Source organism: Spermophilus citellus, assembly GCF_964194105.1.
Source record: "Spermophilus citellus genome assembly, chromosome: 3".
Classification (NCBI taxonomy): Eukaryota; Metazoa; Chordata; class Mammalia; order Rodentia; family Sciuridae; genus Spermophilus; species Spermophilus citellus.
Genome location: NC_138184.1, coordinates 141711617 through 141783705, shown reverse-complemented (window position 1 = coordinate 141783705; position 72089 = coordinate 141711617). Strand labels below are relative to the sequence as shown.

The 72089-nt window shown below is 39.4% G+C and overlaps 1 protein-coding gene across 1 annotated transcript; it reads left to right on the top strand.

Annotated features, from left to right (window-relative positions):
- The first annotated feature begins 14988 nt into the window (after positions 1 to 14988).
- On the top strand, positions 14989 to 63680 carry GARS1 (glycyl-tRNA synthetase 1). Its single transcript, XM_081287247.1, has 17 exons — positions 14989 to 15347; positions 24917 to 25018; positions 25744 to 25846; positions 27238 to 27379; positions 28792 to 28880; positions 29249 to 29325; positions 41841 to 41986; positions 44288 to 44437; positions 48237 to 48399; positions 49550 to 49714; positions 51673 to 51781; positions 53201 to 53345; positions 56020 to 56105; positions 58051 to 58160; positions 60804 to 60897; positions 61562 to 61752; positions 63422 to 63680. The coding sequence occupies exons 1-17, from the start codon at positions 15114 to 15116 to the stop codon at positions 63545 to 63547; spliced, it is 2232 nt and encodes a 743-aa protein (XP_081143373.1). The 5' UTR covers positions 14989 to 15113; the 3' UTR covers positions 63548 to 63680.
- The last annotated feature ends 8409 nt before the right edge of the window (positions 63681 to 72089 follow it).

Here is a 72089-nt window from a genome sequence, read left to right as displayed (position 1 = left end):
AATCACGTGAATAAAAAAATTGGGATCCATTTTTTCATGAGCGCTCCTCATATATGAAATATGGACATACACACATACAGACATACAACACAAAACAGAAGTGTGCACACATAACATACAACACATAAGACAATAAAGGCCTTGTAGCTTTACCTAGGTGAAATCTCCATTGCAATGTTTAAAAACTCCACAGTCAAAAAATAAAACTGATCAGAAAAACATTAACCTAGGTTTGTATGAGCTCAAAAATAAAATAGAACTTTATGATGTGGGAAAAAATGCAATAATAAAATAGATATTGAAAAAAGCACCCTGGTTAATCACTGTTGCAGATGTAAGAATAGCCAAGCTGGAGCTCTGGATATCAGCTGTTATGGATTTGAATCAAATCATTTTCTTTTTCTGTAGAAATTGCTTTAGTTAATCTCTCTGGAATCCAAATCGGCTGCTGTTCCCCCTGTGGAAAAACACAAACGGAACCCCGACTCCAGACAATAACTGGGTCAGGACCTTTCCATTGTCCTGTTAGAATATCTTTCCAAAGTACCTTAGGCTTATGTACATTTTTTGGATACATATGTCTTTCCGCAGCACTAAGCCCTGATGAATCCAAATTTAGAAAGTTTAGAGTAAAAAGGGTTATTTTAAGTTTATCTTTGGGGGATATATACCCCTTTCCAATTCCCTCTTTTTGCTTTAATAAGTACGTTTTAATAGTTTGATGAGCTCTTTCAACTATGCCTTGTCCCTGTGGATTGTATGGGATTCCTGTTATATGAGTAATACCAAATGATAGCAAAATTGTTTAAAAGAGGTAGAAGTATAACCAGGACCATTATCTGTTTTTAACTGTTTAGGAACGCCCACAGTGGCAAAATTTTGTAAGCAATGAGCTATAACATCTTTAGTTTTTTCTCCGGCATGAAGGGAGCCCATCAAAAATCCGGAAGAAGTATCAACTGTAACATGCAAATATTTTAATTTTCCAAATTCTGGCAAGTGTGTGATGTCCATCTGCCAAATATGGTTAGGTATCAGTCCTCTAGGATTGACTCCAAGATTAACTTGTGGTAAAAATGTCACACAATTTTGACATTGTTTTATTATATGTCTGGCTTATTCCTTAGTTATTTTAAAACGCTTTTGTAAAGTATTAGCATTAACATGAAACCTTTTATGAAAATTTGTAGCTTCTTCTAGTGTAGAGAAAATATGTACGTCATGTGTAGTTTTATCTGCTAAATCATTGCCCAAACTAAGGGCTCCAGGCAATCCTGTATGTGCCCTAATATGTCCTATAATGAATGGATCTTTTCTGTCCCAGATTAGACTTTGTATAGTGGAAAACAAAGAGAAAACAGTAGAGGAAGGGGAAATCCTACCAGCATCTTCAAGGGATATTATAGCATTGACTATATACTGACTATCAGAAAATAAATTAAATACAGAATCTTTGAACATCACAAAAGCTTGTAAAACTGCATTTCGCTCTACCTTTTGAGCTGATTGTTTGGGTACTAAAAATGTAAAAGTTTGATCAGGGGTAACTAATGCTGCTGTACCATTATTAGACCCATCAGTGAATATATTTGGAGCATTCATGATAGGTGTTTTTCTTGTCATTTTAGGAAAAACTACAGGATGCTTAGACCAAAAAGACAACAAAGGATTCGATGGTAAATGATTATCAAATGAAACATTAGATTTACACATGATTATTGCCCAAGTATTTAACTCATTAGCTAACTCATCAATTTGATCCATAGTATATGGAGTAATAATTTTATTGGGAGAAATTCCAAACACTCCCTTTGCTGCTCTTATTCCTTTGAGTATTAATTGTCCTACAGCCTCAGGATACCTAGTAAGAATAGTGTTAGGAGAATAAGATAAATGTATCCACAATAATGGACCTTCTTGCCAAAATACTCCTGTAGGCATATTTTTTGTTGGTAGTACAATAAATAATAAAGGCAAACATATATCAATTCTATCTAGATGCATATTTTCCACATATGTTTCAATGATTTTTAATGCCTTTCTAGCTTTAGGAGTTAACATTCGGGGTGAATTTGGATCTGATGGACCTTTTAGAATATCAAATAAAGGTCCCAACTCTCCTGTTGGTATGCCTAGATAAGGCCTTATCCAATTTATATCTCCCAATAACTTTTGAAAGTCGTTAAGTGATTTGAGTTGATCTACTCGTATTTGAATTTTAGGTGGACGGACCATGGTTGAGGATAATAGAACTCCTAAATAATTAATTGGAAAATTTAATTGTACTTTATCTATTCCTATCTCTAGATTATAATTTTTTAACAAGTTCGTAAGTGTGACATAACATTCCAGCAATGTGTTTTTATCTTTATGTGCTAATAATACATCATTCATATAGTGAAATATTTGTAGTTCAGGATTTTGATTTCTAAGTGGCTGGATTGCTTTATTAACATAGATTTGACACATAGTTGGACTGTTAGCCATCCCTTGAGGGAGTACTTTCCATTCATATCTTTGATCAGGACCTTCATGATTTAATGCAGGGATAGTAAATGCAAAACGTGGACTATCCTCGGGATGAATTGGAATAAAAAAAAAAACAATCTTTAATATCTATAGCTAAAACATGCCAGGTTTTTGGTAAAGCAGACAATTGAGGACTCCCTGATTGAGCAGGTCCCATAATAACCATCTCATTATTAATGGCTCTTAAATCTTGCAATAATCTCCATTTACCAGATTTCTTTTTGATGTCAAAAATGGGAGTATTATGGGGAGATACGGAAGGTTGTATATGTCCTTCCGCTAATTGTTGTTTGACCAGATCATGGGCTACTTGTATCTTTTCTTTAGTTAGGGGCCACTGAGGAACCCACACTGGTCTTTCTGATTTCCAAGTAATTTTGATTGTCTCAGTGGCCCTTTCTGAAAATCTGACCCATGTCTGTCTGTTCCTTGATCTATTTGAATTGGTGCTGCTGTACCTTGTTCTTGTTTTCCTAATCTTTTTTCTTTCCTAACACTTTGTCTAGTCCTAGTAGTGTGCGTATTAGGATTGATGTTATTTGTTAACGTCAAACCTAGTTGATCTAGGACATCTCATCCCCATAAATTTATGGGAAGATGATCTAATACATATGGCTGTATAGTTCCTTCACATCCTTCAGGATCCTTCCAATCTAATATCATTGCACTTCTATGGGGATTAGTCGCCACTCCTAGGCCTCCAAGCGTTTGAGTGGCTTGTTGTAATGACCAATGTTTTGGCCATTCTTGTCGAGATATGATGCTAAGGTCAGCACCTGTGTCCAGTAGCCCATTAAACTTGTGACCTTGAATATTTAGTTTTAGCATTGGGCGAGAATCTAAATTTAAAGACAGCATAGCCCAATCTACACCTGTGGAGCCTAATCCCCTGGAACCTCTTTCTACATTACGACTAGAGAACTTATTATGTAGGCTGGGTATTATTAACAACTGTGCTATTCTATCTCCAGGTATACTGATATACCTCTTGGAGAACTAGCTATAATTTTTATTTCACCTACATAATCGGGATCAATTACCCCAGGACTTATCATAAGTCCTTTTAATGTAGATGAACTATGTCCCAATAATAAGCCTACTGTTCCTTGGGGAAGAGGTCCTTTTACTCCTGTAGGAATGATTTGAACTCCCATCTCTGGAGTTAGTACTGCTCTGGCAGAGGCGCAGATGTCCAACTCTGTGCTCCCTCGGGTTTGTCTGATGAGGGATTTAATGGACAATGTGTCCTGGGCACCAGCCTGATGGTGTTGCTGGGTTTCTCCACTGCCCTGTATATTTGTGGTTGTGGGCCCCGGAGCATTGGGCCCCCCAGCCCGTTTTTTGGCAATGAAGCCTGATGCCTTTCTCCACGATATCCTGGGTAAATACCTGATCCTTGTCCGTTTTTTGATAAGGGAGTACCCTCTATGGTGGTTTGAGAACAGCATTCATTAGCCCAATGTCTCCCTCTACGGCATCATGGGCAAATACCCGGTATTCTATTCCTTTGAATTCTAGTTTTGTTAAACCCTCCTCCTATGGGGCAACTCCTTTTAAAAAGTCCTGTTTGTTCACAATTATAGCATGTTTTTGGCCTGGCATCTAAAGCTTGTTGTACTGCAGCTGCCAAGACTTGCCCTTGTTCATTAATATCTCTACATAATTTAATATATGTGTTTAAGTCTTCATGTCTCCATGGTCTAATAACCTCTCTGCAGCAACGATTTGCTTGGTCATAAGCCAGTTGTTTTATTAATGGCATTTCTTGTTCTGTATCCCCCAAAATTTTAGCAGCTGTTTGAATAAGCCTATCTACAAAGTCAGCGTAAGGTTCATTAGCTCTCTGTATTACCTTAGATAGCTGACCTTGTGAATCTCCATGTCCTTGTAAAGTCTTCCATGCCCTAACTGCGTTTGCAGCAATTTGTGCATATATAGCAGGATCATATTCAATTTGTTGCCGTTGACCCTCATAAGGTCCTTTTCCTAACAACATATCTAGATTTCTTTGAGGGTAACCGGCTGCTGCATTTCGCCTAGCTGTCTCTGTGCAAAATTCCTCATTGGCAACCTTCCATAACAAATATTGTCCTCCATTTAGCACAGATTTACACATGCTAGCCCAATCTTCTGGCGTCATGTCCAAGTTAGTAATGGACTTGACCATGCTTACCGTGAAGGGAGCTTGAGGACCATAGGTTGTTACAGCCTCCTTTAACTGCTTCACTGTTTTAAAATCTAAAGCACGGTGAATTCGCTGCCCTCCTACCTGTTCAAGTACAGGGCATGCTAATCTTTGAGGTCCTGTCTCAGGATCCCACTTATCAACTACGGGGTTTGAGGGCCACTCAGCTGTCTCCATCGGTGGGGCTGTTGGTTGAATTACGCCCTCTGGTAATAAAACGGAGTTAGTAACAGCCTCCTGTTGTGGCCTTTTTCCTAATAACCCCTTTTCCTTTAAATTTTCTTCCTCTGTCTGACTAGCTCGAGAGACCTTCTCTTTTGCTTGATCTAAAATGTCTTTCTCCATGGTCTGAACCTCTAACAATTTACTTAACACCTTTTCGGTTTCTTTTTTTTTTTAGAGAGAGAGAGAGAGAGAGAGAGAGAGAGAGAGAGAGAGAATTTTCAATATTTATTTTTTAGTTCTCGGCGGACACAACATCTTTGTTGGTATGTGGTGCTGAGGATCGAACCCAGGCCGCACACATGCCAGGCGAGCACGCTACCACTTGAGCCACATCCCCAGCCCCTTTTCGGTTTCTTTTTTACTAATTTCTAATCTACTATAAAGATAACGCAACCCAATAAGATAACACAAAACAAAACTGAAACTGAATGAAACATAAACTGAATAAAAAGTCGTTGTATCAAATTTCTCTTCCTCAGGGCGGAAAAACTTCAAACCTTGAGCCAACCATTTTTCCCAGTTTGCCTGAGAAATTTCTAGGGATATGCAGCTTGAAACAAAAATGAAATAAATCAAAACAAGAACACATTGTTTTTTGAAATGGTCACCCATTCTCTCGCCTTCCCTCAGGAGCGAGCAATTTCACTTACCTCCAAGCTTTAGACGTTCCCCGTACGGGCCACCAAATGCCGCAGTCTTGGCTGGGCACAGAATCACGAGCCACCACACACCTTGTAGATTCAAACAGCAATTCTTTATTCCCGAACTCACACCGGCCTCTACACACACGTTCTGGGGAAATCCAAGTTCTGCCGCACAATTCACGTCCCAAAATACTTTCTCAATTCCACGAGAACTCAATGGGAACTCAGGCAGCAGGATACGCCCTATTCCCAGCAGCAATAACCTTAAACCTGGAACTGCCTTAAACCCAGATTGTCTTAAACCGGGAACGCCCTAAACCCAAATTGTCTTAAACCTGGATACTTCCTAAAACCTGCAGGATCACCTTTCTCAAACACACATGCAATGTCACAGCGAATTTCCAAGGCAAGTCCATTTAACCTGGGGTACGCTGGCAAGGAAATTTCAATGTGTCATTCCTATTTGGCAATGGCCCTCAGCATTATACCCCACATGTCTAAAAGCTCAAAAGCAATAAAGGTTAGGTCAACAGTTCAAAGAGCTTATCTCAAAGGGGAGGGGCAGCATGTTCTGTTCCCCATGGGCATCTAGGCACCTGGGTTCTGACATCTTTACCATATATATAGCTTGCAGGTTGCCTTGTCCTCAGGCATCCAACTAGCAGAAAAGCAAAGAGCATGGAGGATGGCAGCTGGGCATTCTTATAAGCCAGGCTGGGAAGTGCTGGAGGAATCAAATATAATCATGTTCCATTGGCCAGAGCTCAAAGGGTCAAGAAAGAACAAGAGCCTGGTGCTGTAATTTCAACTACTCGTGATCTGAGGCAGGAGGATTTCAAGTTTGAGGCCAGCTTCAGCAATGTGTTGAGACCCTGTCTCAAAAAAAAAAAAAAAGTAAAATCAGGGCTGGAGATGTCGCTCAGTGGTAGAACTCTTGCCAAGCATGCACTAGCCTCTGGGTTCAATCCTCAGTACTGCAAAACAACAATAAACAATTAAAGCCAACCCTGGTTAGGTGTTGATCGGATGGAAGATGTGGGTCCTCATACTACAGGGATACCTGTCAATCCAGGGCTCCCTGATGCTGCTCCAGCAGACCGGAGATAAAACTTTTGCCCAATTGTACCTCCTCCTACAGGATGTTCCAGCTTATTTCTGAGTGCAACAGAGATTTGGGGGCCCTGGAATGGTCATGCTTGCCAATTTGGGTTCAAGAACTCCCTGGTGTCTTTATAGAACCTTCCTTATACCATGTGTTAGGCTGGTGGGTGTCCAGCCCAATATCTCTCCCTCTCCTTCATTCAGGGTCACACTTATTGTGTGATCTGGTGGTTTTCCTATTTTTTTTTCCACGTTCTTTCCCTAATATAATATTGGCCACTCATTTGCCTTGGTGTCAGCGTCATAGAGGAGCCAGTCGAACACAGGAGGCTACCTCCTGGTGTAAAGGGTCCACTTCATGCTTTAAATATAAACCTTACTGCTTGACAACTGGTGGCTTATTATTAAACTGATATATTTTTTCTCTTCCTCTTTTTCTTCCCCTCCCTAACTGCAGAGAAGCCAACAATTCCCTGACCATAAGCATAAAGAAACTCTGGACCTAGAAACTGAAGCAATGGCTCTCTCAAGAGTACAAGTTGAGGGACTGGGGTTGTGGCTCAGTGGTAGAGCACTTGCTTAGCACATGCGAGACTCTGGGTTCAATCCTCAGCACCACATAAAAATAAATAAATAAAGGTACTGTGTCCAATTACAACTAAAAATTTAAAAAAATTTTAAAGAAAAAGAATACAAGTTGAGGGACTGGGGTTGTGGCTCAGTGGTGGAGCGCTTGCCTCACACGTATGAGGCACTGGGTTCAATCCTCAGCACCACATAAAAATATATATAAAATAAAACAAAGGTATTGTGTCCATCTACAACTAAAAAGTATATTTTAAAAGAATGCAAGTTAAAATTAATTATACATAATGATATTGGAAAACAGTTATTTTATCTTCTTTTAAAAGTCCTGTATTCCCCTTAGCAGTTAGAAATGCAGGCTTTGAGGGCTTACTTCACTATATTATTTCTCTTTTGCTAGCAAATCAATAAAACTTTCCTTTTCTCAAAACCTTGTCCTCATTATTGGATCAGACAAGGACTGAGATTTCAGTATCACTATAATTTTGGCACCCTCCAACTGGTTAGGGTCATCTAGTGCAGATGGTGAATAGGACAACAATTTTAAAGACAAAAGATGCTCAGCGAAAATGCAGAGCTCCCTAATTCATGTCTCTACCAATGGGAGACTCCAAAGGATAAAATCTAGAAGAGGATATAAGAAAAAAATAATGTATGGGCCAAAAAGCAAAGGGAAAAATATAAGGAAAAGATCCACTCCGCATTAGCAAATATGTGCTAGAGAAGGAAAATGACCAAGTTAAGGTGTGGGTTAAACTGGTTAGAAGCTTCTGGAAAGGAGAGAGAACAGCAGAGGGAAATAGAGCCCTGGAGGTCCACCCCTCCTGAGGAAGGAGCCTAGGAGAGAGGGATGCCTCCGGGATCTGCTGGGGGATGAGCACCTGAAGGAGAAACTTCCCTTAAAACTAGTTTGACAGGCCTGAGCAATTCAAAGTCAGAGGCCCCCAAAGGAGGCATCATGGTAAGGACCCAAGAGGCCACACTACCAGGCAGAGCCCACCCTCAAGGAAGCATGAAGGCTCCAGAAACTTAGGGCTTGAAGAGGAAATGGGAATGAAGATATTTTTTTCTTTTTTGTTCTTTTTTTTAATATGGTGGAAGGGAGAGATAACTCAAATGAAACTTGGCCCCTGGGCTGCTATTATCACAGTGGCCCCATGTGGTAAGGAGCTGACATAGTCTCAGCACAGCTTTCTGAGACAAGAGATAGCCTGGTCACTCCCTCACCCATTCCCCATTATACTGGGTGACATCAACATATTCCAGTCAAATGGACAGTACCCCAGTTAACCTCAGGATGGGCTTCCTGCCAGTGGAGCTACCTGTCATAGGTCTGGAGGCTGAAATGAGATTGCCTCCAGCAATCTTTACTGGGTCTCTGTCAGATGTTGTGCTGATCCTCCCTGGTGGGTTCTTGAGGTCTGGGGCTGAAGATTGATTTGTTTTTAAATGTGATGGACATGATATCAGTATTGTGATGCTTTTGGTGCCTTTTGAATTCTGGACTTTTTAAAGAGATAGAATGTGAATGCTGAGTTCAGTTTCTCTGCCCTGAGAATATTATAGATGCCCATTGGAGAAAGCCTGCAATGAAGGTGCTAAAAGAACCTCTCCATTGTCTAAATACTAAGATGGCCTGTGGCTCAGAATAAGAAATTGAGGCAGGAAGAAATTTTCGACTGAATTTTTCTTTTTATCTTGAAATGGAAAGTGAATTTTATCTTCATTTCCTACTGGAAGTTTCATAATGGTTCATTATTTCTATGAAATGTTGGGGTATCTTGCGGCTGTTTTGCATCTGGAATATCCCCCCACGCCTCTAAGGTTTGACCTAGAATGCAGTAATGTGGAGATGGGGATCTTGAAGTGACTAGATCATGAAGGCTATAAACTCTTCAGTGTATTAATCCATTGGTATATTCATAGCTGAATGGACTATTGGGATGTGGTGGAAATAGTATGGGATGGGATCTAGTTGAAGGGAGTAGGCTTTGGGGTTGTGCCCTTGGGCCCTATATCTTGTCCCTCTCTCGGCTTCCTGGCCACCATGAGATGAATGGGTCTAGTCTACCATATTCTTCTGCCATCACATACTGCCTTGTGGGAGGCCAACCTTACGGGTGACTGAGTTACACTCCCCAGCTGGATGCTGAGGCACTCAGTCACAGAAATGGGTGTGTCTTGCTATAGCCCCATGGGTGAAGTTATGCTCACCTGTTCCTTTGTAATATAACCCCTTGCCCTGTTTAGGATAGAATCTTCCATGGAAGTGCCTTGTGTGTGTCCCCTCCTCTTACTGTGCCCTTGGGTGTGGCCTACCCAGGTGTCAGTCAACCTGCTGACAGTGGACATCATGAAGATAGACTCAGCCCCCTGAAACCTGACCCCTTGCCTCATTTGAATAGCTTCTCCTCAATGCGCGTGCTCTCTCTCTCTCTCTCTCTCTCTCTCTCTCTCTCTCTGTGGACCCTTAAGGTCAGAGGAGCCGTCACAGCAACCCCAAAGAAAAAGGTATTTGTGTCTCTTGTGTGGTTATTTCATGCAGCCCAGTTAGCCCAGTTTAACTAGAGTAACCCCTGAGCCTTTTAGTCTCGAGAACAGAAACCTGGCACTGCCTCACTACAGTTTCAGAAAAAAGGAAGCCAGTTAACCACAACTGAACCCTCTGAAATGGGGAAAACAATAACTTTTGCCTCCTTAACTTTTTTCAGGTGTATTGTCACAGCAATGAAAAGCTGACCAACACATTGGTTTTGTATTACTGGGGCACCCTGATGTCATTTCATCTCATTGTGGAACTCATTCTCAGTTCCATCAGACCATTTGGAAGGGTATAATTTGGGGTGGAAACAAACTAGAGAGAGCATTTGTAGCCAAGAGTACAGTGTCCCTGCAAGTGATTTAATGTATATATGATTTTATGCTACATGATTTTAACCATTTGGCCTTAATTAAAGATGGCTCTTCCCAGAGGAACCCGTTTCCCCACTAACTCCTGTTAGTCTGAGTGCCCTTCCATTCCTGGGCTGCTCCTGAATGCTGTTGCTTGGGCTTGGGTAAACCCAGCTTCACCGAGGCTCTTGGCTCTTCCAGCTCACGTCAACACCCACTATCTACCAACCTCCTGCTCCCTGCCTGGGTGCTCAGCTTTCTGTCCACTCCCTCACCCATTCCCCATTATGTTGGGTGACATCAACATATTCCAGTTAAGGGCCCTACAAAGCCCAAGCACCTCTAACTTCAATCTCTTCATCCACATTGACCTCTACTTTTATTTGGGGATCTCAACTCCTTATCTCTGAGAAGATCCTGACACTCTTCCTCTCACATTACAAACCTATGAGCCCATGTGCAAAACTTTGTAAACAGGTGAAGTTGAAGTGCATTGGGGATTTAGAAGGATGGTTGCTTGTGTTTAAAGAGTTGGGTTTTTAAGGTAATATTTCAGAAATGAGGCAGTTCTGAATAATGACATAGTCCAAGATATGGCCCTGAGAATTATCATTAGAGTAGAGTTGGGAAGTCCACCTTTGGGCTATCAATCTTCTCCTTTACCTTCTCCATTGCCCTAAATAACCCTTAATCCTAAATTTACACATCCAAAGGTATGACTCCTAAGTAAAAAAGGTCTACACAAGGAGCTGGGATGGGGGCTGTGAGAGCAAGAGGAGGACTGTTTTAAAGACTGTTTTTACTTTACCAGAAAATTTATGAGAGAAAAGAGTACCAATTAATAAGAAGACAGTTGAGTTCAGATTATGCTTATTGATAAAATGAAACAAGTCATGTAAGTTAATTTCAGCTTTCAGTCTTCCTCCTGTCCTTGTCATATGACCAGCCTCTAAGGTTTTTATTGAGAATTTTATATAGGCTGTGGGCCAAACTTTTTCATGTGAAGCAGATCCCACAACTGCTTGGTTTAAAAAAATTTTTCCCCTCTTACCTAAGTCTCAAAAGGTCAAAATTTCATCACTATGATCAAAATAACTGCCAAGAACAACTTAGAGGAGAAAAGGTTTATTTGGCTCATGGTTTCAGATCAACAAACTCCATTGCAGAACATCATGGACGACGGGCATGGAGGAGGAAAACTGCTCAGCTCATGACAGGTGGGAAGAAAGAGAGAAAGAAAGGGGGAGGCAAGAGAAAAAGATTGAGAGACAGAGCAAAAGAGAGAAGAAGAAGAGGAGGAGGAGGAGAATGAAGAGAGAAAGAGGAGGAGGAGAGAGGGGGAACAGGGGAGACAGGGGGAATGAGGGAGAGAGGGAGCAGTGGAGGAGCCAGAGACTAAAAATAACCCCCAAGGATGTCTCCAGTGAACTATTTCTACCTGCCTACAGTTACCACCCAGTGGTCCATTAACATTATTAACCCATCAAATGGATTAAGTCACTGATGATGTTATAACCCCATAATCTAACCATTGCCTAAAAGCCCCATCTCTGAACCTTGATGTATTGGGAAACATGCTTTCAAAACATGAGCTTTTGGGGGGATATTTTTAGATCAAAGCCATCACAGGAATTAGCTCTTACATGTTTACATTTTAACTGGCTGAAATAACAAACTAATAAAAGAAAAGAAGGACCTTAATATAAACCAAAAAAGTCACCAGATTCAAAATAGGCAAACAAAAGAAAATAGGGAGCTAAAAGCCTTTGCATGTTAATCATATTAACTGCAGTTAAAAAATTACCTTAAAGATATTCATAAGAAATGTTCATCAAATAAAAATATTATACTAAGCACTCAGAACCAAAAGCAAGTTCACCAGAAAAAAAGGCCAGAATATGTTACCATGAGCTCAGTTATGTTAAAAAGTATGGAAGAAGGGCTGGGGTTGTGGCTCAGTGGTAGAGCGCTCACCTAGCATGGGTGAGGCCCTGGGTTCGATCCTGAGCACCACATAAAAATAAATAAATAAAATAAAGGTACTGTGTCCAACTACAACTAAAAAATAAAAAAAAATGTTTTAAAAAAAGTGTGGAAGAAATCTCTGTTCAAAATATCAGAGAGGTTATGAAAACCCCTGCCGAATTATTCCTAGGAATTCCAGGGGAAGTTTACCTTGATGGTTTGAATTAAACCTTCCCAATACTGTCTCATTCTCTCCTGAGTCCAAAGAATACTAAGGCCAGGAAATGCTAAAAAGAAAATTATCGTTTTTTTCTTTCCATGCATTTATAGCTGAAAATTGCCCAGCTTTGGAGAACACAGTCCAATGGGCTATATGTGGGAATCAAATTAACATTTTCTTTTGCTTCAGAAATTACACGTGGCTAGAAGTATAACTGCTGCTTATGTTGCAGCTAGAACTACATCTCAGAAACCAGCCAAACCTAAGAGAATTTCTGTCAGTGGAGATCCCTTACCCTTTCCTAACATCAGGGACCAAAACCCTCATAATGAGGACAAAACCAAGGCTGCCTTTCAGATATCAAATATTGGGGTCCCCAAAACAAGACCCTCACAATGAAGGCCAAATCACAGGGAATCCAGTCACCTGTGTCAAAGTTAATCATGGAGTAAGATGGCTTCCAAACCCAGAAACAGGACTCTTGCAAAGTGAAATTGTGCCCTGAAGGTCAGTAGCACTGTGCTGGACTCAGAGGTGGTCCATGGGACAAGTGGTAAACTGCTTAGACTTGTCCATAGTTCTCAATAGTGAGGGCAATGGGCTCATGAACCCATCTGGATGTGCCCCCGAGGCTCTCCAAATTGTTACCAAAGCAGGCCTGTTTCTACTTGTCCCACAGTATGTCAATCACTGAAATGAATTTTGTGAAAGAGAAAAAGGTTATATATGGGGAAGCCAAGGGTGTGGATATGAAAAAGCAAGTCTCAAGCCTTATCTTCCCAGGGTAAGCTTTAAGGGAACTTTTTATGGGACAAAGAAGCAAGGTGATCTGAGGGTATGGAGAAAAGTGATTGAAAGTAAAGAAAATTGAAATAATCGGTGATCTGCACATGTATAACCAAACTTCATGGTTCTTCATAGGACACCATATTCAGAAAATGGCACTATTAGCTGCTCCAAGGGTGGAATTTTTGCCCTCTGATACCAAAAGGTCTGTGGTCTTGTGCAGTCCTGTAATGTTTTAGATATGAAGTGTCCCCCAAGCCTTATGTGTGAGACAGTGCAAGAAAGTTTAGAGATAAAATGGTGGGGTTATGAGAGTATTAACCTAATCAGTGCATTAAATCCCGCATAGGGATTAACTGGGTGGTTACTATAGGCAGGTAGGGTACTGTGGGAGGAGGTGGGTCATTGGGGTATACATTTGTAATTGGTAAGTGGAGAATTCATTTCTGATGTCATGTCCAGAGCTGCTTTCCTCCACTACACTCTCCTACCATGAATTCTGTCTCACCTTGATTCCCAAAGAATGGAGTCAGCCCTCTATGGATTAAACCTCTGAAACCATGAACCCCCAAATAAACTTTTCCTCCTCTAATTGTTCTTGTCAGGCCTTTTGTTCACAGCAGAGAAAAAGCTGACTAAAACAAGGCCGGAGTGAATATAAACGGATTTAGGCTGCTTTTGTGAAAAGCAGACTCTTTACTTGGGCCTGCAGCTGCCCAATGGGCAACTAAATGCAGAGTAAGGCTTGGTATCTCTGCCTCTACTTTGTATCTTTTTTTTTTTTTTTTTTTTTTTTTAACATGATGCCAGGGATTGAACCCTGGGCCTTGTACATGGAAGGCAAGCACTCTACCAACGGAGCTATATCCCCAGCCCTTATCTTCTTCTTTATTACATTCAGCTCTGCATGTAGGTATATAGGCATATTACTCCTAAATTTACCTATCTTGTCCCCAAGATAAGAGTATTTTCAAAATTTGCATGGAAATCCATTGCCAGTTTTCTCAGTGTCCTGTTCCTGACCCCTGGAGTGGCACCTAGAAATTTCCATTGTTTTACATCTTTCAGGACAATGGAACCTAGCAGGTAGATCCACCCAGGATAAGATCGGGCCCCCTAAGGGAATTGCACCCCCTTTCCAGGAACACAGGTTTGATCAACATCCTAAACAGCAAATAGAGATAGAGATAATGATCAACCAGACCATAGTTTGATCAAAACTGCTTAATTATGCCTACCTCTCTTAAACCCTCCCCTGATTCTTCCACTATTTAAAAAGTAAAGCTTATGTTAGTAGCCCAAAGGTAGGGATGATATACTTGGTCTCACTTGCCTTCTCAATTTGGTCACATCTATTAAAGTTCCCTTCCTGATTTTCATCATTACTTTTTCCATTCACTTTTTTGGGGTGAGTGGTGGGATCTGATTGGTTGGGACCCTAACATTCGGGTCTCTAGCCTGAGACTCCCATAATATGAAGTGTTGGCGGACCTTAATTCCAGTAAAAATCGAGAAGCACCCGAGCTTGGGCAACATTAAGTATAAATCCCTATTCGACATGTTTGCAAATCAGTTTAAGGGTCAGGGGACGAAAGAACAGAAAGAGAAGCCTATATCCAAATAGGTCTGCCTCAGCGTTGGAGTGCGCTGGACTAGCTCTTGCTTTGAAGGTTCTTGTGCGTCTGGGTCTGCAAGTCTCGGGAAGAACTGCTCCAATGATCCACCTTACTGGTGTGGCTTCACCCTTTTCTCGGCCCGCTCCCAGCCCTCTCAGTGCTGCGCGGTGAAGAAATCACCTCGCCGGCTCTTCCGGGTTCTGTGTCGAATCTGCTGGGGTGGACCGACGCTGCGGCGCGGGATAGGAAATGTGCGGCTGCGCGCGCGCCACGGCGTTTACGCGGCGATTTCATCATGCTCCAGGTCGGACCGCGCGCGCCGCTTCCGCCGCCGCCCCCTCGGGACCGCCCAGCGCCGCGGGCTCATGCCCTCTCTGCGCCCGGCGCTGTTTAGACCCCTCCGCGCTGCTCTTCTGCTGTCGCTGCCGCCGCTAGCGCTGCGGCCCCGCGTTCGGCCCTCGCCGGCGCCCCGCCGGTCCTTCAGCACGCCCGCCAGCGTCCAGACCTCGGTCCCCGCCGCCGCCGCCTCTCGGAGCAGCATGGACGGCACCGGGACAGAGGAGGTGCTGGCACCTCTCCGGCTAGCCGTGCGCCAGCAGGTACCGGCGTTTTACTCCCCCTACTAGCCCCCGGCTTTCCTCCGCGGCTCCTCTCCAGCTCATCCTTCCCTCCTCCGCGGCCACCCGCACCGCGCCGGGGACTCTGTTCCTTCATCCTCGGGCGTCTTCCTCGCCTCCCCCACTTAGGACCCAAGTCCCGGTGTGTCAGCCACCTTCCTTTCGCGGACCCGCGTCTGCGCTCCTTGGATAACCCCCTCTTCTCCCGACCTGTTCTCCTTTCCCTGCCTGCGTTTAGTGTCTGGGATCTGTGACCCTTCGGTTCTCCTCGTGTCCTCCGCGTGTAATCTTAATTTCAATTTGCCAGGCGCTCTGTGCTCTTTGTGCACCCCGGGTGGTCAGCTTCCTAATTCTTTCCCAGGTCAGTGATGAGCCATGAGCCGAAGGTGCGGGTTCTTGGGGTCAGACTCCCTGATCTTCAGGATGCTTTGGATATTGTTTCCTTCTTTTCAACTCTGAAGGAAGCTTCAGTGCTTAGCTAGCCGAATGACCGGCTGAGAAAAGAACCAGAGTGCAGAGACGTGGGTGTAGGGAGGTGTCAAACTTGCTTTTCTAATAATCATGTGAATTCCTTACCCTTTGCTCTTGTCATCTTTTCCGGCCTTTGAAAAGGCCACCTTGGAGGCAGGGAGGTTTTAAGATTGGAAACCTGGGAGTCTGTGAATGTGTTTAGTTACTCGATGAAGTCAGCCATCCTTAGTATGGAACATGTTCAGTTTCATGTTGCGGAAGGGAGGGGAGGTTTCATGGGCTGGAGGACTTGGGATTTGATACAGGCCTTCTTCTTTTAGAGCACTAGCATGGAGATCAAAATTTCGAGAGGATAAGGAAAAGATGATTCCAGATGATTCTCACATCCAGCTAGGTAAAACCAGAAGCTATGACCTACTAGTAGTAAACACCAAAACGAGTTTCTCCTGCACTGGCGCCTGATGCAATAATTTGCCTTAGCTTCGGAGGGTGGAACCCCATCTCAGAAATAATTCTTTGGGGTACAACCGCCACAAATTCATTAAGTTCTACAACCTTGCAGTTTCTACTTATTTCTAGTCTGAACCTGACTTGTTTTTATTGTCTTTTATTTTGAAATTTCACTATGGGCTTAATTTTCCCCCCCTTTTAAAAATAGATATCAGAACATTATAAACTTATTCTACCTTCATCCATCCTCTCCTCCCTAAATGAAATTAGGTGTGGTTCCTTTGTCTTTATTATAACTCTTCAATTTTTTAATATCCTTTCTTAGAAGAGAGAATACATCTAATTTAGAAAAAAGCACAACCCAAACCCCTCCCTCTGCCACGTTTGCCTGGAACTGCAGTGCAAATTATCCATCTGTGCTTAGACTGGGTCTAGTTAACTGAAGTAAACTTGATCATGGAACAGCCTTCCAAGGCTACTCTTATCTTGTGTATTGATTTATGAATTTTGTGTATTGTTTTATGTTGGCTTGATTTTTTTTTTCTGAATGAGTTAATTTGTGTAAGTTGGTTTGGGTTCTTTTTCTAATTTTCTAGGACCACACAAAATCAATTAATTGCCTGTAACTTTGAATCATATTGAGACAAGTGCTAGCTGGAAGGAATTTAAAAGTCATCTAATTAACCCCTTCTCCCTTTTTTGCTTTTGGGGAAATGAGACACTGTCACCTCTGTTTGTGTTACATATTTCCATTGTGAAGTTTGTACAGTTAAAGATGAGTGGGCTTTTTAATTTTTAAGGTGCTTAAAAACTGTTTTGGTTAGTGGCATATGTTTCATATAAATCTGCTACTGTGGAAGATGAATGAAGTGAGCCTGTCACTTCAGGAAAACAACAGTAATTGTGCCCAATAATAAAATTTAAAAGTTTGGGAAAATTTTAGAATTTTGGGAAATTTGACTTCAAGCTTGGCAGCTTCCCATTATTAGAATCTGACTTTTTTTCCTGTTTTGTTTTTTCAGTACTGGGGATTGAATCTACTACTGAGCTGCATCCTCAGTACTCTTTTTTTTTTTTTTTTTTTTTTTGAGACAGGATCTAAAATAATTTGTCAACTTCCCCAGGCTGGCTTTGAACTTGCCACCTTCCTGCTTCAGCCTCCCAAATTGCTAGGTTTACAGGCATGAGTTGCAGGACCTGGCTTAAATTTTGATGAGGTCTGGGGTTGTAGCTTAGTGATAGAGTGCTTGCCTGGCACATGTGAGGCACTAGGTTCAATCCCCAGCACCATATAAAATAAATAAGTAAAAATAAGTGATATTAACAAATGGGTATTTTTTTAATATTGTAAAATTGGATTAATATTTGGAAGATCTGCATAAGTCATTCAATCAATATTTTTAAAATGACCAGTGAATGCATGATGTTATGAAATCAGGTATCTACCCAAAGGATGCATTTAACGATAACATTCATGAACTTAATGTAACAGTATGAAAAGTTTAGTTCTGTTATTTGGGGGTTAGAAATAACTTAAGCTACTACTTGTCAGAATTTTGATGTACTATCAAAGAAGAATAATCATAGTCAATTCTTTTCACATCTGAAGAAGCTTTTAAAATTCTACTCCCTTTTCTAACTCTGTGTGATTTTCTTATATTATTTACTCAAAATACCATATTGCAAAAGAAATAGACATGAGAGTCTAGCTGTCTTCTATTAAGTTAGAAATTTAGAAATTTGCAAAATTATAAAACTGTATTTCTCACTGTTTTGGAAAATAGTTATTTTTCATAACATGCTATTTTTAATGTTTGTTAGCATATATTGAGCTTTTATTATTTTAAGTGAATTAATTAAGTTTGTAAAATTTCCATTTTAATTTCTAACACCTGTGCTCTTCTGCTTACAATGGGATTGTGTCCTGATAAACTCATCATAAGTTGAAAATATTGTAAGCTGAAAATGTGTTTGATACACACCTACCCTACCCAAGAATATCCTAGCTTAGCAACACAATGTGCTGTGGAGTGTAGGTTGTTTACCCTTGTATCCTTTGATTGGGAGCTGCAACTCACTGTTTTTGCCCAGCATCTTGGCCCAGGAAAAGAGAGGAACTCAAAATTTAAAGGACTGTTTCTATTGAATGCATATCACTTTTACACCATTGTTAAGTCAAAAAATTCTAAAGTTGAACATCTTAAGTCAAGGGCTGGCTGTATAGTAAATATTGATAAGCAAAAGCTTTCCGGGTCCTCAGTGATTTTAACAGTGAAAAGGGGCTCTGATACTACAAAATTTCACAACCTCTGTTTTAGGAGTATAGAAGTATCTGATTCCTATAAAAAAGACAGACTTGGACTGCTGTCTGCAACAGTCCCCTGAAGCTCCCCTTCCCTCAGCCTTTATTTCCTTTACAGCCTGGAGTTTCCTCCTGCACTGCCACTGTCTCCACTTTCTTGTTTTCCATTCACTCTTGCCCACTGCATTCTGTCTTTGACCTTCTCTAGTGCCCTTGCTTAATACTGCCAAGGGGTACTGATCACTTTATCCATTTTCAGCATTTAGTTGTTGACCACTCTGCTGCTTCAGTGTATTATCTGGACTGAAAAGGCCACTCAAACTATTTAGGTGGGTGTGGCTTGAAGCCCTAACAAAATAAGTGCTATGAGAAGGATTTTTTTTTTTTTTAATCTGAGGTGGAATTTGTCAACATAGGAAAAGTTTTGAAGAATTGCTTGATTTTTTTTTTTAATATCCCTGCCTATTTTTGATTAAATATTGGTTGGCAGTGTAGCCTAGTAATTCAGAGAGTGTAGGCTCTGAAGTTATATTTCCGAAGTTTGGATCCTGACTTTGCTGTCATTAGGCAAATGACTTAACTTTTTGTTAGTTCATCATCTGCAATATGGAAATGGAGTTTCAAAAGTTAAAATGAGAAGTTTGTGTAAAGTGCTGATAATGCTGCCCGGTGTATCCTGAGTACTTGGTGAGATGTTAGGTATTGTTCTGAACTGATGGCTTATTGGATTGCAGGTGATTAGTCAGTTTGATGATATTTTGAATCTGTATGAGAAAATTGATATCTTCTGAATTTGGTGAGATGATAGAAATGCCTTTTTAAATGATTCTTGAAGGAGGTCTGTAACTGATGATTTATTGTGTAAATAACATATTAATAGATATGTAGATGTGTTTCAGCACTTAAAAAATTCGTTTAGTTCTTTTTTGTAGTACTGGGGTTTGAATTTTGGAGTGCTGTACCACTGAACTATATCCCTAGACACCCCCCCCCCCCCCGGGCTTTTTTTTTTTTTTTTAATTTTGAGAGAGTTTCTCATTAAGTTGTTCAGGATGGCCTTGAAATTGTGAAACTCCTGCCTCAGCCTCAGGAAAATAATTAGAAACTAGGAATCCTTAAGAACTTTCATTGTATGTCTAGGAAACCTTCAGTTCGTTCGTTTTCTTTCTTTCTTTTCTTTCTTTTTTTTTTTTTTTTTTTTTTGGTACTAGGGATTGAACCTAGAGCCATATCCCCAGCCTTTTATTTGTGTGTGTGTAATATAATATATTTTATTTATTTGGGTGTTTTTATTTGTTTATATGCAGTGCTGAGGATCAAACCCAAGGTAGCACACATGCCAGGCAAGCACTCTACCACTAAGCCACAACTCTGGCTCTCATACCTCCAGTGCTTTTGTTTTCAGGATTGGGTCATTATAAATCATGATTCTAATCCATTATTGAGAATAATATGAATATTTCTTTTCTTCACTGGGACATCAGAGATGGTGAACTCAGTTTAGGACTCATTACTTTCATGCTGTTTCCATGTTGTATATGGCTTCTGCTTGAACTTGTGTGCCTAATTCTGTGCCCAAACCTTAAAAAACAAAAAGTGATTCAGGGCGGTGAATTTAACATTTTTCCTACCTGTTTGCTTGCAGCCTTGTTTGCCAATTCCCTTTGAGAAGCTTGAGAAGGAAATGACACAGAGGGAGTTGAAGAGAGGGACTTGCTTACTTTTTTGACATTCAGAAGGAACTACAACCACCCCTTCAGAGCAAAGGCTCATGTAGGCTTCTTCACCAGAAAGTGGTATTGGTGAACAGGTTCAATCCTCAGTAACACACATACACATTGGTATAAATGTGTACTGAGTTTTGAAAGGTAGAGGAAGGGAAAGATCCACTGAGAGAGTAAAGAATAAACCAGTAGTGCTAAATGCTAATTGCTTAGTACTCTTCTCGGTTTAGGTTGTGATTTCAATCAACAAATATTTGAGTGCCAGTATTGAAATGGCAGAAATTCTGTCCTAAACAAGCCTACTCTAAAATGATTATAGAAGCTGTGTGCCCTGGCACATGCTTGTAATCTCAGAGGCTCAGGAGGCTGAGGCAGGAGGATTGTGAGTTCAAAGCCAGCCTCAGCAAAAGTAAGCAACTCAGTGAGACCCTGTCTCTAAATAAAATACAAAATAGGGCTGGGGATGTGTTTCAGTGGTTGAGTGCCCCTTAGTTCAATCCCTGGTACCCCCTGCCCTGCCAAAAAAAAAGATGGGTGGATAAAATTGCATGTAAATAAATAACCTGTAGGGTGATTTCAGGTATTGTAATAAGATACAATGAAGTTAGAAGGTGACTGGGGTTGTTGCTTTAGCCAGAGAGATCAGGATAATAGAATAAAAACTGCAATATAACAGGCCAGACTAATTTGGATAAGACAAGAGAATGGGGTATAACTAAATTCATGGCTCTTGACTACATTAGACTCCAGTGTCCTCTTTATACCAAATGTTTTAGAATTTCTCAATTCTGTTCTTCGTGAAATTCATACAAAATATCTACCTAAATTTAATTAAAAATATGTGTACAACAAGAATACCAGTCATGATGCTATTGAGGATGTGGGGGAAAACATACATTATTGATAGGACTGCAAATTACTGCAACTATTCTGTAAAGCAGTGTGGAGATTCCTTAAAAAAGTAGGAATGGAATCACCACATGAACCAGCCATCCTGCTCCTGGTTGTTTATCTAAGAGGACTAAGAAATACTGTAGCAATATAGCCACCTCAATGTTTAGAGCCAAATTATGTGAGCCCAGATTCCTGTGAATAGATGCATGGATTAAGAAAATGTGATATATATACACAATGGTTGAGTGCCCCTTAGTTCAATCCCTGTACCCACTGCCCTGCCGAAAAAAAAAAGATGGGTAGATAAAATTGCATGTAAATAAATAAGCCATAGGGTGATTTCAGCCATAAAGAAGAATAAAATTATGGCACTTGCTGATAAGGATGGAAATGGAAAACTTCATGCTAAATGAAATAAGTCAGACCCATAAAGTCAAGGGTCAAAATTATCTATCATGTGAAGCTAGAGCAAAATAAGGAAAAAAGGAGGGGTGTATCTGATATCAGGAAGATAGATCAGTGAGTAGAAGGAGGAGATTGCACGGGAGGGAGGAGGGATGAGAAAGGAGAGGAAATGCAGAATGAATTTTACCAAATCACATTATATGCATATGTAAAATGCCATAGTGAGTTATACTTTTATGTATAAGTAGAAAGAACCAAAAAATGAGCACAAGGAAGATCATCAGAGTAGAGAAAGGAGAACAGGGTGAGGAGAGGATGAGAGGGGATCGAAATGAAATTCCATGCGTGTATAATTTTGTCAAAATGAATCTACCTACTATGTATAATTATAGTGCTCTAATAAAAATATGTACAAATAATGCTATAAATGCAATAAAGTAATATGTATTTTGATGTATAAATTCTGGGTGTGACTCCACTGAGAGTTATAATGCAGTAAGCAGATCCTTATACCTGTACATAGATTTACTGTGAATGTAGTTGCTATAAATGTGTACTGATAAGATAGATTGTTGGTGGCTTAGATACCAGCTGCATTGGTGATATCTTGTGTTTTATTTTTTCAAATAATGAATGACTTTTTCCTTGAAGAATGAACAACTCTTTGTAAAATTCTCAAACAAGATAATCTTTTTTTTTTTTATAAATGAATGAATTTTTTTTTAAGTGAGAGAGGAGAGAGAGAGAGAGAGAGAGAGAGAGAGAGAGAGAGAGAGAGAATTTTTTTAATATTTATTTTTTAGTTCTCGGCGGACACAACATCTTTGTTGGTATGTGGTGCTGAGGATCGAACCCAGGCCGCATGCATGCCAGGCGAGCGCGCTACCACTTGAGCCACATCCCCAGCCCGATAATCATCTTCTTTTTTTTTTTTTTAGAGAGAGAGAGAGAGAGAGAGAGAGAGAGAGAGAGAGAGAGAATTTTTTTATTATTTATTTTTCAGTTTTCGGAGGACACAACATCTTTGTTTGTATGTGGTGCTGAGGATCGAACCCGGGCCGCACGCATGCCAGGCCAGCGCGCTACCGCTTGAGCCACATCCCCAGCCCCGATAATCTTCTTTTAAATTACATTTTCTTGCCAACAACTCAGGAGACTGAGGCAGGAAGATTGCAAATTCCAGATCAGCTTCAGCTACTCAACAAGAACCTGTCTCAAAATAAAAAGGGCTGAGAATGTAGTACAGAAGTAGAGTGCCCCTGGGTTCAGTCCCCAGTAAACACACACACACACACACACACACACACACACACACACATATTCATATATTCCTGGAAGATGCAGTGCATCTTAAAACTGTGGAAGGATACTTCTGACGGTTTCTTCACTTCCTGAGCTGGACATTCTGAAGAGCATGGGCTGTGCAAGAGGGAGACTCATTGGAGGAAGAGAGTCAGTGGGAGCTTAGAAAATGACGCCAGCCCAGGAAAAAAAGTGTGATAACAGGTCCTTCCTTCAATGGAGCAGGGATTTCAGTGGGAGAAAAGAGGAACAACTTAGTATAGAGGGTAATAAGGACTACATCTGTCCATTCTCCAGGCCTTGAGGAATGTGGGGGGAAAAACAGCCTCTACTTGAGATAGTTTCAAGGGGGAATAATGTCCCCAAGGAGCAATTGTCAGATTGTGATATTTGGAAATGCTTCATAAAAGATGGGGTATAATGTCATTAAGTGCAAGGAAACTCTTTTTGGGTTAGAGAATAATCATTGAAAGTACAAATTAGGAACAGTTACTGAATCAGGGATGGCTTTCTGTTTTGAAATAAGGCTTATTAAATGACAGAGAAATAACATGAATTAGCATAACTTGGAGCCAGGCCTCATGTTAGTCTGGATACCTTTAGGTGGGAGATGAACTGTAATCTTGTAGCAGCCTAGTTTATTAGGAGCATAAGGGGGAGATTATATTGGAAATTTTAAAGTGAAGGTTACCAGATGTTGAAGCTTAAGAAGGATAACTTGATATATCTTGTTTTGAAAGTAGTAGATTTTGTAGCCTTTATCAGACAGAACATAGTAGAATGAAATAATTCAGTTTGAAACAAATTGGGTGTGAAGTATCTGTCGCCACACACAATTAAGTTGCTTTTTAGCATAATAACAGCTATTACGTTTTATATTTCTGTTATTAGGTGCTGCAGAATTACTTTATTTAAAGTGTTTCACTTCTTCCTCTTTTTTTTTTTTTTTTCTACCAGGAATTGAACCCAGGGGCCCTTAACCAGTGAGCCACATTTATAGCCCTTTCTTTATTTTTTTATTTTGAGACAGGGTCTTGATAAGTTACTTGGGGCCTCACCAACTTTCTGAGGCTGGCTTTGAGCTTGTGATCCTCCTGCCTCAGCTTCCCAGGCCACTGGATTATAGACATTGTCACTACGCCCAGCTTCATTGCCTTCTTATAACAGACCAATTAGCAATTATTATCATCTTGATTTTATAGTTGAGGAAGCTCAAAGAAGTTTTCAACTTGCTTGGGATTAAATTCAGGTCTTTAACACTTCTTAAATACTCTGTTTTACTACAGCTTGTCTACACGTGGATTTTTGTTTTGTGTATTTGGATTTCTTGTACTTGAATCTGAGAATTTATGTCTTTGAGCAGTTACAGAAAATTTCATAACTATTGTCTTCTCAAATATTACTTCTTAAATAATTTCTTTATTCTGCATTTTGGCTGGATAATTCTTAGACTATTTCTTCTCTGTGACTACTTACCTCTCGTATTTTAAACTGCTTTTTTATACTGTTCTGGGTAATTTCTCTAGTGCTGTCTTCTAGCTCACTAATCTTCTCTTCAGCTCTGTCTGATCTGCTATTTGACCTGTTCTATCAGTTTCCAATTTCAGTGATTCATTTCTGTATGATCTATATGATTTTTTTAAAAACTGCCACCTTCTTTACCCCTTCCCCCATAAAATCCACCATGTGAGGTCATCTTTGTTAATTTGTCTCTGTATTCTTCAGGATTATATATACAGAGGGCAGAGACCTTCAGTTATTCATAATGACCTCTTACATAATAAATACTTTAATTGCATTGTTCTTATACAGGTTTTTTTTTTTTTTTTTTTTTTTTTTTTAAAGCATGCTTAAAAACACATTCCTTCCAGGGGTGAAGTTCAGTGGTAAGAACACTAAGTGCAAGACCCTGGGTTCCGTTCCCAAGATTGAAAGAAAAAATATTCTAACATATCTTGACTCCTGAAACCAATCCTGAATATAAATTCTGTTTTTTTGGCTAGGGAGATCTTGTGCGAAAGCTGAAAGAAGATAAAGCACCCCAAGTGGATGTAGACAAAGCAGTGGCTGAGCTTAAAGCCCGTAAGAGGGTATTGGAAGCAAAGGTGAGTCTTGGGGTGTTAAAATAGGAACATAAGTAGGTATAGGAGTGTTGATCTTTATTTAATCTCTTTGGGTGGGAGAGACCTAGAAAAGTTTCTGAACAAGTGTCACTTGATTTATCTGTTTTATTCAGAATGCCTTTTCCTCCACTACCTTGCAAATTCCTTTTATCCTTTCAAAGTGTAACTCAAAAGCATCATCTTTTCTACAAAACCCTCCTGAGCCCCGATTTCCCCTACCTGAACCTGCCTCCCAGACCCTACACTCAATATGCTTCCTGAATTTCCTGAAAAGCATTGTGCTCTTTTTAAATGAAGTTTCCTATGTCTAAAAATAATGTTTTTGATCCATCTTGTACCCACCCCAACAGTAAACCTCCCATAGCAAAACTTAGTAGTTTAAAGTTTTAAATTCTCTAATTTACAGATCCACTTAAATTTCAGGTATTGCTAATATTGCTTGTCATTATCTACATCTAATCTTAGTTTTATAATCTTGAAAATGATCATGTATGTTCCTAGATAATTAAGTAAAGGTATCTTTTCTGTTATTAAAAGGGTGGGAGGAAATAAGGCTTCCATTTTTTTTAACTTATCAAAATGTTATCTGTTTGATAAATTTCATATTGAATTTTACAGAGGAGTAAACTAAATTCAGATTTATAGGTTCAAATTACTACCATTCATTTGTACAATCACACACTTAATTTTTTTTTTTCCTTTTACAGGAGCTGGCATTACAGCCCAAAGATGACATTATTGACAGGTCAAAAATGGAAGATACTTTGAAGAGAAGGTTTTTCTATGATCAAGCTTTTGCTATTTATGGAGGTAGGGGATTAATAAAAGAACACTTTTGTGGTTAATGGCTTTAAGCTAAGCTAGCCAGTTGGCCCTTTACTGCTCCCAAGTCTCTACCACATTTTAAGAAGAGTGTATAAATGCATTAATATGTAGATATATCAAATGCTTAATACGTAGGTACCAACAATCCCTATATACTACAAGAATAAAGTAGTCTTCAAGAATAAATAGGACAGAGAGAACAAACAAGAGTCATTACACCAAATGGCAACTCTGAACAAACAGAAGTAAAATACCTACGAGCCATGTACTTGATCTGGTAGTGCTGGCTAGCTGTAAGGTGCCTCTCCATGCAAGGGCACTGGATTCTATTCTGTTCTATTCTATGTTTGAGTATATGTGTGTGTGTGTGTGAGGATATGTGTGAATGAATGTGTGTTTATGTATGAGTGTGAGTGTAGATGTGTGAGTGTGTTTGCGCGAGTTTGTACTTGTGTGTATCTGAGCCTATGTGTGAGAATGTCAATATTTTTGTATATGAGGGCAAATGTGTATGTGTGTGGGGGTGTGGATGTATATTTTGTGAGTATATATGAGTGTATGTATGCGTGTGTATGTGTGAGTGTATCTGGGTGTATGTGAGTGTATTTGTGCAAGTGTATTTGTGTGGGCATGTGAGTGGGCGTGAGTTGTGTGTTCCTGTGAGTGTGTTTGTGTGTATAACTTTGCATGTATTAATGTGTGTGAGCATGTGTGTGTTCATTGTGTGCATGCCTATATATGTGTGTGAATGTAAGAGCATGTAAGTTGTAAGCATGTCTGTGCAAGTATGCAATTGTTTAAGTGTGTATGAGTGTAAGTGTGCAAGCATGTTAGTGTGTATTTAAGCATACAATTTTGCAAGTGTGTGGGTGTAAGTGTATAAGTACAAATGTGTGAATGTAAACATGTATGCATGTAAGCACGTGAGTGAAAGCATTTATGTGTATGAACACATGTATGCAAGTGTGCGTGCATGCCAATGTGCAACCATGGAAGTGTCTGTGAGCATACAAGTGTGCAAAAATGTAAGTGTACATGTGTTCAAGCATGTTGGTGGCTTAGATACCAGCAGCAATTACTATGACAGAAAACTATAAACTGTTTTTTGGTCTGCTTTCGTATATTCTATTGCTTTCAATTTGGAACTAATCCTACTTGAAATTATAAATGTAAAAAATTGTAAATGAACTAAGAAATTTTTAAATTTTACTTCTGTCAGCTGGCTGGAAGGAAGACTTTAAATATTGAGAGATTTGAACTATTGACTTTAAAACTTTTTCATGGGGTATATGTGAAGTCTTATAGGTAGTAGTTTCTTATGTTTCCTTGTTTTTATTTATTTTATTTATTTCTGAAGAACATCTTGTATTTTACAGGTGTTAGTGGTTTGTATGACTTTGGGCCAGTTGGGTGTGCTTTGAAAAATAATATTATCCAGACTTGGAGACAACACTTTATCCAAGAGGAGCAGATTCTGGAGATTGACTGCACCATGCTCACCCCTGAGCCAGTTTTAAAGTAAGATTCTACTTTGAAGGGGGAAGTTCTTTAATATACATATTTAAGTAACTTTCTCATTATAAAAACCACCCATGTTTGTGTAGAAAATTTGTAAAATACTGAAACAAAGAATATGCTTACTGCTCGGGTAACCATGTTAATTATAACATCATTAGGTTTATCCTTTCACTTTTCTTTCTGTACATTCCTGTGTATTTGAGTGTTAACAGCACATTGGCTTTATCTTGTGATATAAGTGAACTTTACTCATGTCACTAAATACTGGTCTGAAGTATTTTTAATGCAGCAGAGTGTTCTATTTTTATGGATGAGCCATAATTTAGTGCCATATTGTTGGCATGTAAGGTGTTTGTGAATTTTCATGGCATTGAACATACTGATAGATAGATTTTTATGTATATCCTTGATTATTTCCTTAGTGTAATTTCTTAGAAGTTCTGAGGAAAGGTTTGTATATATTTTCAATAAAATATAATTTATATTAAAAGTTTCAGTGCAGTCCTAACAACATTATTGAAAGGGCAGGATTTCAGTTACTGTGAATGAGAAATTTTTACCACTTTGTATCATTGCTATTCATTTAATGTTACATGGCAAAGAGGTAATTTTTTATTATCAAAATCTTTTAAGTTCTTTTAATTTCAGCCAATTATGATAAGAGGAATACCTGATGATAGATCTTTAAGATCATAATTGTTGGGAGTGTAGCTCAGTGGTGGAGTGTTTGCCTAGTATGTCTTTTAACTACTTATTCCACTAATAGGAACTGGGTAGTGATAATACAGTGTTAGCACAGTTTTCAGTGGCAGAAAACTTACCTTAAGATTGCTCTATGCTATGCTATCATTAAGTAACTCTTGGTCAGTAAAATTTTGAATCCTTTTGGCCTTTGTTTAGATCACTAATAATAATGGCATATTATGTACTAATTGATCTTGAAACATAATATAGACTTTATGGCAGTTTGTGCAAAAGTATGACCTAGTTAATATCTTTTTTTCATAAGGGAAGGAAGAATTTGGGAGAGGATGAGAATAGATTTGAGGCAGAGTTTCCTGTGACATACATTACTATTTCTCATGGATACATTACTATCACTGATATGGGAGCTTCCAACTTTGAGATACACAAGTATGGGTAAACATATTGTAGGGGTATTGTCCTTTGTTTTCAGTGCTGAGAATTGAATCCAGGTCCTGGTGCATGCTAGACGAGTGCTCTACCACTGAGCTATATATCCTCCATAACATTACATTTTGTGTGTGTGGGGGGATGGGCAACAGGGACTAAACTTGGTCTTGCATATGATAAACACTCTACCACTTATGGGGGGTCGTCTTATATTGTTATTCTATCTATGTATTAATTTGTATGAAAATGACAAATTGGCTTGGCATTTGTTCCTTTAGGACCTCTGGCCATGTAGACAAATTTGCAGACTTCATGGTGAAAGATGTAAAGAACGGAGAATGTTTTCGGGCTGACCATCTGTTAAAAGGTCTGTTTTTTTATCTCTGTCAAACAGTACTAGTGTTCAAGATAAAGGGTTTAGGTTAAATTATTTTCTCAAAAATTTTTCCATCAAATTTTTTTATTGGGGCATAAAAACTTAAAAAAAATTAAAAGGAATAGATCTTAAGTATACAGAGCAAGTTTAAAAAAAATTGTATGCAGATAATAGTTTTTCTAATTAGTAAATGAATCTAGATAGTAGCTTGACTGTCCCCATAAAAACAGTTATAGGATTCATTTAAATTAAGAACATTATTCTTATATTTGTTTTTTAATTATTCAGCATTGAAACTCAAAATGCATTGTCCCTTTTACCCATTGATTGAAGTTCACATGTCAGCACCTCTCTTACAGTTCATTTACAGAAATTGATGTCTGATAAAAAGTGTTCTGCTGAGAAGAAATCAGAGATGGAAAGTGTCTTGGCCCAGGTGAGAACTTTAGAGATGCTATCAGAAACACCTGGCTAGAAGCTGTCTTTCGTTCCGCATGTGATAGCTATTGAATTCCACATTGTGCAGACCCTGGACACAGTCGTGAAGAAGCAAAGTTTAACTCTGTCCCTAATAACATCTAGGTTTTTGTTTTCTTGTCTTTTTGGCTTAAGCCTTTGTTTCAAGCAACACTGATAAGTCAGTGTAAGTAGACATTCAGTTTGTGTCTTCTCTAAAACATGTTTTTGGATTTAAAAGCTAAAACCAGAAGAGTTACTGGTGATGAATAGTGTTCCGTGTTGGTCTTGCGATTTTGGGGCAGATAACTTCATGAGCACTCCCTCGTCAGCCACCTGATCTGCTTCAGGTTGGTGTCCCTGACTCTGTGCCATTCCTAGAACCTGATGAACAAGACTCCTGCTTTTCTGCCCTTTCCCCAGTTTGCCTGTGGACTTAAAGTATTATGATTATTTAATTTGATGAATTTTAGGGGTGGCAGAAAGACATAGAGATAATTTATTCTGACCTTTTACCAAGTGTAAGAGTTCATTCTATATCAGAAGTGATCCTTAATCCTTTTTTTGGGTCACAGACCACTTTAAGAATATGATAAGGAAGCTGTTAGTGTATCTCAGTGACAGAGTGCTTGCTTAACATGTCCAAGACCCTGGGTTCAATCCCCAACACTAAAGGTAAAAACAAGTTTAAGAATAGGATGAAAACCACATCATCATCTTCCTAGGAAGATGCATATTGCTGTTTGTATATGCTGCTGGTTTTTCACCTCCTCTTTCAGCTGTTCCACTTAAGCAAAGCATGTTGGTCCAAAACCCTGTTTAGTCATGCGGCTCACTTTGTAAATTTATTTTCTTCATTGGGTGAAAAATAAACAGCATTTCATTTATATCTATTTTCTTTACATTGATGTATCTGAAGCTAAATCTAGGATGTCCTTACATTTTTCCTTTTACTCTTGGAAGTTATTGGATAACATTTCTACTATTTCCCTATTTTTTTTAAAACATCTTGAGACATCTATTTTTCCTATATAGAGAAATTCTCTTCATTTAAATTGAAAATTTTCTTAATCTGGCTGATGAATCATCTGCCAATTTATTTCGGTTCTTGTGAAGTGTGTTTTATCCCTTGCTTGAAACTCATTGCTCTAGTATTATTACTCATGATTTAGAAAATCATTTCTTATATTTTGATGCTGTTATGGTCACACATTCATTTTATTTATTCCTTTTCCAAAGGCATGGCCTCTGTTAGAAGAAAGGAAATATGCCTCACATTATTCCCAAATTCTTCTATTTTCCATTCTGAATTTCAGAGTTGGATTTTGTGTGTATATGTCTTTGAGGGTCTTTGATCTTAGTTTCCTTAGTTTCCAAGTAAATTGTCAAAATGGAGAGACAGTTGATTTGATAAGAAATAGTTTGGACATTGAGTTTCTGTTTCCTAGTCTAGGAGAGCAGTCTGTCTCTTTTATGATTTGCTGTGCGTACATATGTACACAGCTGTATAATACTCCATGAAAAACAATGGACCTATGGAAAATGGTATAGTACTTAAAAGTGTCCTCAGTAGCTCACTGTTGCTGAGCATAGAATATTGTTTGCTGCATTTGTTCATGCCTGATAATCCTTTTCAGCCCTATGAAGCTTGTTTAAAGGCACTGCCTTTTTCTCTGTGATAGGAAAAGTTCTTCTTCTGTTATGTGTATATAACAGCATAGAATTAATTCTTGTTTCTTTTTCTTTTTCTTTTCTTTTTTTTTTTTTTTTTTTTTTGGCAGTACTGGGGTTTGGACCCAGGGATGCTCTACCACCAAGCCACATCCCTAGCCACTTTTTAAAAACTTTTTGTGACAGTATCTCATTAAGGTTTGGAGGCTGTTCTCTAACTTGTGATCTTCCTGTTTCAGCCTCCCATGTTGTTGGAATCACAGGTCTATGCCACTGCACCTGGTTCTGTCTATTTTTGCTAATACACCTCTGAATGTTCTAGTTAATGCTTTTTTTTTTTAATTGATGGACATATATTTATTTATTTATTTATTTATTTATTGTGCTGAGATTCAAACCCAGTGCCTCACACATGTTAGGCAAGTGCTCTACTACTAAGCCACAACTCCAGTCCTAGATAAGTGTTTTTGCCTTAGTAAATACTAATTATTTTAATATCATCAAATATGAATTATTGTTTACATTTTCCTGGCTGCTTGCATTATTATAGTGATGTTAAACATATTATCTGTTTCTATAATAGAGGCTTGACCAGTGGTTTTTTTTTTTTTTTTTTTTTAGAATGTCTTTTTTAGTTGTAGATGGACACAATACCTTTATTTTGTTTATTTTTTATGTGGTGCTGAGGATCCAATCCAGTACATCACACCTGCTAGGCAAGTACTGTACCACTGAGCCCCCGCCCCAGCCCTTGACCAGGTATTTGTGGCAAGATATTTAGTGATTTTATGTACTTCAGTGGTTATCACTTGTGGCCATTGATGACCCTGGTCTAGATCCATTAATTGATTAAGAGGTTCCATTTTTTTTTTTTTTTGGTCATTCTGTTATTCTAGATGGCAGAAAATGGGAAAACATTCTTATTCACTGTTTCTCTGAGATACCATTTGTGAAGAAAAGTGAGAACATGTGCTTGATCCATTTCCACATCTTATTTTAACCTGTTTATTGATTCCCTTGCATCCTTAAAAATTGCACAGTGAGTTCCTGCCTGCCTTCCCTCTTTTCCTTCCTTCCGTGTTATAGATTAAAATATTTGATCTTTTCAGTCAATTGCTGTTATTACCCTTACTGATGGTGAAATTGTCCAGTCTTCGGCTATCAGGAGATATCTGCTGAGTACTTTTGATGTGACCCTGTGGTGGTCTTTGATAACTCCCTTGCTTTTTAGTATGACAACTGTAGGCTCATCTTGTACATTTCCTGTCCCAGACTTGGAACAGGACTGGACCATTTCTTCAAGGGTTTCTGGTTCCTATTAGTGAACATGGTATTAGTTGTTGATTCTAGACCTTTTTGGTGAACTGAGCCAGGGAATTCTTATTTTTTAAAGGTAAAGTCATTATGAATTGATTTGAAACTTCTACTTAAAAATATTATGCTATTTTTATTTTATAAATTTTAAATCTCTATTTTCTTTTACCCACACCAAAAATACCAGTTCTCTGCAACACAATTATTAATGTTTTATTCCCCACTGTGTACATCAACAGCCTCAGAGTAACAATATTAGCACCAACATCAACAATACGAATATTGAAAACAATATAAAAATTCATTTTGTTCTTTCTTTTCAAAGATACACCAGAAGTATTCAGTCAGTCCTGCGGTCTAACATGGGTGTTTAAATTCACAAGCGGTCATTCTGTGTCATTAGGTCACAAGCTAGATACTCAGTCTGTGCATTTTGTTTTCCTCTCAATTTTTAGGTTTTCATTTTTTAAAATTTAAGTTCATTTTGTAACTATACCAAATCTTTTTAGCTCCAAAGTTAAATTTTAAAAGCAAAGTATATTCAAGTAGATATAGTGTCTGTTTCTCTTCCCTCTATTTTATTCCCTTTTCACCCTTTATCTTATTCCCTTCTTAACACATAGGTAAGCAGGTTTTAACTAAAAAAATTTTTGGGGGGCTGGAGTTGTGGCTCACTGGTAGAACAGTTGCCTTGCATGTGTGAGGCACTGGGTTTGATTCTCAGCATCACATACAAATAAATGAAAAAAATAAAGGTCCATCAACAACTAAAAAAAAAATTAAAAAAAATTTTAAGCCACATTTAAATAAAGGCAGATATGTATACACCCCCTTTTTAGGTAGATGATAAGATTCCACATATGCTTTACCATGTTTTTTTCACATAACAATATATCCCCATTCTCATAGTAGAATATAGAGGTATTCCTTATTTCATTTTATAGCTGCATAATTCTGCATTGTGTGCTTGTAGTTTATTTATATCACTAATTCTCTATTAGTGGACATTTGGGCTATTTCCCCTCTTTATCATTATAGATAGTGTTGCACTGAATAGCTTTCTGCTTATATGTTTCGTGTTTTTACTGTTGCATCTTTGGGATAGAGTCCTAGAAATGGAATTCCTTGGTCAAATGGGAAATGCAAATGCAATTTATTGAAATTTATATCCAACAAATTTCTTTCTGTATCTTCAGAATCTTTTTCTTCCTGATTCTTTTTTCATTATGTCTTTTATTGAAAAGCAGTACGTATTATTGAATTCTCTGGGAAACAGAGATGTTCCTTAAGCTATTTGACTTTCTCTTTAAGTAGGAGGACCAGCTTATATTTGTGGTGTTTGTATCTTGAAGGTTACTCAAGTGACCTTTTTATCTCAGTGATCCAACTTTCTGGGTAATGGCATGATTTTCTGAATGCTCCTTAGAAGTTGTGTGACAGTAGAACCTAGAAGGTTTAGTTTTTAAATTGTTCATTCAGTTCTTACCAACCAATAACTATTATAATGAAACAGGAGTTCTATCTGCGTGCCTTTCTTTTTTTCATTGTGAAATGGTAAAGGCTGCTGCAGTCTGGCTGGGCACAATTCAGGAGCCACTTGTCAAAAGAAACTAACTTTATTTTTAGAACTACAAACGCCAAACAAAACAGCTCCTCAGGAAAAAACCCTCAGAGCCCAACTGCCACCACCGGCTTCCCACAAGCCTCTCACCCCCACACAAACCTCACCACCTCCCACAATCCTCCTGCTCTTGAGGCTGATTGGCTGGGTTGTGTGGGCGGAGCCAAAGAAGTCCCCCAATGAGCAGCTCCTTGGAGGAGCCAATCAGCTAGATGTTGCTGGGGCCGCTGTGAGCCAATCATCAGCTGGCAGTCTGAAGGGCAGGGAAACAGCCCAATGAACATCACCACAGAGGAGCCAATCAGCTAGATGTTGCTGGGGCTGCTGTGAGCCAATCATCAGCCGGCAGCTGGAAGTTTGCTGGGGCCCCTTTGGCTGTGGCTCTCAACATCTCCCCCTCTCTGTTTAAACAACAAGCATGTGGCTTGGGGACCGTGCCTGCCTTAGGTTGTCCAATACTACATATGGTCCTTACCCATCTTCGGATGAGTTGACCTCAGGGCGTCAGCCTCCTGTCTTAGGTTGGTACCATTGTAATTGGATCTTACCCGTCATTGACTACCGGTCCAGTATACAGCCACACCTGTGGAGAGGTCTTTGTCATGACAAGCAGAAGGGAGGAAGATACACCAAGCCAACTGATGGCTCTTGTTGGAAAAATTGTACCACCAGTGACATCATCAGCAAAAATACCGCAACACTACCACAAGTCGCTGCACCAACAGATAGTTCACAATGCATAGTCTAGGCAAGTCTAGGCAAGTTCTGCAAGTTCTACACATAGTCTAGGCAAGTTCTGCAAGCAGTTCAGTGATGGCTATTGCAGAAGCTGTAGATTAGTTTTATCTTTGTCTTCACCGGCACTGGGATGAAGATAGGAATTCTGGCAATAATGGCTAAAGAAAAAATTATGTAACATTCCAGAAGGCACTAAAAGAAAACAATTTTCTTAACAATTTACATTGTCTTCACTGGCACTGGGATGAAGATAGGAATTCTGGCAATAATGGCTAAAGAAAAAATTGTGTAACATTCCAGAAGACACTAAAAGAAAACAATTTTCTTAACAATTTACATTATCTTGAAGATAATTATTAAATATAATGAAAAGGTAAGGTGAGAATTATTAAATATAATGAAAAGGAAAGGTGAAAGTAAACAAACAGATCTGTTAACCTCCTTTTTTGTTTACATATTAAAACAATTCTTAATAGTTATTTACCCAATTTAAATTAAACCATTTAAATCACGTGAATAAAAAAAAAATATTTGGATCCATTTTTTCATGAGCGCTCATCATATATGATATATGGACATACGTACATTCAAACATATAACACAAAACACATGTGTGCACACATAATATAATACATATAACACATAACATAATAGTAAAGGCCTTATAACTTTTTACAGGTGAAATCTCCATTGCAATGTTTAAAAACTCTATAGTCAAAAAAAAAAAAAAATAGAACTGATCAGCAAAACATTAACCTAGGTCTGTATGAGCTCAAAAAACAAAATAGAACTTCATGATATGGGAAAGGGCAATAATAAAATAGATATTGAAAAAAGCATCCTGGTTCTGTCGCAGATGTAAGGATAGCCAAATTGGAGTTTTGGATATCAGCTGTTATGGATTTGAGCCAAATCATCTTCTTTTTGATCTGTAGAAATCGCTTTAGTTAATCTCTCTGGAATCCAAATCGGCTGCTGTTCTCCCTGTGGAAATACACAAACAGGCCCCCGACTCCAGACTATCACTGGGTCAGGATTTTAGTTAATCTTTCCGGAATCCAAATCGGCTGTTGTTCTTCCTGTGGAAACACACAAACAGACCCCCGACTCCAGACAATTACTGGGTCAGGACCTTTCCATTGTCCTGTTAGAATATCTTTCCAAAGTACCTTGGGCTTATGTACATTTTTTGGACACATATGCCTTTCTGCAGCACTAAGTCCTGATGAATCCAAATTTAAAAAGTTTAGAGTAAAAAGGGTTATTTTAAGTTTATCTTTGGGGAATGTATACCCCTTCCCAATTCCGTCTTTTTACTTTAATAAGTACATTTTAATAGTTTGATGAGCTCTTTCAACTATGCCTTGTCCCTGTGGATTGTATGGGATTCCTGTTATATGAGTAATGCCAAATGATGAGCAAAATTGTTTAAAAGAGGTAGAAGTATAACCAGGGGCATTATCTGTTTTTAACTGTTTTGGAACGCCCACAGTGGCAAAATTTTGTAAGCAATGAGCTATAACATCTTTAGTTTTTTCTCTGGCATGAAGGGAACCCATTAAAAATCCAGAAGAAGTATCAACTGTAACATGCAAATATTTTAATTTTCCAAATTCTGGCAAGTGTGTGACGTCCATCTGCCAAATATGGTTAGGTATCAATCCTCTAGGATTGACTCCAAGATTAACTTGTGGTAAAAAGGTCACACAATTTTGACATTGTTTTATTATTTGTCTAGCTTGTTCCTTAGTTATTTTAAAACGCTTTGTAAAGTATTAGCATTGACATGGAACCTTTTATGAAAATTTATAGCTTCTTCTAGTGTAGAGAAAATATGTATGTCATGTGTAGTTTTATCTGCTAAATCATTGCCCAAACTAAGGGCTCCAGGCAATCCTGTATGTGCCCTGATATGTCCTATAAAGAATGGATCTTTTCTGTCCCAGATTAAACTTTGTATAGTGGAAAACAAAGAAAACAGTAGAAGAAGGGGAAATCCTACCAGCATCTTCAAGGGATACTATAGCATTAACTATATACTGACTATCAGAAAATAAATTAAATACAGAATCTTTAAACATCACAAAAGCTTGTAATACTGCATTAAGCTCTACCTTTTGAGCTGATTGTTTGGGTACTAAAAATGTAAAAGTTTGATCAGGTGTAACTATTGCTGCTGTACCATTATTTGACCCATCAGTGAATATATTTGGAGCATTCATGGTAGGTGTTTTTCTTGTCATTTTTGGAAAAATTACAGGATGCAATGACCAAAAAGACAATAAAGGATTAGATGGTAAGTGGTTATCAAATGAAACATTAGATTTGCACATGATTATTGCCCAAGTATTTAACTCATTAGCTAATTCATCAATTTGATTCATAGTATATGAAGTAATAATTTTATTGGGAGAAATTCCAAATACTCCCTTTGCTGTTTTTATTCCTTTGAGTATTAATTGTCCTACAGCCTCAGGATACCTAGTAAGAATAGTGTTAGGAGAATAAGATAAATGTATCCATAATAATGGACCTTCTTGCCAAAATACTCCTGTAGGAATATTTTTTGTTGGTAGTACAATAAATAATAAAGGCAAACTTATATCAATTCTATCCAAATGCATATTTTCCATATATGTTTCAATGATTTTTAATGCCTTTCTTGCTTCAGGCGTTAACATTCCGGGTGAATTTGGATCTGATGGACCTTTTAAGATATCAAATAAAGGTCCTAATTCTCCTGTTGGAATACCTAGATAAGGCCTTATCCAATTTATGTCTCCTAATAACTTTTGAAAGTCATTAAGTGATTTGAGTTGATCTACTCGTATTTGAATTTTTGGTGGACGGACTATGGTTGAGAATAATAGAACTCCTAAATAATTAATTGGAAAATTTAATTGTACTTTATCTATTGCTATCTCTAGATTATAATTTTTTAATAAATTTGTAAGTGTGGCATAACATTCTAGCAATGTGTTTTTAGCTTTGTGTGCTAATAATACATCATCCATATAGTGAAATATTTGTAGTTCAGGATTTTGATTTCTAAGTGGCTGGATTACTTTGTTAACATAAATTTGACACATAGTTGGACTGTTAGCCATCCCTTGAGGGAGTACTTTCCATTCATATCTCTGATCAGGACCTTCATGATTCAGTGCAGGGATAGTAAATGCAAAACGTGGACTATCCTCAGGATGAATTGGAATTGAAAAAAAAACAATCTTTAATATCTATAACTAAAACATACCAAGTTTTTGGCAAAGCAGACAATTGAGGAATCCCCGATTGAGCAGGTCCCATAATGACCATTTCATTATTAATGGCTCTTAAGTCTTGCAATAATCTCCATTTACCAGATTTCTTTTTGATGACAAAAATGGGAGTATTATGGGGAGATACAGAAGGTTGTATATGTCCTTCTGCTAATTGTTGTTTGACCAGATCATGGGCTACTTGTATCTTTTCTTTAGTCAAGGGCCACTGAGGAACCCATACTGGTCTTTCTGATTTCCATGTAATTTTTATTGTCTCAGTGGCCCTTTGTGAAAATCCAACCCATGTCTGTCTGTTCCTTGATCTATTTGTATTGGTGCTGCTATACCTTGTTCTTGTTTTTCTAATCTTTTTCCTTTCCTAAAACCTTGTCTAGCCATAATAGTGGGTGCATTTTGATTGATGTTATTTGTTAATGTCAAACCTAATTGATCTAAGGCATCTCATCCCCAGAAATTTACGGGAAGATGATCCAATACATATGGCTGTATAGTTCCTTCACATCCTTCAGGATCCTTCCAATCTAATACCATTGCACTTCTGTGGGGATTAGTCGCCACTCCTAGGCCTCGAAGCGTTTGAGTGGCTTGTTGTAATGGCCAATGTTTTGGCCATTCTTGACGAGAGATGATGCTAAGGTCTGCACCTGTATCCAGTAGCCCATTAAATTCATGTCCTTGAATATTTAGTTTTAGCATGGGGCGAGAATCTAAATTTAAAGAAAGCATAGCCCAATCTACACCTGTGGAGCCTAATCCCTTGGAACCTTGTTCTACAGCATGACTGGAAAATTTATCATGTAGGCTTGGTATTATTAGTAACTGTGCTATTCTATCTCCTGGTGAAATTATTGATATACCCTTTGGAAAACTGGCTATAATTTTTATTTCACCTTCATAATCGGGATCAATTACCCCAGGACTTATCAAAAGTCCTTTTAGAGTAGAAGAGCTGCGTCCCAATAATAAGCCTACTGTTCCTTTGGGAAGAGGTCCTTTTACCCCTGTGGGAATGATTTGAACTCCCATCTCTGGAGTTAGTACTGATCTGGCGGAGGCGCAGATGTCCAACCCTGTACTCCCTCTGGTTTGTCTGATGAGGGATCTGATGCACAATGTGTCCTGGTCACTACCCTGATGGGGTTGCTGGGTTCCTCCAGTGCTCCGTATATTTGTGGTTTGGGGCCCCGAAGCATTGGGGCCCCCTGTCCATTTTTTGGCAACGGAGCCCAATGCCTTTGTCCACGATATTGTGGATAAACACCTTGTCCTTGTTCGTTTTTTGATAATGGAGTACCCTCTATGGTGGTTTGAGAATGGCATTCATTAGCCCAATGTCTCCCTCTGCGGCATCGTGGGCAAATACCCAGTATTCTACTCCTTTGATACCTAGTTTTGTTAAACCCTCCTCCTATGGGGCAATTTCTTTTAAAATGTCCTATTTGTTGACAATTGTAGCATGTTCTTGGCCTGGTATATAAAGCCTGTTTTACTGCAGCTGCCACAATTTGCCCTTGTTCATTAATGTCTCTGGCATCTAAAGCCTGTTTTACTGCAGCTGCCATGACTTGCTCTTGTTCATTAATCTCTACATAATTTAATATATGTGTTTAAATCTTGCTGTTTCCATGGTCTAATGATATCTCTGCACCAACGATTCGCTTGGTCATAAGCCAGTTGTTTTATTAGTGGCATTGCTTGTTCTGTATTCCCAAAAATTCTGGTAGCTGTTTGAATAAGCCTATCTACAAATTCAGCGTAAGGTTCATTAGCTCCTTGTATTACCTTAGATAATTGACCTTGTAAACCTCCATGTCCTTGTAAAGTCTTCCATGCCCTAATCGCCTCTGCAGCAATTTGTGAGTATACACCAGGATCATATGCAATTTGTTGCTGCTGATCCTCATAAGGTCCCTTTCCTAACAACATATCTAGATTTCTCTGAGGATAACCAGCTGCTGCATTTCGCCTAGCCGTCTCCTTGCAAAATTCCTCATTGGCAACCTTCCATAACAGGTATTGACCTCCATTTAGCTCAGCTTTACACATTTTAGCCCAATCTGCTGGTGTCATGTTCAAGTTGTTAATGGATTCGACCAAGCTTACAGTGAAGGGTGCTTGAGGACCATAGGTTGTTACAGCCTCTTTTAGCTCCTTCACTGTTTTGAAATTTAAACCCTGGTAAATTCGCTGCCCTCCTACCTCAAATACAGGGCATACTTGAGATCCTGTCTCAGGATCCCAACTATCAACTCTGGGGGTTAGGAGCCTCCTAGCATATGGAGGTGGTGCTGTTGATTGGACACTTATGCCCTCTGGTGATAGAATGCTGTTAGTAGCAGTCTCCTGTAGAGGTGGTGCTGTTGGTTGGACACTTATGCTCTCTGATAGAAAGGTATTACTAGCAGTCTCCTGTTGTAACTTTTCCCCTGATGGCTTTTTCTGCTCTAAACTTCCTTCCTCTGTCTCACTAGCTCGAAAGACCTTCTCTTTTACTTGAATCTTTTCCTCTTTCTGACTAACTTGAGAGACCTTCTCTTTTACTTGAATCAATGTCTTCTCCTTCCTCTACCTTTGTCTGAACTGAAGGCTTTGGACTAAGCAAACCAGATACGAACGTCCACAATGGCAATGTGCCAACTGGCAGAGTCCCTGGGTTGTTCTTTTCTATTCTTTTTAAATCTTCACCATGATGGTTCCATTGTGATATATCTAACAACTCCTCCTTAAAAAGCCATGGGCTACATTTTTGTATTGTATCAACATATGCCCTGACTGCTCTTGATTTTACTGGGATGCCTCCTTCCTCTAACAATTTACTTAACAGTCTTTCGGTTTGTTTTTTACTAATTTCTGTTTCCGTATTTCTACTATAATACAACCCAACAAGATAACACCAAACAAAACCGATTCAGAATGAAATAAGAATGGAACCATACAAAATCATTATATCAGCCTTTCTATCCTCCTGACATGTGCATCCGTCCTTTTTCCCTATCTGTTCCTCAGACGCAAATAGTTTTTCCTCAGATGTGACCGGTTTTTCTTCCGTCTCACTCATCTCCAGGGACAGGCAAGTTAAAACAAAAATGAAGCAAAACAAAAGAGGAAACTTAGAATGGCTACCCATCCTCTCGCCTTGCCCTCAGGGGCGAGCAGTTTACTTACCCTCAGTCGCTCCCCGTGCGAGCCACCAAATGCCGCAGTCTGGCTGGGCACAATTCAGGAGCCACTTGTCAAAAGAAACTAACTTTATTTTTAGAACTACAAACGCCAAACAAAACAGCTCCTCAGGAAAAAACCCTCAGAGCCCAACTGCCACCACCAGCTTCCCACAAGCCTCTCACCCCCACACAAACCTCACCACCTCCCACAATCCTCCTGCTCTTGAGGCTGATTGGCTGGGTTGTGTGGGCGGAGCCAAAGAAGTCCCCCAATGAGCAGCTCCTTGGAGGAGCCAATCAGCTAGATGTTGCTGGGGCCGCTGTGAGCCAATCATCAGCTGGCAGTCTGAAGGGCAGGGAAACAGCCCAATGAACATCACCACAGAGGAGCCAATCAGCTAGATGTTGCTGGGGCTGCTGTGAGCCAATCATCAGCCGGCAGCTGGAAGTTTGCTGGGGCCCCTTTGGCTGTGGCTCTCAACAAAAGGCATTAGTTTTAGGTCAGTCCCAGAAATGTCTCCATTTTTCTGCTGGTAAATGAAAAGTATGTAAACTGTTTATAGTTTTAATGTGTATATCCTGAAGTTTAGGTAATTTCTTTTGTTCTTGAATTTTGTGTGAGTTGTAGCAATGGATTGAAGAAGTTATAATACTTATGCCTTGTTTTCTTTGTCTTTTGCACTGATTATTGTCTTGATGTATTCTTTAGCTTGATAACTATGGACAGCAAGAACTTGGAGATCTTTTTGTGAACTATAATGTAAAATCCCCCACTACTGGGAATGATCTGTCCCCACCAGTACCTTTTAATTTAATGTTCAAGACCTTCATTGGACCTGGAGGAAACATGCCTGGGTATGTATCACAGTTTGTTTGTGTAACCAAGTTATTAAAATGGCTTGTAATAAAGGTAAATATCAATGCTGGGAAGGAAAAAATTTGAAGTTATATAAAGAAAGTGCAGATGAATATACTAAAGAGAAATAATGACAGCCGTATTCTTAAGTTTTATTTCTTATATAATTCTTAATATAATCACTTTCCCTTTTTTAAAATTATAAACATAACAGACTGTGATCTGTTAGTTATAGTTGTATAGGGGAAGGACAAAGAATAATTGCTGAAGTGTACTTTAGTAGCTGTTCAGTTTAGCACAGCTGTCCAGTAGAACTTTCTGCAGTGATGGAAATGTTCTAGATATGTTAGTCACTAGCCATGTATGGTTGTTGAGAACTTGAATTGAGACTTGTGCTACTGAGTTATTGAATTTTAAATTTATTTTAATTTGATTGATAGGTATTGGGAATTGAACCCAGGGGTGGTTTATTACTAAGCCATATCCCCAGCCTTTTCTTTGAGATGGGGGTCTCACTCAATTGCTTAGGGTCTTGCCAAGTTGCCAAAGCTGCCCCTAAACTTGGGATCCTGCCTCAGCCTCCAGAGTTACTGGGATTACAGGTGTGTGCCATCACTCCTAATGCTTTTTAATTAAATTTAAATAGACCTGTAATTAATGTCCTATCATTGAACAGCATAGGTATGGCCTATTGATCTGAAAGAAGAAGTTTTTCACATAATAAACAAATCTGGATAGTTTATAAAGTGATCTGGAATTGGAAGCTTTTTCTCGAGATTTCCAGTCCACTGTTAACAAACACAGCCAATGTTTTATTTCATAGTGTCAGATATTTTTTCTGTGGATTTGTTTTAGAGTAAAAATAAATTTTAATTTAATTTTAATTAATTGTGACAAAATGTTCACAGCTTATTCTTTTATAAGATAATAGGATGAGCCAAGCATGGTGGCACATGCCTATAATCTCATCCACTCAGGAGGCTGAGGTTAGAAGATCGAAAGTTTGAGGCCAGACGTAGGCAGTTTAGCAACTTATTTTTAGACCCCATCTCAAAATAAAGGGATGGGGATGTAGCTCAGTAGTAAAATGCCCTTGGGTTCAATCCCTAGTACCAAAAAAAGGGAAAAGATGCCAGGTTGATTTGGGATATTTTGTAGAAAGAAGCCAATGGTAAACTTTGCATTTTGATAGTACATAGAGATTTTATAAAATGATGTGTATTCTCTGACCCAGACATTTCACTCCTGGGAATTCCTAAGGAAATAATTCAAAAGGAAAGGAAACTATGCTTATAAAGAACATATAAAGTAAAAGTATAATAATCTACTTATCCATTAATTTGAGAATGGTTAAGAATTATAATAAAGTAGATCATTTTAATATAATACTTTGCCACTGTTAAATGTAAGATTTTTTTTACAATTATTTAGAAAATAAATAAAAGAAGTAACACATAATTTTATACACATCATGCATTAATACACATATAAATTGTAGTTGTTAATACTTGGATGAGATCCGGAAAGAACCACAAGAATGAAAGAGTGGTCATGTACATGAAGAGAGGGTGAAATTTTAGATGTCTTTTTTCCTTGGTTTTGAAGTTGTTTTAATAACACTTATTTGGAAGTAGGCTATTGAGAACACTTTCCTAAAGGGGGTTTTGCATAGAGTATCTTCTGTGAAATTGAGGTGAGGGCAATAATTATAGCATTTTTTTTTAACCATTTGTTTAAAATATGAAGAAATAAAGAAGCCTTTGGCTGAAAACAGAAAATATTGCAGAGGATAAAATAGTGTGGGAATCCTTGAAAATGTCCTGGCTTAGTAGGATGATGGACGTGTTCAGTGAACTCTAATGTTAAGCCTTAGCCCATACTGACTTCTTTTTTGATCCCACAGTTGTTTCATTTTGTGGATTAACAGAGGTTTTATTTTTGGAGGGAACCAAAATTATCCTAATCTATACCTCTATGCAAATGTTTGCTCAAGAGGACATCATCAGAGGTTTTAGGGGCACTGTGAAAGAGGGGATATTTTGACAACTGGAGTAATCCAATAAAATGACAGTGCTGCAGTAGTCTTGCCATACCAGTTACTTAATCTATTTTCTGATACTTCTATGAGAATATTTGCTACAGAGGAAGATACCTGTTTCTAAAACTTTGTCTTAAGGGCCTGTACAGTTTTGTTGTAAAATGGTTTATTTGAGAATTTTGAGATATATATATAAAATTTCATGTTTGTTATAAAATATTATTTTTTTCTTGATAACAGACTGATTCACTTAACTTTTTAGGTATTTGAGACCAGAAACTGCACAGGGGATTTTCCTGAATTTCAAGCGACTTTTGGAATTCAACCAAGGAAAGTTGCCTTTTGCTGCTGCCCAGATTGGAAACTCTTTTAGAAATGAGATCTCCCCTCGATCTGGACTCATCAGAGTCAGGTACTGCCCTTGACATTGAGTTAGAAGTGAAAGATTGCCATTTTGAAACTATTCTGTGATAGTACCAATTATGGATTTATTTTTGTCTTCTCTGTGTTCTTTATATTTTGTAATCTCCAAGTGTAATACCTGGGATAATTGGCAGTTTTCAATAATAGAAGTATGTTTGAATGGAAAGGTAAGAGGTGGGAAATAGCTTAAACTTCTTCCTTGCTCCAAGATCATCTTTTTTCCATGTTCATCATATGTTTTGAGTTAAGCTCTTGATTTCCTGAACCAATTGCAGTTTGGGCAGTGCTGCTTTTTGTGGGGGCAGATGGGGTGGAGTTATGACAAGAGGGTCACTCTAGTCCAGTGCAGACAGCTTTGCTGGAGAGTGTTTCAGTAATCAGTTGGTGTTATGGATATAACCTCTAGATATTTGGGGAAGCCTTTAACACCTTGCCTCTGTTCTGAAAATGTGCTTTTGTCTGTTACATTCAGGGATATGTGGGAAGGCATATAGGCACTGTTCACTTCTACTGTTTAGAAATTTATTATGACTTAGTTGTTTATGACTTGAGCTTTTAGTGATTTGTATACATTTTCTTCCTGATGTCATCTCTTAGAGTGACTCATTCTATAAAAAAATAGGTTGGAATAGTCACACTGAACTTTTTTAGGCACTGAAAGTATTCTCCTAGTCCCAAGGCACCACCCTTTCCTCTCTTCTTACTTGCTGTAATTACAGACATAGCCATAGCCTGTCCCAGCCACTGACTGCAGATCATAGTACCCAAGGCACCTGCCTGATCTTGTTAGTCCCACGGTGCCGTCTGTGAGGAAATACCTCTACCTGTCAACCAAACTGTCTTCAGAGCTGTAGTCCCTTCAGACTTGTGGGTTAGGAATGAGAGATGTCATGGAGGATGTATGTACAACCTAAAGAAAGGGGTGGGAAGGGCCCCTTTTAGGTTTTCATGTAGAAAGAGAGGTAATCAGAAATTTAAGGTATTATGAAAATGAAAAATGTGTCAGATTTGAGTCTGTTATTTCCCAAGGTCTGGGTTTTTTTGTTTTGTTTGTTTTTCTTTTTGTCTTTTGGTTTCTCCTGTTCCAATGGTACCCTGACACGAGTGCTTCCCCAGTATTTATACTGACCTTGTCTAAATCTAGTGTTTAGGAGAAGAGTCTGGGGCCTATTGAGTGGGAAAACCAGCTCAGAATTGTGTGATCACAGGGGTTAGTGGGAAAAGCCTGGACCTTCCTGACTAGTGGCTCATTTCCACTTCAAAGTGTCCTGCCTGGTTTTGACTAGTTGGGTTATGTACATCATCAACATCCCCCGTGGGAGCACCAGGATTGCTTTGTTCAGTGTTAAGATTTCTTCTTGATCGGAGTTATCAGGTGATGAGTCTTTCTGTAGCAGTAATTACTTTTTTAAAAAATAATTCTTTTTTTAAAAAAAAATATTAACTCTTTCAGAAGTATCAGATTGCTCATCTGAAGCTTTTTAAAATTTTTTGTGTTTGGTTGTTTAGTTCTGTCTTCCTGGCCTGTGTATACAGTCTCTAAACTCATGGATAAGAGACAGAGTTGGTCAAATAAATGTTGCCTCCTGTCTGTGAACTAAGGTTGCCTTTTTTTTCCCAAGATAAATAAGGTGATGTTTTTATATGTACACTGAAGTGATTACCACAGACAGGCTAATTAAAGTCTCTCTCAGGAGACTGGAATACTTCTCACAAGAATAGTTACCTTTATTTTTGTTGTTTTGGCAGTAAGAAAGTCAAGATCTATTTTCTTAGCAAATTTTAAGCATTCAAATTAGAAATCCATTGGATTAGACAAAGGGAAACAAAGGGAAGGGAGTTGGGAGAGGAATAGGAAAGACAGTAGAATTAATTGATCATAACTTTCCTAGCCCTGTATTTGCATATGCAATCAGGGTAACTCCACATCATGTGTAACCACAAGAGTGGTTTATTCTTTGTGTGTGTGTGTGTGTGTGTGTGTGTATGTGTGTGTGTGTGTATGTGTGTGTGTGTGTGTGTGTGTGTATATATATATATATATATATGTATATTCTGTCAATATACACTCTACTGTCATGTATAACTAAAAAGAACAAATTTAAAAAAAATTTTAAGCCTTTATTCCCAAACTGAAATTCTAGATAGACATCCTAAAAGTCCCAAATATGCCATTTTCACAGCACCATTTTTGCAGCACCTGTTTTGAGGATTCTGAGTAGGGCCTTTAATTTATCTGCCCCACATGAGGATGTGCAGTTCCTGTCAGCCCAGGTACAAACTGTGCAGCCAAACACCACATTTGTCCCTCACTTTGCTTTGTGCACAGATGTTTGATAGTTATTCAAAGATGATTAAGACATAGGTGCTACAGGACTAAATAAGGGGTACCATTAAAAAATAAAATTCAAAAAATAAAGCTCTTTTGCAGTGCATTTCGTGTGTTTTTAGGACCCATTTAAGAATTTTATATTGCATCTAAAACATCTGAAGTAGTCTTGAAAGTACACCAGTAAATGTGATTTGTTGTTTTTAAAAGAAGAGAGGTTTGATTTTGCCTCATACAATTACTTCCCGGCACCTCATCTCCCCCTGCACTAGCTATTAAATTGCCATTCAGAAAAATCTTTTTGAGAAGCCATTACTGTGTGCATATTTATTTCATCATTCTGCATTGAGCTTGATGTTGTCTTGTTCAATTTTTGTCTGCTGTCCTTTGCCATGAATTACACTTTATTTAAGAAGCTCTTACTCTAAAGAAACCATCTGCATAGTGCCGTTATCATGTATAGAGCAGTTAAAAGAAAAAAAAGAAACCAAACTGCTATAAAAGCTAAAGAACCATTTCAGTCAACTTTTAATTTCCCATTCTTTGAAAAGTCAATATTGGTTGCTTCATTTAGGGTATATATATAAAGACTTACTGATGCTTTAAGATAAAACATTTTATTTGGATGTCACTACTCAATATCTCACGTGTGTCTGTGCATGTGTGTGTGTGTGTGTGTGTGTGTGTGTATGTTGGGGAAGATATTAAGAATCAAACCCTGGACCTCTAAACCACTAGGCAGACACTCTGTCACTGAGGTACATCCCTAAGTCTTTTTATCTTTTTTTCAAGACAGGGTCTTTCTTTAGTACCCCAGGCTGGCCTCAATCTTGAGCTCCTGCCTCAACCTCCAGAATAGCTAGGGTTATAGACATATACCACCATGGACAGTTGTAAATTTAAAATTTGTTATTAATTCTGCCTTTTAAAAATTTTTTTCAGTTAAAACTAGCCCCATCTTTTTGGATTTGGTTAGGTGGAAGAAATCATTATTTGAGAGAAGTTTATGGTTATTTAAAATAGTGAATTAAAAAGTTTAATTTTATTATTAATATTGCTTTTATTTTTAGTGTTAAGGATTAGATCCAGGACCTTATGCATGCTGAGTATATGCTCTATCACTGAACTATACCCCTAGGCCAGTTTTTAATGCTTTTAAAAATAATCAGGCTAGGGATGTTGCTCAGTGGTAAAGCATTTGCCTACCATCTGTGAGTCCCTGGGATTGATCCTTAGTTACTCCAAAACAAACAAGCAAACACAGTTATGTAGACAAACCCAATCAAAACATTTTTTGTTCCTTCCCTTAAGAAACCATTTTTTTTTTTTTTAATTTTAGTAATAAGCTATTCCTAGAGTCGGGGCCTTTATCAGTATAGAATGCATTTGAAAATAGGGGCCTTGTTTAGTGTTTTTTAGTTAAGCATGCAGATTTTATCCCTTATATTTTTGTTTACAGAGAATTCACAATGGCAGAAATTGAGCACTTTGTAGATCCTGGTGAGAAAGACCATCCCAAGTTCCAGAATGTAGCAGACCTTTACCTTTGTTTGTATTCAGCAAAAGCCCAGGTCAGCGGACAGTCTGCTCGGAAAATGCGCCTAGGAGATGCTGTTGAACAGGTAAGATGCAGGAGTTATTCAGATTGTGCCAGTTCAGGGTTTGCAGGGCTTACCAAGTTCTTTTTGTACTGGCTGATAAAATATTTTATTTTAGCAGTCATATTTTTATACAGTCATTCATTTTATATTTTGTTTGTTTGCAGTGCTGGGAATCAAACCTAGGGTATTGTGCATGCTAGGCAAGTGCTCAGCCACTGAGCCCTGCTCCAGTCCCTACACAGTATTATCACAATGAGGGAAAAATCACCCGAATATCCCAGTTTCTGGATTGTGGGGCTAAACACACACAAAAAAAGTTTAGCAGAGTGATATTGGAAAATTGAGCTTTGTTTAAATTGTGCCTCACTGATCCATTTAACATTCTGTGTAACTGCGAGGGAGACAGAATTTGGTTCAGGAAAGCAAGGCTGCTGGATTCTAAGCTCTTCTGCATTACCCATATCAGTTGGTGATAAGGCCTTGCAGGTAGCAGAATTTCTCTAAATATTCTCCAGGAGATAAGAGGGGGTGAAAAAACAGTAGCTGCTGCCTGGATGACTTGCCTTCGGACCATTGAGCTTCCTGGCCCTGAAAATGTTAAAGTTGAGGCGGATGATAACTTGCTACCCATTTTGCAGAGAGAATCCCTACAGTGGTGAGAGATGGGGCTAGATGATTTCTAAGATTCTTCCAGTATTAAAATTGTAAGATTACATGTATTGAATGGGGTTTGCAGATTTCAGTGGGTAGGAATACATTAAAATCCCTTTAACATGCGTTATTAATTTTGTTAATTCTGAAGGGAATATCTTTGCCATTTGTTAGGGTCATTAATGAACATTATTTTTATACTGTAGATTTAGAGGTTCAGTGGCATTGGGCTGAAATTTTGCTGACCCAGTTGAGTAGTTGGATAGATGTATGTTGGGTGTATTTTGAACCAATTTTGTTATCACCTTGTTTATTTGATATTAACCTCTTTGAAGGTAACAGATATCACTTTCTGGGTATTTGAAATTCTGAAAGCAACAAAAAAGTAGCTTACATTGTGTTTCAGATGTCTTCAGTAGATTATGAATAACTTCATGGGAAATAATACCTTAGTCTTGAAAAGTATTAATGTGTATCTTTTTTCTTTCCTTCCTCCATGCTTACTTGCTTATTTATTCAGGGTGTAATTAACAACTCAGTATTAGGCTACTTCATTGGCCGCATCTACCTCTACCTCACGAAGGTTGGAGTATCTCCAGATAAACTTCGCTTCCGGCAGCACATGGAGAACGAAATGGCCCATTATGCCTGTGACTGTTGGGATGCGGAATCTAAAACGTCCTACGTAAGTAGAATGGAATGGTTTTTACTCTGGTTTCCACATTGTTAACTTAAAAAATCTGTTATCACAGTTGCACTTTGTGAACTTAAAGTCATAATGGAACAAAGAAAAGAGATCTTTTCCTGAACAAAACAGCAAAAGTAGTCTTCTTATGAGGAGTGGGCTGTTCTGTGTCACAGGAGGAGCTGCTTGGAGACATAGATAGCTTCTTCAGACAGATAGAAAAGATTGATGATGATGGGGCAGTGCCAGTGTGTGTGTGTGTTTGGTGCCGTCCAGTGTTATTGGTGACCTGTCTGAGTGAAGCTAAGATGGGGTGGCCTCCTGATGACAGGAATCCCAACAAATGTTAGAAATGGTGGTAGGGTGAGTAAAGAAAGCTATAGTACTATTAGATTAGAGAGCTATTTGGTAGTTTGAGGGGATATACTAGTAGATTCTCATCTCATTTAAGAACTGCCTTTTCTCTAAAAATTCCGACAAGATGTCTAGGTTACCTCTGCATTGTACCTTCCCATGCTTCTGTATGTGAACATTAGTACTAAACTTAGGAATGAAAGGCATTTGAATGTAGAAGATTCTTTCTGTGTTATTGGCAGTGGTAATAAGCTGATATCCAAAACAAGGACCCTGAGAATCTTTTGTCACATCCCTTATTGGATGTTCGTGAGTTCTTCTCTAGAGAGAGGTGGCTTTAGCCCGGGATCAGTGGGTTAACCCAGAGTCATGGGTTTTAATTTGTAAACTGGCTTTTTTTTTTTTTTAATTTGGATTCCTTTTTTTCTAATTAAAAGTAAAAATAGTCATGTTAAAGTATGATTTCTTTTTACAAGGAAAAAATAATTCTGAAGACTTATAAATTGCATGCTTATCCCCCAAAGGGCTTTGTGTCTCTTCTGTATATTGGGGATTGGCAAACATTTTCTATGAAGGATCAAGTAGTTAATATTTTTGGTTTTGTGGGCCCTGTATGGTCTCTGTTGCATATCTTCTTGTTGTTTTGCAACCTTAGAAATGGTAAATGCCATAGGCCCACAGGCCTTGGTGTGTCTGAGTTAGATTTTTTTTCCTCCTCCTTTTTTTGCAGTACTGGGGATTGAACCCAGTGGTACTCTGCCTCTGAGCTACATCCCCAACCTTTTCTGTGTTGAGACAGGGTCTCCTAAGTTTTGCTAAGGCTGACCTCAAACTTGCAATCTTCCTACCTCAGCCTCCCAAGTAGCTGGGGTTTAGGCATGTGCCTGTACCTGACTTCTAGATTATAAACACATTTGCATTTATAAGTGCATAATAATATGCATATCTCTTATAGTGGCTGTTATTGATGTTGTTTTAAATATATTCTTTTTCCTTTGTGGAATTAGGAAAGAATATATTCAGGTTTTTCTTATCTAATTTTTTTTAGCAAGCTTGCTTGACATATGCCAAAATTTTATGTAGTATCTCAGGAGTATAAGTATCATTAATTTCTTTAATTTTTTTTTTGTTTTCTGGGATTTCTTTTTATTTTCAGATTAAACAAAAAAAATTATTTTCCTTTTGTACAAGAGATCATTTTTGTGAGGCTAGTAGGTACTTTGTCCAGAGAGAATAGTGGGTTTTGCCCAACTCATTTTGATACTGATTACAAATTTGAACCAATTCTATATGTTTTGTCTATGCTTACATTTAATTTTGGTAATTAACTCCTAGAATATATTAGTTTAGCCCATTGTTGAGATAGGGCAATGTAAATCTCTCTGGAAAATAAGACTACTTTGTGTACAATGTTAGTTATACTTTCTAGATTTGTCAGCTCTGTGAATTGTGAAACTGTTCCCATTTCAAAAATTTATAAAATCAAATTGGAGATTCTATGATTGAATATCCTACAATATTTGAAAAGGGCTTATACTGTGCATGCATTTGTGAACAAACTCAATGTAAGCAATACATGTTTTTTATCAATTCTGTTGTTTTAGGGCTGGATTGAGATTGTTGGATGTGCTGATCGTTCCTGTTATGACCTCTCCTGTCATGCACGAGCCACCAAAGTCCCTCTAGTTGCTGAAAAACCTCTAAAAGAACCCATATCCTTTCTGATCACTGCATACTCAGGCTTAAGTGCAAACATCTTGCCAATATGTAAGTTCCAGTCTGTACTTCATTCTGTAGGTGAATGGAGAAGTTTTGGAGTTATAGTAGTATTATGGTTTGGATCTGGAGTGTCCCCCAAAGGCTCATGTGTTGAAGGCAGTGCAGTAATATCATATCCAGAGGTGGGGCGTTTAGGAAATGATTGAATTATGAGGACTCTGACCTCATTAGTGGGTTAACCTATTTGATAGGATAATAATTTTAATGAACTCCTGGGAGGAGGTAGAAACTGTAGGCAGTGGGCATGGTTGGTGGAAGTAGGTCATGTTTTTGGGGACTGTATTTTATCACTGGCCTCTTCACTCTCAGAGCAATGAAGTGAGTCCATGGACGATGGACTGAAACCTCTGAAACTGTGGACCACGATGAACTTCTCCTTTAAATTGTTTATGTCAGGTGTTTTGGTCACAGCAATGAAAAGATGACTAATGTTTGTTTAAACCTGTTAGTTAATCGCCCTCATTGCTTCTTTCCTATTCTCTATACTTGTAGTCTGATATGGGAAGTCAGTATTTGACCTTTAGAAAAAGCACATTCAGAAAAATGCTCTAAATATCTTTCAGAGTGTTGACCCATTTTCTGTTTTGTTTGAGGTTACATTTTTCCATACCTAAATCTGTGGACCCCTACGTAGAGTGCATCTGGTAAATACTTGTTCTGTGAAACGATGATTGCCATTTTATGGTAAATAAAATAATTTGGCTTACATTGTTCGTGTATTAGCAAAATAGAACTTTTCTTTCTTCCTTTGTGTCTTTCTTTTGTATTCAGGATTGAACTCAGTGGTGTTCTACAATTCACAGAAATTGTGAATTTCTCTGAGCTCTGTCCCCAGCCCTTTTTGTTTTATTTTGACACGGGGTCTTGCTAAGCTGCTGAGACTAGTCTTAAACTTGTGATTCTCCTTCCTTAGCCTCCCAAATTGCTGGAATTGCAGTCGTGTGCCACTGTACCTTGCTATAAGTTTTCTTATCAGATGCTGAGGATGTGATCTCTGAACTGGTTTCTTAGGGTGGGTGACGGGAAATAGACCTTGTTGTATTTGGCATTTTAGAAATGAATTAATTGTTACCCAAAGTTTTTGTGTTATGGATTAAATTATATTGCCAATTAGGTATAATATTCCTTTTATCTCAGTATAATTGAAAAATTCTCTATTGGTGGTGTTTACTTATTTTTAAGTGAAGTTTCTTGAAGTGATTTTGGGGATAATTGTTTCATTTTGCACTTAAAATCAGCCTACATAGGATCTATACTAGAGAACTGGTGATGTTTTAAGTTAATGACTGACTTCAAGATCATTTTCCATAGTACTGAGGCAGTGGTTTTTGTGATCCTTGACTGCTCCATACAAAACAGTTAATGTTGTTCAGTTTGAACCCAATAAGGGAGCAGTTGGTAAAGCGTACAAAAAAGATGCAAAGCTGGTGATGGAGTACCTCGCCATCTGTGATGAATGTTACATTACAGAAATGGAGACACTACTGAATGAGAAAGGGTAAGGTTTAAGATGTTCACTTTTCCTTGGACTCCAGTCATATGTCCTCTCTGCCTGGTTCTGAAAATTAGGGTGATGTTAGTTTCACAAGAAATGTTTTGCAGGTAAGTGCTGCTTGTGGCTACATTTAAAGAACTACCTTTGCTAGGATTTTGGCTTTATGGCCTAATAATGATTTGAAATAGATGGTAAAGATCTTTTTCTTTTCTAAAGATTTTCTTAGAGAGGGAGACTTGTCCAAAGTAGTTTCTAAGGAAGGAGTAGAAGTTATAGCTCCTGTCTCAAAAGTAACTGTTCTGTTTTTGGAGAGCTGGAGTTCTTTCTGTGAATTGTTTTAGGCATAAAAATAAAAACAGTAGTGAAGAGTCTAAAGGAATACAGTAAAATCCAACACTAAACAATGTAAAATTTCCAGTGTCTGGCAAGTAATAAAGTTATACACCCAAGAAAGCAGGAAAATATGTCTCAATGAGGAGGAAAAGTCAGTTAAAACATGCAGAAATAACACACATGCTATGATAAATATATAAGGATTTTAAAATAGTTATTGTAAGTACATTTCATGATATAAAGGACATAAAGGGAAACATGAATGTAGTAAATGAGAAATGAAAATATATGTTAAAAAGAACCAAATGGAGCACCAACAGGTAATATCTCAAATGAAAATTGTGCTGGACAGAATTAACAGTAGATTAAACATCAAGAAGAAAGATCATTGAACTTAAAGGCATAGCAACAGAAGGTATTCAGAATAAAGTGTAGAAAATAAGAGACTGAAAAAACATCCTGTGAGACAGTATTAGGCAGTTAATATGTGCAGTTGAGAGTCACAGAGAGATGGAGTATGTAGAAAAAAATATCAGATGAAGCCAGACATGGCAGTGCTTGTCTGTAATCTCAGCAACTGGGGAGGCTGAGGAAGGAGGATCACAAATTTGAGGCCAGCTTTAACAACTTAACAAGACCCTGTCTCAAAAATTAAAAGGGCTGGGGATGTGGTGCACTAGTTAAGCACCCCTGGGTTCAATCTCCAGTACCTTTAAAAAAAAAATAGATGATATGGTAGCAGAAACATTTGTAGTCTCTCATAAGTGCACATTTTTCAGAGTAACTTTGAACATCATTGTATTGTTTTTTGTATAGCCCTCCAGTTAAGAATGGTTTTTGCATTTTCAAAGGGTTTTCTTTAAAAACAAAACAAAAAATACCAAAACCAAATCAGATCAGATCAAAACCCCAACAAAACCCCCCAAAATTAGAAAACACAAGAGATCACAATTTGTGCACCCTTCTCATTTAGGCTAAGTGAAAGAATCCTTACACAAAAGATGGTATGTGAAACTCTAGGAAAGACAAATCCAGCTTAGAATGATGGAATGCAGAAAAGTGAGTGGTTGGTGGGAAGTTGGGAGGACAGATGGGAGAGAAACCCAAGGGAACCTTTGGGGCCTTGGTGGAAGATGAGCATTTGCAAGTTGAAGATAAAATTATCCATTTTAGTAGGAAGATGTTTAAGCATTTCTGTTCTTCTAGAATTAACATCTGTTTATGCTCCATAATCATCAAACCTATAGATATAACACTACTTAGATATCATCCACAACAAGACAGTTTGCTTTTATTGATTCTCAATAATGACCATCTCCTTGCAAATCCTGCCCTTTTAGATAGCTGTTAGCTGTGTAGATAGCTGTTATCTACACGTACACTGTACAGACAGAATACCTGTAACAGTGTCTGCAGTGGAGCCTTTAGTGCATGCATTCACAAACTTTAGACAGAATACTAAAACCACAAGAAATCCCTGAAACTCATGCAGATAAACACGAGATAATCATTGGTAGAAATTAGCAAAATGCAATTGAACCCCAAGAATAAAAGCATTTGTGTGCACTAACTACATAGCTTCAAGGCAACCGCATGAGGGCGCTCTTTCTCAGCACTGAGCTGCTGGAAGGCCAGAGAAATCCAAATTGATCTTAGATGAGTGAGAAATACCTTATAAGCTGAAATACAGGTATTGCTTGAGGTGCTTTATAAAGATGAATTCTTATACCCTGAAACTGAATGGGCATATCTCAGGACATGAACACATGGCAGCCAGTGATTTTTTTGGGGGGTGGGGGGGAATAATACTTTATATTGACATGTGAAACAATTGTTAAACTTCTTTTAAGCAGATCTTCATTAAGTGTCAGTCTATTTTGGAAATGGTGTGGCAGTTTTAAGACTATTTCTGCAAGACGACAAGCTGGTCTATTTCTGCAAGATGACAAACTGGTTCATTTTTAACATTTGTTGACAACAGTAATGAGAACAGTGGTCATTTACTAGCAGGCAGGCACATTTTTGACATATCTCTTATTTTTAAAATGATTTTTTTAAAAAGCTGTTATTTAGCCTTGATCTCAAAACCAGAGGAATTTGTCATTAAGTCACTTGTGGAATTTTTAAAGCTAGTCCAATTTGTGAGCATTTCCTCAGAATCCAGTTTGATGTTATTGTTGAGATAATAATTAGGTATTCCTTATGAAATAATATGGATTTCTGGAGAGTTGACCAGGTTCTATCGTACTTAAAATGAGAACAGTTTAGCAGTCTGAAAAACTTTAAATTGAGGCACGAGGTTGCATATTTTAATTAATATATAAAGTGGTTTTGTTTTTTGCAGGGAATTCACTATTGAAACGGAAGGGAAAACATTTCAGTTAACAAAAGACATGGTCAGTGTGAAGAGATTCCAGAAAACACTACATGGTAAATTTATGAAAATAGTAAAGAGACAAATATAGCTCCTGAATTTTTAAAAAAATGTTATATGACATAATTTTATAGAAATTTTGAAGAGAAAAATTGTGGCATTAGCCACAGCCATAAATTTTGTGACTTTAAGACATTTTTTTTCAACATAATTGTACTCCCATTTAAAAATAATGTATAATACTGCCTTTATACTTCCAATGGCTTGGGGTTCATTTGAAGAATATTTTTGATTAAGTTTCTTTTGTGGGAGTGGTGGGGTTGGGGACTTACTTTAAGGACAGTTTCTCTTGTTTTTTTTAAAAAAAGTTTTTTTAAAAAACTCACATCTGTCACCCTGGGTCATCTTTGGCAAAACAGCTTTTTAAAAGGTTGTTGAAGACAGTGATCTCTCATGCTTTTTTAAAAGCTAAGAAGATTTTATTTGTGTGTTTCTTTTTTAAAGAATAAATTCTATGAATTGGGCAGTGAGTATTTTGGAATTCACATGAAGGATGATGGTGGTTTTTTGAGTGTTTGAAAAACTGCTACTCTGGAAAGAGCAGGCCTCTCTTTTCATGTGTTCATGCCTGCTTTCTTGCCAGGCCTGAGCAAGCAGGTGTGGGAAGAAGCAGGGCTCCTCGTGCCTTGGTGCTTTAGCCATCATCCTGGCAGTTGTTTCAGAGCTGTGGTTCCTTATTAGGCTGCCATGGAAGAGTGGGCAGAAGAATACTGTAATTATAATTATATTTCCAAAATATATTCTCAGTCTTTATCACAGACCAAAGAATATCCTAGTGGGGCACAGTGGCCCACGCCTGTAATCTCAGCGCCTCAGGAGGCTGAGGCAGGAGGACTGTGAGGCTTAGTGGTCAAGCGCCCCTGTGTTCAATCCCCTGTAAACCTGCATCCCCCCACCCCTCACCCCCCGCCAAAAAAAAAAAAAAAAAAAAAAGAGAAAGAAAATCCTCTTTAGAACCCATGAGCTTTTGGTCCTACTTATTATGTCTAAAACATAAACTCCCCATTGTCATAGTCAGGTTAACTTTAAACCTTAATGGTACTTGGTGCTTTCTTTTCAAATAGTAGTAATTATTAATTCATCTCTTGGGTTTACCACAGGTGTGTCTGATCTGTGGGAAGTGCCTCGGGGCCCCATAGAATGTGTTCTTTCCATGGGATGCTTCTCCCTGGGCAGGCTCTCTTCCTTTCAGGGCCTCCTGGGGGAGAACTTGGAGATATAATGCCAGTAATTTGGCTCTGAATGAGTTCTCACTAAGATTACAAGCTTAAAAAGTCAAAGATAGGCCCTGTTATACTGGTTGCATATAATAATTGTTTTTATTAATTTTGTCAGTGATGGTGATGGGTTTTTAATTGTGTCAAAGTCTTAATGAAAACTCTACATTTTTGATGCTTTCTGTAGAGGCAAGGCAGACAATAGAGTCAGATGGTACTTGCTTTCATTTATAGCTTATTAATTGGGGAAGGAATGTTCCTGTCAAGTTTCGTTTTTAATGCTATATGAACAAAGAATTAAATTTTGTGCAAATTTCTTTTACTTCAACTTTTTCCCCCAAGGTGACAATATTCCTACCAGGAAATAGCTTTTTTTTTTTTTTTTTTTTTTTGATGGTACTAAGGATTGAACCCAAGGGCACTCTACCTCTGTATTATATCCCCAGCCCTTTTTATTTTTTTGAGACAGGGTCTTTATCTGATGCCAAAGCTGGCCTCAAGCTTGTGATCCTCCTGCCTTAGTCTCCTGAGTAGTTGGGATTATAGGTGTATGCCAATCTGCCTGTTGGGAAATGGCTTTTATGAATGTTCTGCTTTTTGCCATGATGTAGAGATCAAAATCCATCTAGAGTAGAGATATATGTAGTGCTAAAAATTGTTTAGAGAGGATCCAAAATGCATTATTTGGTATTTGAGAGAATGTTATTGAATTTTTCTTGTACAGTGGAAGAAGTTGTTCCAAGTGTAATCGAACCCTCCTTTGGCCTGGGCAGGATCATGTATACTGTATTAGAACATACCTTCCATGTGCGAGAGGGAGATGAGCAGAGAACGGTAAGCTGTCCTGTATGGTGTGCTCTTCCCTTGGACTGTCAGAAAATAAAACTTATTGAAATACATCAATAAGACAGAAATGATCCATTAGTTATTATTTACTGTCATATGCTAGTGATGTGTGATCTTTGCTTAACTATTTACAAAACAAAGTATGTTCATTCTGAGTTTTAGCATGTGGTTATTCCGGAAGCCATTGTTGTAGTTGCCTGGTGCTCCTAATTCTAAGAACAAATGTGGGTAACTGTATTGCATTGGTGGAGGAAATGGTATTTTCTGGATATACTCATTTTCAGGAAATTGGGAATGATGAGACATCTCACAGAATTGGACAAAACCACCAAACTGTGTCTATATACTTGTAAAGCATTCAAGGGGACCCTTTTGTTACTGTCTAGGGGTGCTGGATTCATTGTCTCTATTCAGCAAAGAATTGAAGAACAGGACACAGAGATAGCAAGCAAGAAGTAGATTTGTTGCAAAAGCGACAGATACAGAGATAAACTTCTCCCAAGAGAAGGAGCCCCAGAGCTGGGAAATCCTGTGGGGGAAATTTGGGCCTGTTTTTTTTATGGTTTCTGGAATTTCTTTCTTATCTCCTCCCTTGTCCACATACTCTTCACTACTATTGATTGGTGCCCCCTTTTCCATGCATCTGTTTTTGTTTTACTATTGGATCCTACGCTTAGGAATACTCGTGTGGAAGTGTCTGTCTGACTGGGTCCCCTGTTTGTGTCCATGCGCAGGAAGTTGACCTCATCAGAACACCCTCTCCATGCTCCTTTGTTCTGCCCCTGCCCCTGACCTCCTCACTCACCATCTTGCCCTGACTGCCTGAGTCCTTCTGTATTTCCCTCACTTTCAAACTGCATCAAATTGTCTGGCATACTTTTGGACTAAATATGTAAATTCCTAGGTTCTATTCCATTGATTTCAATTTTTTTAGGCCTGAGACCCAGGGATCTGTGGGGTTTTGTGTTGTTAAATAAGAATCACATACAATTCCAATGTGTGAGTCTGACAGGCCATAAATCAGGCAATATCTGGGAGATAGCTTTCCTGGTGTTCAGAGTGGAGATAGATGTTTATGAGAAGTCTAATCAGCTCCCGCAAGTTTAGTTTTGGCTCTGATGCTTTTGAGTCATGGCTCCATGCCTTTCACTTTTATCTTCTCATTCTGCCTTACCTCATCTTTCTCACCTCTGCTCTGCTTGCAGAAATTATATTCCTTTAATTTCTAGGGGGAGAGTTTTAGGCAAACTACTCAGAAGTGGCTTAAAAGGAGAGAGTGTATATATTAAGTAAACTGAAAGAAATAGTGTCATTTGCTTGACCATTGTAAAGCTGAGCACGTATATAATGTTGAACCTTAACTCTGGTTCCTTCCAGGGCATTTAACCTTGAGGAATGAACTGGTGAGCTGTAGGTGCCAGTGTTTTAAAAAGGTCTGGCACACTATTGTAATATGTAGCTAATAAAGTTGCTCTTTTAATCTCTGCCCTAAAGTTGCATCTTCATTTCCTGACGTGAAGGAATAGTTCTCATTCATTGGGCAGATACTAAGAACCTGGGCCAGGCAGCAGCCATACAAGTGTAAGCCTTGGTCCTTTTTGAGGAATGATGACATGTGTAACTGAGGTATTCTTTTTAGATGTCAAGTTTGCTTCATGCTTTTCCTGATTATTTTTCTAATAAAAAGGGTTTTAAAATATCTTTTAGCTGTTCCTTTGAATCTAACAATATTTATATAACTGGAGCTTTAAAAGACATTTCAATAGGCATAAATTAGTTGCAGTGTTTTATGAATTGCATAGAGTCCCATATTCTCATGAAGAGAAATTTGATTAGGCTACGGGAAGCCAAAAATGTTTCTAAATTATTAGCACCTAGTCTCATGATCCATTTGCCTATAAATTTGGTATTGAAACATTGCTAGTGAAGTTCAAGAAATTATTTCCTATAAAAGCAGTCCTTCTCTCTCAAATTAAATAGAATTATCACAGGATGGAGGAGGAGAGAGAATTCTAGCATTCTGTGATGTGGGCAGCCTTGTTACTGGAGCACAAAGTTCACTTACAGTGGAATATTGGTCATTGCTTGGCATTAAAGTTTTAAGCTTTAATGCCAAAGGGGCGCCAAATAGGAATCTGTGTCATTCTCTTTTTGCTCTACTGAGGACTGCACCTAGGGGTACTCCAGCACTGACCTGCATCCCTAGACTTTTTAAATTTTTTGAGACAGAGTCTTGCTTATTTGCCTTGACTGGGCTTGAACTTGGTGATCCTCCTACCTTAGCTTCCTGAATTGCTGGGATTACAGGTGTGTGCCACTGCTCCAGAAGCAGTCAGTGCAATGGTCTTGTGAATTAGAGAAAATGGTAGAGATTGGCTTTTCGGTGGAGAAACTAAGGTTCAGAGAGAATTTATCAAGATCACCCAAATTCAAAGCTACCAGTGAATTTTTTTGATTCTGGTTCTCTTGTTTCTCTTTATAACACTGTTTTTCATGCCATGTTTTCTGGCATTTTGATAGTGAAATTATGCTTGGACACCCACTGTGTGTAACATCTTATGGTTTGGGACATTGACATTTAGATATTTATAAACTAATATGTTTGGATTTATTTCTTTTTAAACCTTTCAGTTCTTCAGTTTCCCCGCTGTGGTTGCTCCATTCAAATGCTCCGTCCTTCCACTGAGCCAAAACCAGGAGTTCATGCCATTTGTCAAGGAATTATGTAAGCAAATCCAATTGGGTAATCTCCATGGGAACACCATCAAGTAGACTAGATTTTGGGAAATGTATCATTTATTTCAATAAAAGTATAGATTGAAAAAGCATAAATCTAAGCGATTTAGCTTCTGCTCCTATTTCTAAGAGAATGCTTTTCAAGATGTTTTATTCCAGCATTGAGTGAGTCACAGTAGGACTCAAGAGTCAGATTTAGTGGCTTCTCATGAAGCCCTTCTGCTCTCTTCATCAGGCAGCCTGAGTGAAGAGTAGCAGCTCCAGTGTATCTACTGCCACAGAGCCCATGGCACTGAACTGGACCCAGGTGTCATCTGATGCTGCCCACGTATTTCAGAGTAGGGAGGCAGAAGAATCCCTTAAACTCCTCAGGGCCATGCATATGAAGGTAGTGGAGTCAGGACCTGCCTTCTGGCCTGGTGCCTTGATCAGCCCATAACCCACAGCTGTGTCAGACGTAGATGGGAGGAAACACTTGGACTCCAGCAAGGGGTTTATTCATCTTCTTGAATTTTTCTTTCCTTCATAAGTGGAATTTGTTTCTCTCTTGTCTTGATTCTTTTTACAAGTTTCCTGAGCTTGTAAAAAGCATTTAGATGTGTCAGAACTTACTCCCTCATTTTTTTATAATTTATTTTATTTATTTTGGATAGCGGAAGCCTTGACCAGGAATGGTGTGTCTCATAAAGTCGATGATTCCTCTGGGTCAATTGGGAGGCGCTATGCCAGGACTGATGAGATTGGGGTGGCTTTTGGCATCACCATTGACTTCGATACAGTGAATAAGACGCCTCACACTGCAACGCTGAGGGACCGAGACTCCATGCGGCAGATAAGAGCAGAGGTAATTGGTCTTCTTTCTGGCAGTTTAGTCTTAGGAATGAACACTACTTCCTACTGGTGTGAGTTGGATTTCGATGTATTTATGCTCCCTTTCCTTTTTTTTTTCTTCATAATTTTACTGATAGACTTGTATCAGACAATGCCCAGATCCCCAAATCTTTTTGGCTTAATTATGAAAGTATCCATTAGTACCTCTGTAATATTTTATAGCCATTTAGATTGCTCTGGGCTCATTCTCCAACGATTTGCTTTTATAGTTGTTTGTTTACTAGGTGAGAGAAGTGTGATCCCCAGAAGCTGTTGCCATAGTTTTATTGGCAGGCTTCTGGGGGCTTAGACATTTTTATCTTTATATTTCTGTACATGTGTCTGTATAAGCTTTTCTATGTTAGTCCATCCGAAACAGAGTAATGTTTCAGAATTTTAGTTAATAGAAGGGAACCATGGACTGGGACAAGCACAGAAGGGGAACGAGCATGGTAAGGAAAAGGACAATCAGGCCCACGCCTGTAATACCAGCGGCTCAGGAGGCAGAGGCAGGAGGACCAGAGGAGTTGGCAGAGGAGTTCAAAGCCAACTTCAGCAAAAGTGAAACTGTCTCTAAATAAAAGAAATAACAAAATAGGGCTGGGGATGTGGCTTAGTGGTCGACTTCCCCTGAGTTCAATCCCGGTTACCATCCCTCCACGCCCTCACTCCCTGCAAAAAAAAAAGGGGAAAGGACAAAGTGGCCACTTTAATGGACAACTGCCTGGCTTATAACAAGTTTTTATTTATGTACTCAACTTGATAGAGAATAATGAGGAAAATACAAGACTGCTTTTTTTCCAAAGGAGTTTATGATCTACTTCACATGTCATGGATTCCTAGCTTGTCTTTTTGCAAACAACCAGATTTGGCTACTTAGCACCCGTATTCCCATCTGGCTATGGTTCTCAGAGAGTGGTCCCTGGACCAGCAACATCAGTATGACCTGGGAATGCAGTAGATCAGCAGAATCTCTACCCCCAACCTATTAAATCAGAAACAGGAAGTTGGAGAGGGAGAGAAGAAGGCAGGGGAGGTGTTAACAAGTCCTGTATGTGATTCTGATGGCACTCAAGCTTGAGGACCACTGCTGTGTGGCAGCCAGTGTTCACTTACGCCTGAGGAACAGCAGGCTCGCCTGACTCCCTTCAAACATGGTACTTGGTTGACTCTTCTTAATTATGAGGTCAGATGTTAAGAGCTCCTGTTCTTAGAATTAAATTTAACACACATAAAATATTTTTTTTCTTTTTTCTTTCTTTTTTTTTTTTTTTGTGGTGCTAGGGACTGAACACACAGCCTCAGACATGCATATGAAGTCATTTCAATTGAATGTGGAGATTTAGAATAGCGAGGAAAGCCTTGTGGCAGGATCGAGTTATCTAGGGGAGTTCCTGGGCTTTGTGAGCCCGAGGAAGAGCATGAATCTAGACCTGGGAGAAGAGTGGGTGTGATTAAGTAAAGGACTCAGGGAGATGACAGGAAACATCATGAAGGCCCAGCTTATAAAAGGACCTTGTCATTATATCCACGTTGTTTCAGCTCCATACTATGCACTACCTCCTGATTTCAGGATGGACCCTCCTTTTGAAAATCTAAATAAAGTTGGTTGCTACTTGGACTTCTTTTTCCTTGTCCCCCAGGTCTCTGAACTGCCCAGTGTTGTCCGCGATCTGGCCAATGGTAGCATCACGTGGGTTGATGTGGAGGCCAGGTATCCTCTTTTTGAAGGGCAAGAAACTGGCAAAAAAGAAACAATCGAGGAATGAGAAAAACTTTGGCAACTTTTGACAGCTTGCTCTAAATAAAAAAATAAAATAACTCTTATCACGTCCACTTTACCAAAACAGCAGCATTGTTATTACTCCCAGGAACTGTATTGTTTCCTAGTGATTGCCTGATTTTACCCCCACAATTAAAGTTGAATGAATTCTGAACAGTTTATAATTCATTGGTCTGTGTTTCCACTTTTTCAACAAAGCTACTTCTCCCACCAGACATGCTTATGGCTTAATGTTAGACATGATTAATTTGCTTTAATTTATTGGGATATAATTTACATACCATAGATTTAGCCTGTACTAAGTGTAATTCACTGCTGTTTAATAGATTTACAGAGCTGTGCAACTGCCACCTCAATCCAATTTTAGAACATTGCCACCACTCCAAAAACTCACATGCCCATTTACTATCATTTCCCATTCTAGCCGCAGCTCTGAGGAACCACTAATCTACTTTTTGTGTTTATAGATTGGCCTTTTCTGTTTTTTCTTTTTCCAAGAAAGTGACATGGTGCTAGAGACAAGAGTGTCTTCTGGAAAAGGCTGAAGTGGGGTTAGACAGCAGGAGTTGTGGGTGGGAGGCTGCAGCGTGCCAGTGTTGGCATTGGGGCCCTATGTGTGGGTCATGAGAAGTGGTGAGTTGACAGAAACACCCCCTATTTTGAGGTGTGCTTCATTTTTGGCTTCACTGTAGTCCTGGGAACCGTTGGGCTCCTGATGCTAGAGAAGCACCATCTGTCTTGTCCAACTTAGCACTTCTCAACCATCATTGCATCTTGATTCTGGAAGTTTTTTACTTAGTCTTTAAGGCATTTTACTATTATTGTATTTTTGTACAGAACATTCAGAAGGTATGTTTATTTTTAAGGAAAAAAGTCAAGAGGTTGCAAATTTGAGCAGCTCTGTATTTGCAGAGTTTGAACCTTGTCTAGTAACTAGTATCCTAACTTCCTGCCACAGGTGCTGGGAGGGGAGTGGTGGCCTCCAGAAAGCTTTTCTTTGTTTTGGGTATAAAGAGCAATCAAAGCTGTGATTTCTTAGATGCAAAGTAAGAACAGGATTCTTTCTTGCATCTCATCTCTGGTGATGCCTATCACAGTGCTGCACATAGTAGGTTTTTAGTAAATAGTCCACGGATGAGTCTTTACTTTTGCAGCAATAACTTTTTGATCTAACTCAAGCCTTAGCTAGGCAAATGCTCCATCACTGAGCTACACCCCAGTTCCCAGAGTCTTGAACAAACCTCTGTAGGAAGAAAACTTATTCTTCGTCTATCTGGTGCTTTTATAAACATTCATCATTAAATTAGAAGGAAATGAGATTTTAAGTAAACTGAGTTTTCATTTTCCAGGATTACCTCTCACCTCACATTTCCTGTCATCAAGCTCATAATGGGGCACAGAACCCTGTGTTCTCGTGTGGCAATGGGGTTCTTTGCTTCTCCCATTTTATTTTCTTCCTTTTACAGTAAGTGCCTCCATAATGAAACAATCAGCACAGATTGTTAAGAGCTCTTTAATGGAGAAGATATATTAAATAGTGGAATTGCCTACCTTGGTTCCTAAAGGGATTGGAACCGAAGCTCTCTTCACTTTTCATTGGCAAACACATTTGTCAGGGGTAGACGCTGGGTGTTAGATCTGCAGGCCCACCACACTCTCTTCCTCCTCTAGGGGACAGTGCTTGATTCCTCCCAGGAGAACAAGTCTCCAAGGAGATTTCTATCACCAATGAGGACCATGGGCTGATAGTGGAGCTTCCTGGTTCTGTCTGTACTGTTCCTGTGTGCCTGATTTCAAGCATAGATGAGTGAAGAGCTGTGTTCTTACATTCTAGATGAAGAAGCTGTTTATACACAAGAATGAACACACACACACACACACTTGCACACTTATGCCCAAGCCTAAGATTTTCACCAAGCACAGGTTTGATCCCCTGAGGTCTTTCAAAACTATTTTTGTTTTGTGTCAAACTGGGCTGGTTGAACACAGCTAGGTAAGTAGTATACCTCAAAAGCTACTCTTACTTCTCACTCCCCGCTCCCCCCCCAAAAAAAAAAAAAAATGATGGGGAAGACTCAGATCCTAATTACTTTCTGTGGAATGTATGGAAGTTTTTTTAAGACTTAATTGGACTTGAAGATGTTCAGTCAAATTTCATGTGCAATTATGTCTAGAGAGGAGTGCATATGCCTGGCTCTTGCAGGAATCCAGCACTTTAATATTGTGTAACAGCTCAAACAGCAAATATAGGTGGATATTCCACAAAAGGAACCCATCACCAAATCATATAGAAATGATCTTACTCGTTTCATGAGATGCTACTACAGATATCAAGTGTCCCAAGTACTTTGTGATAAGAACTTGCCAAGTTATTTAAGAAGTCAGTTCATTCTAGACCCTCATTTACTATCTTCTTGCCAGGATAACCTTGGGATCAGGGTAATAGTGGTCTTGTGGAATCTAAAAGGACCAGATGATAAATGTGTAGGCTTAAATATGGCTGCACTGGAGTGAGCCAAGAGAAGACCACCTGTGACTGCCTGGGCAAGGACAGGAAGCTTGGAGAGCCTGGTCATGCTGCACAGCCTGGCACCAGCATTGTTGCTGATAGTGTATGTGTGAGGCAGGTGTTTTTGGCATTTGGCCAACACTAAAATGAAATTTAGTTGAAGATTCGGTAAGTGAATGCGTGAATGATATTGCTACTCCTCAAAATTCCCCTCTTGTTGCCTGTTCAATCAGTCTTGGTTATTGGGCTGCCCGTAAGTGGTAATCATGTTAAGACTATGTGGGTGGAATTAATTTCTTCTCCAGAACTTCAGATGTGATTTAAGGGCTTTGCCAGGTTGGCCTTTGGCCTAACCCTGCTCCCTAAGGGTCTCTTTCTGAGCTAGTGTCATGGTCCTCTCATCTGGTTAGTTTATTATCTTCCTTGAATGTTGAAGGACACACCTTTTTAAACCTGTTAATCTCCTTAAAAGATGTTAGTTAGGTCTGTTTTTTCAACCTTGGCTCTGTGTTAACTAACTTGAGCTTCTGTAATCCCAGCAGCTCAGAGGCTGAGGCGAGAGGATCACAAGTTCAAAGCCAACATCAGCAACTTAACGAGGCCCTAAGCAACTTAGCAAGACACTGTCTCAAAGTTTAAAAAAATATATACAAAAGGACTGGGGATGTGGCTCAGTGATTAAGTGCCCTTGAGTTCAATCCCTGGTACCAAAAAAAAATCACCTGAGCTTTAAAAAATACTTGTTCCTGGGCTCCACCTCTACCCATGTCTCTCTGGGTGGGTCCAAAGCATCATTTTTTTTTTTTAAGTCCCTTAGGAGAGCCACTACTACCATTGTACTAAGGAACTTTCTTGCCGTGGGAAACGCTGGAATTTTCTCTCCTGGCAGAGGTCTTTGAGACTGCAAATTTATAACAACCTTCCATCCAGTGAGACAGTAAAGCAGAGGGGGCGGGGATGATAAGCAGTGGGATTTCCCTGACTGTTAGGGAGTCATGTTCTTGCTGGATGGGGGTTGTGGGGCTGAAGAGCAGAGAGGTACCCTGAGCTCCATGCTGCAAATAGAGCTAGCTGGACTCTAGACCTGCCTTTCCTGTGTCCAGCTGGGGCGGCTACTCTTCATTCTCCAGTCCCAAAGCTAGGCCAGGAGGAGGAGCCCTGTTCTCTCTGGGAGCCCAAGTGCTCTGCCCTTCTTTTCTACCACCTAGAACCTAAAGCAGAAGGGAGCTTTGTAGCGTTATACCTTTGTAGCATTTGTTAGGTCTTAAACTCAACCACCAATAATTGCGCAAAAGCAGTTATGCTAACTAAAACAATTTAGACTGATTAAAACCTTTTTTGGCTCATCCAAACTCACTGTTCGGCATCTGAGTGTGAGTTAATTTACAGATTAAGTAGAATGAAATCATGAGTAAGGAAAAAACTCAAAAGATTTAAAACATTAAGAAAAATTGAGCCCAGACTTGCCATTTTCTGGAAAGGAATTGTGAAACAAGCTTGCCAACGACACACCCCTTCCCTGCTGCATCCAGGCCCTCAGCTCCCTCTGCCCAGAATCAGGCTGCTTCTCCCCACCTTCTCCACCATCACCCTGGGCCCAGCCACCCTCGTCACCCATCTGGTTTATTGTGAAAGACTTGTCTGTCTCCCGGCTTGTGCCCTTGCCCCTTGAAGATCAATCTTCCACACAGCAGTGAGTGAGGTAATCCCATTCTCCCCCCAAATTCGGCGGCTTTTATTTCAAAAATAACACCTCCAGGTTCTGCCCCTCTCCTAGACCCCACAAGGCTCACACAGTCCTCCTTCCTGCTGTTCCAGCACCACCACCCATCATTCCCTCATAACTGCTGATTCTTCAGGACCTCAAGGTTCACTGGGTGAGGCCTCCCCAGAGTTGGACCTTAAGTTTCCACAGAGCCCTGAATTTTCCCTCCCTCCATGCACACCGTGAAATGGGCTGTTTATCTCCTTCCTTTTCTTCTCTAGCACCTAACACTTCATAGCATATGGGATGTCTTTTTAAAACAGAATGTAAGTTGTGATGGATGCCATGGTGCACACCTGTAATCCCAGTGGCTTGGGAGGCTGAGGCAACAGGATCACGAGTTCAAAGCCAGCCTCAGCCAAAGCAAGATGCTAAGTAACTCAGTGAGACTCTGACCCTCAATAAAATACAAAGTAGGTCTGGGGATGTGGCTTAGTGAGCTAGTGCCTCTAAGTTCAATTCCTGGTACACCCCCGCCCCCAGAAAAAAAAAACAAAAAACAAAAAAGTGTAAGTTTCATGAGGACTGAGATTTGGGTCTGTTTTGTGGCTCATGTGACTTTATGAAAGAGATTTCTCCTGCAGGGCCGCTCCCCTGCTTTAATGTCAGAGTTGGCTTAATTCTAAATGCTCCCACACACACATACTCCTGTGCATACACAATCCAACCCTGGGCTAAAAACCCAATTCCCCACTTAGCACAAGACCTGCAGCCACTGAATGGTTAGGTACCAAGGCAGGTTCTCACACTTGGTGTAGTGGAGCCCTTTTTAAAGGAAACAAAAGCTCAACCACCCCACCACCTCTCTCCGCCAGGATACATCAGCAATCTTACAGTAGCACTGCCACCTCATTCCTTAGGTATAAAGACCTTAACATTCAAGTCTGCCTTTTGATGGACACTGTGAAAAACACGTTTTATAACTAGTAAACTATTTTTTAAGGTCATCCTAAAAGTGAAACTACAAAATTAATTTTTTTTAATGTACCTGGGATAGAACTTAGGGACACTCAACTACTGAGCCTCATCCCCAGCCCTACTGTATATTTTATTTAGAGACAGGGTCTTACTGAGTTGCTTAGCGCCTCACTGGCTTTGAACTTGAGATCCTCCTGCTTCAGCCTCCTGAGCCGCTAGGATTACAGGAGTGTGCCACTGTGTCTGGCTAAATTTAAAAATCTTTATAAAACTTGTAGACTCTGAAGAGGTTCTAGGTGAAATAACTAAGACTTAAAGAGTTCCGGGGTTGGGTGAGGCACCCAGAAGATAGCTGATTCCTGGTTATTGGGGCTAGTAGTTCAGGGCTGCACCAGAGGTGGCCCTGTCCCAAGCCCTTCACAGGGTGGTGGGGATATAGCATACAATGAGTGTGGCCAGGAGGAGTGCTTGGCCTGGCCTGGAAGGTAAGGCCATCTAGTGCAGTGGTGCCCCAGGGAGATGAGCACAGTGGGAGACAGCCTAGGGAGCCACTTCTGCGCCTGTCACAGTGGAGTCCACACCTCCTGAGTGCCACTGCAGGTCTGGGATGGGACTCAGAAACCTGCTTGAAGTTCCTTACTGCTTCTCATACAGCAAGGCTTGAACACCAGCAAATTAGGAAATTCTTATTAGCCAAAAGAGAGCATTTAAATATTCTCTTGAGGCCAGGGACTTTTAAACTTGGGTCCATGGTTTCTTAGAGGATTTCTGTAGAAATGGCATGCACTATTTTATATAAGTCTGTATTTTTCTGGCTTCTGGCCATGGGAGGACCTCTTCCTCCAGACTTCTCCTTTACAGGAGTCCCAGTAGCACTGCCACCTCATTCCTTAGGTATAAAGACCTTAACATTCAAGTCTGCAATTTAGGGTTGGGAGGAGGGGTCACCCAGAGTCTGTTTCAATTTGAGGGATGAGATGGATTTGGAAGACACCAGGGCTGGGGTTTCTCATTTGGTTAGGAACTGGGGGAACAATCTCCATAGAGAACATTCTGGAAATTCCCAACTGGGCAAGTGGAAATATGGATTCTTATAAAAAGTATATTGGATTGAGCAGGAAAAATAAAAGGAATAGAGGCCACTGCAGAAGTGCTCATGCCCCCCCCCCCACTGACCTTCCCCCGAAAACTGGAACTTGAGTTGTAAGAAAGAATGATGAGTCTACACTTTTTCTGCCTTGTGGGGTCCAAAGGTATCTCCCTGGAGATTCATGATGCCAGGTTGTTTATTGAGGGTGGACCTCTGGGAACCAGAGGGGACCTTACTTTGCGCCCTGCAGAGATAATTAAGAAGCACAATTAATTACTTTGTTGCATTCACAGCAGAGGTTGAAGGACAGTTTTCTTCCTGGTTGAGAATCCTTAGTTCCTCCCTCTTTGCTTACTCAGTTGCACAACCAGAAGATATTAAGATGGGACTTGGCCTCAGAAGTTTCCTTCTACTTTAATTATCATCCCAAAGTGCAGTAGCTAACATTCAGAATTTCCTGTGGATATGGCCTCCATTTTCATTTATTCAAACAGCATTTGTGGCCCCTACCGTGGGCTCAGATAAATGTGGGGTTTAGGTAGGGTGGTCATAAAATGTGTCATGCAAATCAGGACACCTGAGAGTAAAAGGCGTGCTAGTACCTGCACCAGGACCACAGATATAAACCCAGGCTAGCTGGAGCCACCCATGTCTGGTCCCACCTTTAAGAACTGGTGAGGGACAGCATGTATCCTTTGCCCATAGGAAGTCAGGCTCCAACCAGGCCTGGGGCTCCTCAGGTGAGGTTAGTCTGGGGACACCTGCGGGGGAGTCTGGAGGGTAGGTGGAGGCTCTCATGCTCCCAGATGGTTGTGTGAAGTGAAGAAGAGGGGACACTGGCAACCCAGTGGAGTGGAGGGTGGGGAGGGCGTGGGGGCCAGGTATGGAGCATGACAATGGGTTTTCCCGCATGCGGAGCTAGTAGTCTGTCTTTCTGGCTAGCACTGGAGTCCAGCCTATGGGTTTGTCTAGGTCTGGGTGGGACAATAGGAAGGCCAGTTTATTCAAAGAGCATGTCTAGAGTTCCAGTGGGGGTAGAGCTTTTCCTGTGGGCATAAATGATGGCATGTGTCCCCAGGAATAATTCCGAGAATAATTCCCAGCCTGGCAGTGGAGCTTGAAAAGATTGCTAGAGAAGCCCTCAGAGGGTCCAGGTCTGCTTGGCGCTGGTAGGAAAGCTCCCTGGAAAGAGCCATTTGGCAGAAGTTCCTGGTGGATCCCAAGGTCACCCAGATGATGGGCTCTCCCATCAAACTACAGCCTCTGAGGGCAGGGCCTTAAGGCCTGACTGAAGAAACCCGGAGCAGGGTGGGTGCATGCTTGTAATCCCAGGGACTAGGGGGGGGGCGGGGGGCTGAGGCAGGAGGATTGCAAGTTCTGGCCAGCCTGGGCCTGGTTAACAAGACCCTGTCTCAGTGGTAGAATGGTAGAGTTATAGTGAGTTCAATAATCCCCAGTACCCAGAAAATTTAAGAAATTTAAAAAAAAAAAAGAAAAGAAAAGAAAGAAAGAAAGAAGAGAAAAGAAAGAAAGAAAGAAGAAAATAAAGGAAAAGGAATTCCCAGCAGGAAATCTGAAGGAAACTCATCTCTGCTGAGCGCAGGGCAGCAATGTCAGCCCGCCTTCCGCCCATTCCACCTGCTACACCTGCTAATTAACATCTCTAAGTGGCACAGCCCCCTCTGGAGATTTAGTGGTGTCTTAGGGACAGAGCCTGGAAACCCTACTAGGCATATTGATGAGTAAATTTACATGTTTTAAACATGTCTCCTCCTCTCCTGCTACCCTTAGATGTTTCCAAAAAGGTCTCACCTTCACATTCTGCAGTACACAAGCGTGGGTGTATAATGTAGTGGGAAGAAGAGACAGGGCTGGTGTCCTTGTGTGCTGCCTCCCACACAGATGGCAATCGGAACTGGCGAAGGGCTTGGGAAGCTTGCAGAGTACTAGTTGCCACTGAGCCTGGAAAGACCAACTTCCAAAACCTGTAGCCACCACCACCGTGTTGGCTGCAAGGCAGGTCCAGCAGCCCCCTCAGGAGGCTCTGTGGCTGGAGGGGTCTGGCTTCTTTAGTTCTCTCCTGCACTCCTTCCCCTCAGCCACCAGTTCCACCACGGCATACCTCTTAACCACAGGACTCTCCTGTGGCTGGCTGAAATGTCACTCAAGGACATGATTCTCCCCAGTGCCTCAGGGACCTGCAGCTGCTCTCAGGTGCCCCATGACATGTGAATGGATGGCCTGAG

Coding starts and splice junctions, on each gene's coding strand:
- GARS1 (XM_081287247.1), top strand. CDS start 15,114: ATGCCCTCTCTGCGCCCGGCGCTGTTTAGACCCCTCCGCGCTGCTCTT. Junction 49,715..51,672: donor CGGAATCTAAAACGTCCTAC/GTAAGTAGAATG, acceptor CTGTTGTTTTAG/GGCTGGATTGAGATTGTTGG. Junction 53,346..56,019: donor ACACTACTGAATGAGAAAGG/GTAAGGTTTAAG, acceptor TGTTTTTTGCAG/GGAATTCACTATTGAAACGG.